The sequence below is a fragment of the Dioscorea cayenensis genome, chromosome 7, assembly GCF_009730915.1.
Source record: "Dioscorea cayenensis subsp. rotundata cultivar TDr96_F1 chromosome 7, TDr96_F1_v2_PseudoChromosome.rev07_lg8_w22 25.fasta, whole genome shotgun sequence".
Taxonomy (NCBI): domain Eukaryota; kingdom Viridiplantae; phylum Streptophyta; class Magnoliopsida; order Dioscoreales; family Dioscoreaceae; genus Dioscorea; species Dioscorea cayenensis.
In genome coordinates this window covers 29,983,207-30,055,092 of record NC_052477.1, presented here as the reverse complement: position 1 = coordinate 30,055,092, position 71,886 = coordinate 29,983,207, and the positions used below count along the sequence as shown (strand labels likewise).

General features: G+C 39.9%; 6 protein-coding genes and 1 pseudogene across 6 annotated transcripts; all 7 read right to left on the bottom strand.

Annotated features, from left to right (window-relative positions):
• Positions 1-2,334: 2,334 nt before the first annotated feature.
• Positions 2,335-5,499, bottom strand: LOC120265330 (receptor-like protein 6). Its single transcript, XM_039273200.1, has one exon. The coding sequence runs from the start codon at positions 5,497-5,499 to the stop codon at positions 2,335-2,337; it is 3,165 nt and encodes a 1,054-aa protein (XP_039129134.1).
• Positions 5,500-16,577: 11,078 nt separating this feature from the next.
• On the bottom strand, positions 16,578-20,214 carry LOC120265329 (receptor-like protein 7). Its single transcript, XM_039273199.1, has one exon. The coding sequence runs from the start codon at positions 20,212-20,214 to the stop codon at positions 16,852-16,854; it is 3,363 nt and encodes a 1,120-aa protein (XP_039129133.1). The 3' UTR covers positions 16,578-16,851.
• A 6,230-nt stretch (positions 20,215-26,444) lies between these two features.
• LOC120264612 (receptor-like protein 35) lies at positions 26,445-30,071 on the bottom strand. Its single transcript, XM_039272433.1, has 2 exons — positions 27,960-30,071; positions 26,445-27,848 (listed from the first exon to the last, which is right to left on the bottom strand). The coding sequence occupies exons 1-2, from the start codon at positions 30,031-30,033 to the stop codon at positions 26,680-26,682; spliced, it is 3,243 nt and encodes a 1,080-aa protein (XP_039128367.1). The 5' UTR covers positions 30,034-30,071; the 3' UTR covers positions 26,445-26,679.
• Positions 30,072-34,751: 4,680 nt separating this feature from the next.
• LOC120264636 (receptor-like protein 18) lies at positions 34,752-36,535 on the bottom strand. The gene is made up of 2 exons (XM_039272463.1): positions 35,840-36,535; positions 34,752-35,767 (listed from the first exon to the last, which is right to left on the bottom strand). Exons 1-2 carry the CDS (start codon positions 36,072-36,074, stop codon positions 35,076-35,078), a joined length of 927 nt encoding a protein of 308 aa, XP_039128397.1. The 5' UTR covers positions 36,075-36,535; the 3' UTR covers positions 34,752-35,075.
• LOC120265328 (receptor-like protein 6) lies at positions 36,536-38,396 on the bottom strand. Its single transcript, XM_039273198.1, has 2 exons — positions 37,487-38,396; positions 36,536-37,305 (listed from the first exon to the last, which is right to left on the bottom strand). The coding sequence occupies exons 1-2, from the start codon at positions 38,394-38,396 to the stop codon at positions 36,536-36,538; spliced, it is 1,680 nt and encodes a 559-aa protein (XP_039129132.1).
• A 4,709-nt stretch (positions 38,397-43,105) lies between these two features.
• On the bottom strand, positions 43,106-44,043 carry LOC120265703 (annotated as a pseudogene).
• Positions 44,044-44,224: 181 nt separating this feature from the next.
• Positions 44,225-47,769, bottom strand: LOC120265327 (receptor-like protein 6). The gene is made up of 2 exons (XM_039273197.1): positions 46,023-47,769; positions 44,225-45,833 (listed from the first exon to the last, which is right to left on the bottom strand). Exons 1-2 carry the CDS (start codon positions 46,586-46,588, stop codon positions 44,225-44,227), a joined length of 2,175 nt encoding a protein of 724 aa, XP_039129131.1. The 5' UTR covers positions 46,589-47,769.
• Positions 47,770-71,886: the final 24,117 nt, after the last annotated feature.

The window sequence follows — 71,886 nt, the reverse complement described above, 5'->3', positions numbered from 1 at the left end:
TAGATTCAAACTCGATCTGTGGACATTTGTTTGCATGAATTTCTGGTACTTGATACTTGATACTGCCATGGCTCTATTGCAGGCTGGTTTTAGCTTGGCAACAGTGGGCTACATGTGTATCATGTTCTCAGTGACCACACCTTTGTGGATAGTCCTAGGGATGATGATCTTCTATTTGACTGGATATGATGACAGCAGTCCGAATGCCCTAATATTGGAGGGGCTTCTGGGCTTTCTCTCAACTGGAGTCTTTGTATATATGGCCTTGGTAGATCTCATTGCCATGGATTTCGCCTTGGTGGATCTCATTGCCGTGGATTTCTTCCACAATAAAACAATGTCTTCAAGTCCCCGACTAAAGAAAGCTTCTTATATTGCGTTGGTGTTGGGTTCTGCTGCCATGTCTATACTTGCACGTTGGGCTTAGAAAAATCATGTCTATGTTGGAGTTTGATCAGGAAATTGGAGGGAAATTTAAGTGTAGGCGGCTGTTGAGAAGACTAAATAACAGTAGATGCAACTTTGATTAATTATATAGCCATTGTTTGTATGCTATTTGGAATGGTTCTCTTTGAATCATTACTGTATCTTGTTTGTTGTATTAGGATGTATTTTGTGAGATGCTTGTCTGGCAATCTCAATCTATGTATCTTTATATTCTCAGTTAAAAAATGGATGAAGTGTGTGAACTTTGCTTATGATTAATGACAAGCTTTCTCTTCATTTCATGAGTGTGATAGTAGCATAGAGTGATCAAGGAAATCTTGCTGTTTTCACTGAAGAACCAGTTAAAGATTATGTCTCTTGCTAAAGTTCCTGTCAGTCTATTCCTGCAGGCATCACCAATGCAGCTAGAGAAATGCAATACGATAATTCTAAGGTATAACAAAAAAGCTGCCTTTTGTTGTAGAGAAGTTCTTGAGATGATTGTACTCAATAAAACAGTTCTAGAGGTACTTCAATTTGAGTTATTTACTTCTCATTGTCAATAGTAGTGTTAATGAAGTATCATTATTTTCATTTAGCCAATGAATTGAGCAGCACATGACTTCAGTGAAGGACGATATAATAATTTGATAGGTTGCATTATTATATCATCTTGTGTATTATGTTACTGGTGACCGTACTGATCTGGATGATGTAATTCAATTATCTGTTTCTAGAATCAACTTCAAGTTATAATTCAAGTCTTATTATTGAAATTCGAGATCATCTTGTGTTCATCTCTTCCCTTTTCTTTTTTGCTCCACTGCCTTTAAAGATAAATGTGGTTCACTGTCACTAATTTGTTTCTTCTAAACTGTTTATTCCTTCTTGAATTCGCATTCCAATATTTGAAATTTTTTCTACACTCAGAGTTGATAATAGTCTGTAGTTGGTAACTGTTTATTCAACATGCCCAAAATTTCTAACTTATTATTTAGTTCAATCCCTATTGTTTTATTTTTCTCGGGAAGATTTTTCCAAAGACCAAAGTCAATGGTGGGGTTCAGGGGCACTTGAGATTCAATGTTGTTTCCTGAGAGGTTGAAAGATTATTGTTTTTCCTTATTGAACAGTAGTTATTAGACCTCTTTTCATTGCTGAACTCATATGTACAGCACCAAGCAGATACAGACTCAATCTCAAAATTTGGGCCAATGGGAATTGTATATTGAGTTTTGATTTCTATTTTGTTAAATGTTTGTATATAAAATCTATTTTGTTAAATATCAGTGAGTCTCAGAAGTCAGAACTCAAATTGAAAAGGGATACGTTCATCTCCTCTGTTACTTCGTATATGAATTTACGGTAGAAATACAAACTTAAATCAATGAAATAATGTATATATATTGCAAAATCCTAAAAATTGATATCTTTCAAATGCAGCAAGTCCTCCTTTGTAAACAAGAAAGCTTTCATATTGAACAAATATTAACAGTGATGTGCATTTGTTCATCATTCAACCCAATAAATGTGTTCAGATAAAAGGTGTTTCCTTATAAATAAAAGACAACTTTGACGTTAAATGAAAATAAATCAGCCAAACAAATGACCATCATCCATTTATTAGTAACTTAATTGAGTCTGCAATTAACATGGTTGTAGACAGAAAACAGGGAAAAACACAGTGATGATCTCTTGACAGAAAACTCTTATTTCAATTGGAGTTGCCGGAGGACCAGCAAGACAAGGAGGAAAGTGCAATATTGCATACATGCTATTTAACAAATATATGATTGTATACATACTAATTAAGAGTATGGTACCCGAAGATGAAGGCATAGCTTGGCCATTGAAATAGTTTTTGATTGCAGAAGAAGGAATGGCCTCTTGTTTTAGAAATGCAGGTCTTTATCTGGTCATGAACCTCCTCTTGTACCACATTTTCCACTTGGTAAAGAACAATTGATAGATAATGGCCGCTGCAAATCCAACTCCATAACCCAATCCTGTAAACATCCAAAACCAAATCTCGTCCATGTCAAACTCTGTCGGTGCATTCTTAGAATCTGAAGATGGCTCCATGCTAGTTGAATTAATACAATCGTTTGATAATGGGCTCCCACACAGACCTGGATTCCCTTCAAAAGATGAATTCGAGAATGTGGAGAACTGGTAGCTCTGTGGTATTCTTCCTACCAAGTTGTTGTTTGACAGATTCAAGAAAGCCAAGAAGGTCAGGGATGTCAGAGAACTCGGAATCACTCCTGATAATTGGTTTCGTGAGAGGTCCAATGCCTCTAGCGCACTCATATCTCCGAGCACCCGTGGAATTTCACCAGTGAAAGCATTTAGTGACATGTTCAAAGAATGAAGGGACTTAAGATCTCCAATCACGTGAGGAATACTTCCCACAAATCGGTTATTTGACAAATCAATATAAGTGAAGATAGTCAAAATCTTTACTAGTTCGATCTCAGACCCTTTCAAATTGACTGTAACCATGTCTTGATAATAATATGGTGTCCCTGACCATACAATTCCATTCGGGGTATGTCTAATTGTCTCGGTCTGTCCCTGTGGAACCGTCATTGCTTTCATGCTCTTAAAACACTCTGATGGCAAGCTACCAATGAAATGGTTTGATGAGATGTCAAAGATTTGGAGAGTCATGAAGGGGAGATAACCCTCACAAATACCAGCCAGATGTCCAAAGAATCTGTTTTCTTTGAGAACCAGGACTTTCAATGCAGGAAGATCCATCAGCCAATATGGGAAAGAGTCTGCCAACTTATTCCTACCAAGGTCTAGGACTTCTAGCTCATAACAGTTGGCCCATGAGCTAGGTACCAACCCTTCCAACTTGTTTCCGTGGAGATTAATTGTTTGTAGAGCACAACTTGAGCTGACCTTTTGAGGTATGTTTCCTTGAAAACTGTTCTCCTGAGCATTCAACACTCCCAGGTCTATGAGACTTTCCAATAGGCAAGCTGGTATCAAACCACTCAAATTGTTGTGAGAGATATAAAAAACATAGAGTTTTGTTGCACTACAAATTGATGAGGGGACTTCTCCTGTGAGACTATTATTTGACAATGAGAAGATTATAGTTTGTTTCAGGTAGTATGATATGTTAAATGGGATGAAAGAAGTGAAGAGGTTGTTTGAGTAGTCCACAAGGAAACTATTTGGTGGAGGAAGAGGAATTGGTCCTTGAAGAAAGTTAGAGTGGAGATCGATAAAAACACTGTTAGTGGAAGAATTGGAGAAAGACCCCTCAACAGTTGTGAACAAGTTGCATGATAAATTCAGGTAGTTAAGACTAGAGCTCCATATCCAACTTGGTATGGTACCACTAATTCTGTTGCTTGAAAGGTCTAGATGCCTAAGATAATTTGAATGCTTCAAGAAAGGCTTCTCAATATCAGTGAATAAGTTGAAAGATAAATCCATAGAATCGATGAAACCACTCCCAATGCTCCATATCCAGTTGGGTATTGTACCATTAATTTTGTTGTTTGAAAGGTCTAGCACTAACATATTTTTTTTACGCTTCAAGAAAGATGGGATAGCTGTTAGATTGCAAGATCCCAATTCCAACTGAATAAGAGATGGAAACAGAAGAGAAGAATCTAGACTTAGGTCAGAGATCGACAAGTTAACGCCTGAAAGATCCAAGTCTGTCAGATTGTGAAGGTAGCCAAACAACTCTAATCCCACCATCGAGCCATCAAAGTTGTTTGAACCTAATTCTAGAAACCTGAGGGCAGAGAGATCAAGAAGTGATTTTGGGAGCTTCCCATTGAGGTTATTGTGCCACAGATTAACATGCTGCAATGTAGGAGATGCATTTGTGAATTCTTGTAGCTGACCAGAGAATTTATTGATATCTAGAATCAACTCCTCCAATATGGGGAGTGTGAACAAAGACATCGGAATAGATCCAGTGAGTGAGTTGCCTGCTAAATCAAGTGACACAAGGTGACGTGCAGAGCTGAGAGTACTGGGGATCGATCCATTGAAATTATTATAAGAAAGATGAAGGATCGAGATCTTTGAACTAGCAGGCATTGGTGGCAAGTCCCCGGAGAGGTAATTATTAGAGAGGTCTAAAACAATCAATTCACTGAGATTCCAGATTGACAAGGGCATTGGCCCTGCGAGATTACAATAAGCAAAATTCAAAGATGTCAAAGACTTCGAGATTCGCAAAGAATTTAACAAACTCTTAAAAGAAACCTCTGTTAGCTCTAAATTATGTGAAAGATCAAGTATCTTCAAGTTCAAGAGTTCAAACAAACTCCTTGGAATCAAACCCTCCAGTCCACAGTTACTGAGACTAAGCACACTTAAAGAAGAAAAATTTGCAAAGAATTTAGGCACTTGGGACAAAAGATTGTTAGAATCAAGATGAAGTATTGATAAATTCCGGAGCTTGGAGAAAGAACTGTCAATTGGCCCTGAGAGAGAACAACCAATCAAACTGAGAGCTTCAAGTCCTGGAACGGAGTGAGAGATGGCTTGGGACCACTCCGTCTTGCTTGAAGAAATACTGACTCCATCCAAATAGAGCTCTTTTAAATTAGAAAGATGTCTGATGAGAGTACCAAGATCAGGCTTCTCCAGCTTCAAAGAATATATGTAATCTGAGGAGAGGTCCAAAGATATGAGTTTTGTGAGGCGAGAGATGCCGATGGGAATTTGGCCTACCAGCAGTCCGGAATTAGAAAGGTTGAGATGTGTGAGATTAGCCAGTTTTTCCAAATCAGAAAGCAGGACATCACTTAGCTGGTTGAACCAATTGGAGGAGAGATTGAGTGTTTGGAGGGAGGTGAGGTTGAAAAGGGAAGGCATAATGTTGCCTCCCATATACCTCTCGCTGAGGTCGAGAGAGACAACAAGACCTGATGCTTCGTCGCAGCTGACTCCTTCCCACCCGCAACAGTCTGTGCTGGGGAGCCAGTGCGGCAGATAAGTTGTTGCATGGTAGTAGTAGTTGTTGTCGCTTTCATTGAGCTTGATGAAACCTTTCTTGAGGTTGAGGAGGTCCAGGCATTGTTGTGAATGGGAGGTCATGAGTAGTGCATTAGCTGATGAGGAGGAGCTTGATAAGGATAATAGCACTAGTATTATGAAGAAGAAGAAACAGGATGGAATGGAAAAGACGAAGGAGGAGGAGGAGGAGGAGGAGGAGGAGGAGCCACCCCGGTGATCTGAACTCATCATGATGGTGGTTGTCGCCGTAATTACACAAAGACAGATGAGATAAATAAGTTGGGTTGCCGGTGAGACTTATATCATCAAGTACATACTACATATAGATATAGGCATACCCCCGTTTCCACGCTCCATTTTTTTTCTGTCTCTTGAGTCAAGAGTGAAAGACCAGTTTGCACGTCACCAGTCAAGAGTCAAGAGTCACTCTTAGCATGGCATTCCGAGAGTAATGGAATTTAATAATAGGTAGGAATACATAACGACTAAGTCTATATATTATTTATGAGAAAAACCAAGTCTGTTATTTCTACTTGGAAATCAATTGGGTGCATTAATTTCCCGGGGTTCCTTACTCCTTAGCCCAAGTCTTCCAAGAGACTCCAGCGTGTGGTGATGACTGATGAAAATATGAAGGAATTCTACAAGCCACGGAAAACAACTGCAAGATATTAATTAGAACAATGCAAAACTCGAGTCAATATCTTAATCTTTTCTTATCTGGTAAAGACTTACCCCATTGGATCATGAAATCTTTCTTTAATAATGGGTTTAAATTCTAAGTTCTTTAGTTTGTATTTTCGTTTCTGAATGTTGCCCATCTGTTTCAGTGTAAGCCTTTGTTTTCTTTTTGACTTTCTCAATAAATAGCCTCTCTGTTTGAGAGGTTCTTTACTCGAGTCTTGTCAACAAGTATAAAGCAAACCAGTGAAATGCGTTGACGAGTCCTTTTCTTATTGACAATTACATCAAGCTAATCAACTTATGTCGAGCCTTCTAACTTACCATTCACGTCAAGTTTTTTTAATCAACTTAAGTTTAGCCTCCTAATTCACCGTCCATGACACGGCCACTCGAGGGAGATCCACACGAGTTTGCTACTAAGCTTCACTCTCTTGATGAACTGATGTTGAGGAGCAATAGCATTTTGACAATGAAATTTTGCTGGTCTGTCGAGATTATACAAGTAATTTTATTAGTCATTGTATTCATATCATTTAAACAATGGAAAATTGTGCTCATCTATCAAAGAGATTATTCAAGTTATTAAAATCATGGAAGACTGAAATCTTATGGTCACATGGAGAAAATAGTTATTAAAACCATGGAAGATTGAAATTTTATATTTCCGACTTTGAATTGTGGCCAATAGGTATCTTTGTAATTCAACATCAAACATGTTGCTTAGATGCAAACTGAGTGGACAATCACATGTATTATTTGCAAGTATTTACAATTATTTTATCAATTGCATATATAGTTATTCTGCAGTGGCTTTATTGCAGGCTGGTTTTAGCTTGGCAACAGTGGGATACATATGCATCACGTTCTCAGTGACAGTAGTCTGGCTGTCTGGGCAAGGGCTTCTATGTCTTCTCTCTGCTGGTAAATCTCTTTGCCGTAGATTTCTCCAACAGTAATACAATATTTTCTAGTCTCTCACTGAAGAAAGCCTCTTACAAAAATCGTGTTTGTGCTCGACTCTGTTGCCATGTCTGCACTCGAACTAAAGCAAAGATTACCAATGCAGTTGGAATAATCATGTCTTTTGCTGCAAAGATAGTTATTGCAGTTAGAGCAAGGTCGAATGATAATTCCTACAATGTGTTGCAAGAGAAAAGCTGCACTTTATTTTTTTTTTTTTTGTTTTTTTTAAAAGGTGGATAAACCACTTCAATTAAACGAAACAGAAACAGGAAACATAACTACAGGTCTCCCACTATCGGCACACACCGCCATAGGGGAACAAAACAGGAAACAACAAAAAAGCCACAAGGAGTGGCACAACAACAAAAGACACCACAATACAGGCCACCACTAAGCGGCCAAAATAGAAACTAACACAATCAGCCCGTGATCTGAGCCTGAATCTCCTCAGAAGGACCAACGCCTCCTGACTCCTCCACCCTCGGGCCTAAAAAATCCAGACTCCGGCGGATGGCAACAATGGAATCCTCCATCTTCTCTCTTGGACCTTCAGCAACTGTAGAGAGCCAAGATAACAACATCTGGTCAATTTTAATGATAATAACATGCACAGACAAGCAGTTGACATTAAATATGCAATCATTCCTAGCCAACCAGATATTCCACACAATAGCTTTTACAACAAGATCACCCACATCCCTGCAAGCCGGTCTCACAGTAGTTCTCCAAGATCCCCAAACCAAGGACAGGAAAATAGGAGGATCCGGGAGACCAAGTACCCTCACGAAATAATACCACACCTGTTTATCAAAAGAACACTACAGAAACAGATGATCCACCGTTTCTATCTCCGCATGGCATAACACACAGGTAGCAGAAGGGAGCAGATTACATCTTCTATTGGCCAAGTTCTCAAGCGAGAGAATCTTATTATGCCAAGCAAGCCAATTGAAAATAGAAATTTTTTTAGGACACCCCTTACGCCAGAAAAATCTCGCAATCGGGCACCGTAGACCACCATCGTTTAGGAAATTATAAAAGGATTTAACGGAGAAATTACCATTTCCCGTCAGACTCCACCATTTCCTGTCCCCCAAGCTTTCCAATGGCCCCTGCAAACGCAACCCAATGGACCGAATATCAGCATTATCAGAGAAGGGCACCTGATCTAAAAGAGATCTTAGTTCTCTAATCGTGCCATTAGGGGCCGGAGAACATCTGAATTCCTCAGGCCAAAGGTACATAGGGGCACAACCATTCACCCAGCGATCTTTCCAAAATAATGTCTCAAAACCCGTACGAACCCCTTGTAAAATACATCCTCTGAGGGCCGGGAGACAACTGAGCACCCCCTTCCAGAAGAAGGAAACCCTCCCAGATAACCTAGGGAACATGTTCCATCTAGACATTCCATAATTAAATTGGACTACATTCGCACCACACCAATCAGTGTCAGACATGAATTTCCACCACCATTTCCCTAACAAGGCCCGGTTAAACCCCTGAAGGTCCAGGATACCCCAGCCTCCTTGGTCACGAGAACGACACAGATTTTTCTAGGCCACCAGTCTACACTTGGGATGATTGATGTCCGGACCCGACCAAAGAAAATCATGCCTAATTCGGTCAATCCTCTTGACAACACAACAAGGTAGCCTGAAAAGGGACATCCAATACGTGGGGATCGTCGAAAGGACGGAATTAACCAATGTAAGACGGCCCCCAAGCGAAAGATGTTGCACTTTCCATGAGGACAGCCGGCCACGTACTTTGAGGATGAGCCCCTCCCAATCCTGCCTTCTTGGCCTTCTACTCGAAATTGGGATGCCCAGATACGTCACCGGGAGCATCCCCCTCGAGCAGTTCAAGGTATCCGCCGCAGCCAAGTCTGGAAGCGAGTTACGGGATGTAGAGTATAGACAAGTTTTAGAAAAGTTTGTTGCTAGGCCTGTCATCCCTTCAAACACTAGCAACAGGAGCTTGATCACTCTTAAGTCTTCAAGGCCACCCATGGTCAAAACCAACAAATCATTAGCGTAGTGCAGATTACATCGATTTCCAAACTCCCCTAAAGACACCCCCAACCAACACTTTGGACCTAAGCGCATGTGCGAACATCGAACCAAGGGCATCAACCACTAACACGAACAGAAGGGGAGACAACGGATCACCTTGCCTTAAACCTCTTTGATAGCGAACATAACCATTAGGGGACCCATTGATGTGGATGTTAGCCTTAGAAGAGAAAAGAATACTTTTGATCCAACCCACCCAACGCTCCCCAAAGCCCCTAGCTTTCAACAGATCGAATAGAAAGTCCCAATCCACTAGATCAAAGGCCTTGGAAAAATCCACTTTTAAAATATGACCAACCTCCCTACGTTGATGGATGCTAAACAAAAGTTCCTCCACCGAAGCAATGTTATCAAGGATGCAACGCCCTTTCAGGAAAGCCGATTGTTCCGAGCCCACCAAAGAGTTAATCACCTTACTCAGTCGAGTGGCTAGCAATTTAGAAATGATTTTCAAGGACGAGTTAATTAAACTGATTGGGCGATAGTCACCAGGCGATTCTGGCGAATTCACCTTTGGCACTAGAGCAATGCTTGGCCAGTTGATTTTCTCAAGATTTGCTCTGTGGAAGTAGAAGTCATCACAAAGAAGAACCAGATCAGCTCTGATCGTTTCCCAACAGTGTTTGAAAAAATGCAATGGGAAACCATCTGGACCCGGGGCTTTATCTCCCTCAAGATCAAAGACAGCCTTTTTAATTTCCTCCGTCATGAATGGCTCCTCCAGCATAGTCAGGTCGCACGTCGCCTTATGAGTAAATAATTTCTGCAGATCAATCCGCAGTCTATCAGAGCGACGCTGCCCAAACTGAAGCTTAAACTGCTCTGTGAAAACTTTACCAATATCCCGGGGAGTCTCAAAAAGGTTACCATCCAACCGTAATCTAGGAATAAAATTCCGATTCTTGCGACCATTGGCCACAGCATGGAAAAACTTGGTGTTTTCATCCCCTTCTTTTAACCAATGCAATCTAGATCTTTGCTTCCAGTAGATCTCTTCTTGCTTGCGGATAACATTCAAGTTCTCACGAATATCGTTCTCTCTAAGAAATTCCACCTCCGAAAGTCTCCTAGACTCCTTCACCTTATCCAAACTATCGATCTTATGCAACAAGGTAAGTTTCTTAAGCTTTATAGATCCGAATTCATACTTAGCCCAATGTCTCATTTTCGCCCGAACACCAGCAACCTTTTTGGAGAAAACAAAAGCTCCACAGCCCACCGGGGAAATTTCAGACCACCAAAGTTGCACCAGATCCTGGAAACCTCACTGGTGGTCCAAGCCAACTCAAAACGGAAAGGTCTTGGTCTAAAAAAATGGGTACCCACTTCAAGACGAATCGGAACATGATCAGACCCCAGCCTAGGTAGACAAGTTTGAACCACTTTAGGGAAGCAAGACACCCATTCATTATTAACCAAGAAAAGATCTAACTTGACCCAAATTGGTTCCGACTGTCCGTTCATCCAAGTGAACTTTCGCCCCATCGAAGGAGGCTCCTGTAACCCCAAATCATGCATTAAATCATTAGAACAGCGAATATCTTCCAAGTTGGGGTTTCCCTCAGACTTATCCCCCACTGCGAAGATAGCATTAAAATCCCCATAAATCACCCATGGCCCCGAGGTGGAGCTACCGATAGACCGCAGTTCGTCCCAGAAAGCTTGTTTGCGGTGTCTATCATTTGGCCCATAAACTACTGTACATTGCCAATTAGGGAGACCCTTTTGGAAACAAAGTTCATCGTTAAGCTAAATTCTCCCAGCAAGACTAGCCTCCCACTCAACAGCACGCTATTCCAACCCATAGCAATGCCCCCCGCAGACCCTCGAGCCGGCACAAAAGAGAACTGATCAAGGTGCCCACCTCCAATTTCACGCCAGGTAGTCTATTAATCTCCTCTAATTTTGTTTCTTGTAAACAACAGACTTTGGCATGGTGAAGAATAAGAAAGTCCCCTAACATTTCAATTGATAAGGTTCATGGACAAACAACTAATTCCCTCGAGCCTCCAAGGAGGTCGACGTTATCCCCTTAGTGCATGCAGATCGGGACGATTCTAACATACGAATATGTTTAATGCAATCATTCACAGAATCAGTAAAAGAAATACCACATGCATCACAATACTTTGCAATTTGAATATCAGACCAATCAGCAATAAGTAAGGATTTGGACGCCATACCACTATCACTCGCGCCGCCTGTCCCTTTCTTCTTTGCTGATTTAGGTGGCTCAGCCAAATACCCTGCCTCCTCAGTGAACCTGGAGGAAGGCTTCTTCTGCCGTTCACTTTTCCTGATCCCAGTAGACTGACTATTTACCGAAGACTCCTGCCCTCTCTGAAGATCCGGTAAAAGTTTTCTGATGTTTCTTTCAAATTCTGACACCGAGTCATCAGAGTCTATGTCCATATCAGGAGACAAGTCTTCAGACGATTTAGTAGCCACACCGTTCAGCGCGAAAGATTTATCAGCACCGCCAGTATCCTGATCCACAGATGGAACAGGCCCAGGGGCCAAGACCCAGATTCCAGCCCAGAATTGCCAGCTGAAACCATCTGGGGGCGATATCCTGGGAACCACCGAACTGTCCCTGAAATCAGACTCCAACAAAGAAGGAGCCTGCGGAATCACCCCCATTTCTTCTTGACAGCTAAGAACCAACTTGGGCCCCCCAACCGCCAAATCTAGGTCCAAAGAAGGCCCAGAATCCATAGATGTCCCAAGAGCCTTGTCATCACCAGAAATAATAATTAATGGAGGCCGGCCCAACTGTCGGCCCACCTCATACAAAAAAACTGGACCACCAAGCTCCCTAATGGGCTCCTCCTGACTGGGACGGCCCAACCCCAGATTAGGCCCAGCAACTTGATCCAAGGGATCAACAATGATAACCTCACTCGCACGAGCATGCATAACCTGGTCCAGCAAACTCTCCTTGACAGAACCCACATCAACATCTCTCTGAGCCTTATCATGGTCCAGCGGCATCTTTCCCAAGTTACGAACCTTAACATGATTCCTCCTTTCCTTAACGTGGACCGCTCTAACATCGGACTCCACCCGAACGCCATCTGTCACCGTCTGATTACTGTCCAGCATTTTCACAGGACGAACACGCCAACACTCGACACATCGCCCCCTCACCCAATGTGACGCTCCTCCACCTGTAACATCGGCCAAGCGGCGCTCGGGAGACCGAGCCAACAAACGCTCATCGGATTTACCCTTCATCTTAGAGGGACCATCGGTCCGATGAGCCAATACTCAGTCACGGGGAGGTCCCTCGTCGTTGCGGGCAGGACACTCATCGGCGCCACCGTGGGAGCGAGGCTCAACCACCACCGACGGCTCCCCCAAATCATGATCAGACGAACCGGTCCCCGGAGCCCTCTTGGCTCACCTCACCCCCCGGTGGGAGCCAGGCTCCACCACCGTCGTATTGATAGTGCTCACCGAGACACCCGAGGACGACCGCCGCTCGGTCTCCTTCCCCTTCTGATCATCGAGAAAGGTCCTCACCGCCGGAACTGTGTCATTAGCCACCAACGTATAGCGTCCCAGCTCCCTGCGATACACCGGGAACGCCTCCCGTTCACCAGTGAACAACACACAGTAATGACGCATCCCCATACTGAAATCTAGCTCCAAGGGAAGAGAAACTCCAAGCCGACGCCGTACCAACACCGATAGAAATTGTTTGTGAGGGAGTGCAGCTTGCGACAGAGCGACTAACTCACCGATCGGCCGGAGTACCTCAGCAATGATACTCCAACTCCAGGCATGCAACGGCAAGTTCCAGATGAGAACCCACTGTCCCTCCCCGAGACCCGACCAGCGACACCTAATTCGGCCAGACCAAAGGCGCGGCGACAACTCACAAGGACCATCTTTCGTCCCTCACCTTGAACTTACCCATTTTTGCGAGCTCTTTTCACCTCTTCTCTGCTCGCCAAAGGAAGAAGAAACGTGCATTCATTTACCGAAGTAATAGGGCCGGCCAGAGACATATTTAGAACTGATGGAATGACATCCAACAAGTTGGATTCATTAGCATAACCCTCGACCAGAGACAGCACCGCAACTTTCGCCAGTTCCTCTCGCAGACCCGCAGACTCCGGAGGAAGCGGGATCGAGAGAGACGTTCTGGAGAGCTTCTGATCCCGCGAGCCCCCGAGAGGTAGACCTCCCTCGTCGGAATGGAGCTTCGCTAGCGATCCCACCTGCGACCCGACACGTTTAGTTCGAACATGCACCTTCTTCCGATGAGGACTTCTTCTATTCTCCACCGGACAACGAGCCGCCATGTGACCCACAAGCACAACGCAAGCATACTATTTGTGGGTGGTCCTGAAGCAACGGCCACAAGAGGCCTCTTTAGGCGATCTAGGCCTCTTTGCACCAGAGAGTTGAGGTTGCTTAGCAGGTAGACAGGATCCGCTCTCCTTGGACGTCCGCTTCGACTGAGAAGACTCACCTGACGATGAGGAACTTGCCACTTGAGCGTACGACATCTTCTCTTGCTTGCACACCGGACCTCCCGACGACGAGTCAACCTTCCCGCCACCTCCACCGCCACCATTGCCGGAGTCACCCCAGAGACTCCCCAGGAGACTCATAACCCTCGACCAGAGACTCTGTTCTTTATTTTCAGTCTTCTGTTATTGATTTTTTGCATCTTTTAATTTTCATTGTTTACCTACTTTTTTGAAGAAAAAAAATCTTACGGAACTTACCACGTTAAGCTAACGGTATATATATATATATATATATATATTCTCAAAATTAATTCTATTCATCTGTCAATATGATTTTGATATTGACTATCTTAATTACCATCATCCCTCCCTGTCATTCAAGAGAGCTCAGTGTGTTGTGAGGAGAAAAGCCATATATTTGACTGGCATTACAGAACTCTTCATTGTTGAAGGGAGGTGATTCCGGCCTGACAATGCAAGATAAATGATAATTAAGAAAACTATACTTAAGATTAACAGCTTAAAAGTTAAAACTATGATTTTGAACCTTAGTCATGATTTTGGTTACAGAAGGATAAGGTGATGCAGGATAATTAAACCAAACGTGAAAAATAATCAAGTTTGATGTTTCTACATTAGAAATCAACTGGGGACAATTCCAGAGGGCTAATTCCAAGCCCTCCAAGATAAAGACACTTCAGTGCGTGGTGATGAGCAACTCATTTGACCAAGAATATTCATGCTATGGAATTCCACAAGACAGTGGAAGCTACTGCAAGCTATTAATCAGAACAATGGAAAACTCACGTCTTGTAATTAGGAAGTATGCGCCAATCAGTGAATTGCATTGACAAGTCTTTTTCTGCATACTTGACTATTACATCAAGTTGAATCAACTTGTGGGGAACCTGACTTACTGCCTTAATGAGATGATGTTGAGGAGTGGTAACATGTTGTGAAGACCCAAGACAATGGGGAGGATTAAAATTAACTAATGAAAGAGATTGTGATAAAGACTATTAAAACAATGGAAAGGCACTTAAATTAATTTATTTTTGTGTCTTAATTAGTTTCACCTCCAATTCTTCTCTCCTGCATGCGTTTGTGGTGGAATTACTCACTTTATCCCAATAATTGGTAAACTTTGTATATGTTAATTAGCTTCAACTCTCCCTGTCATTATACCCATCTCACCAGAAAACTTCTCATTGTTGAAGATGGGTGATTCCAACAAGGCATTACCAAAGATATCTTTTATTGTGTATTAACTAATTAAAACCCGGATTTCAAAACATGCCTTTTGTGTAACTAAAGAACAAGGAATATGTTCAGTGAATGCTATTATTGATAAATGTTTTTGAGGTTCCCCCATTGTCTGTATTTTTCTCACTTTAAGGTGCAAGCAGTATGTATCTTTTGTAATTCACTATCAAACATCTTGCTCAGATTCAAACTATATGGACAAACACATTTATTGTTTGCAAGAATTTACAATTATTTCATGAATTTCACATGTAATTAATTCTTGTTGTTTTATATTGTGTTCTGATTTCTATTTTGTTAAATGTTTACATCTTTATATTTTGAATGTCTGTGAGTCAAAGATTCGATTGAAAAGGGATATGTTCATCCCCCTGTTACTTCCAACATAAATTTCCTGTAGAAGTACATCCTCAATTAACAGATGGTATTCATTATATATCGCAAAAACCTAACAATTGATGTCTTTTAAATACCTGTAACCAAGAAAAGCTTTCATATTGTGGATATATATTAATTATGATATGTATATATATATATCATTCATCTCTGTAAATGGGATTAGATAATAGGAATTTCAACACAAGTAAAAGACCAGTTTGGTGTTATTGGAGGAATAAAAAAAAGCAGACATATGGCAATCATCTATTCATTAGTAATTTATTGATTTGGCAATTGACATGGAAACACAAACTGATCTCTTAGCATGGAACTCTTGATTCAATTGCAGTTACTTCCTCCTTCCTTTTTTCAGTGAGTATCTAAATTAAAGTATGGTGATTATTATGTGGACTGCATAAACAAAAATAGCTGATCTAATCACTCCACCAGACTTCTTTAATTAGCCTTACTTTTTGGCTCAGGTATATTGAGCTATCAGAAGCAAACTGGTCTTGCAGTTGAACAAGAGCCTTAGCTGTGTGTGTAAGAAAATGTCTAGTGAGGTTGTAATCCCCTTGGAGATCAAATTATCATATATGGTCGCTCCTCTTCTTTATTAACAGATTCAAGTATCGTTTATTCACATTCGAATATCTGAAATTTTATCAACTCAGATTTCATAATAGGGTGTAGTTGGTAATTGTTTATTCAACATGCCCAAAATTTCTAACTTATTATTATTATTTTTTGATAAAATCCTAACTTATTATTTACTTCAATGCCTTTTGTTTTAAATTTCTTGGGAAGAATTTTTCAAAGACCAAAGTCAATGGTGGGGTTCAGGGGCACTTGAGATTCCATGTTGTTTCCTGACAGGTTAAAAGACTATTGTTTTTTCATGTTGAACAGGAGTAATTGGACCTCTTTTCCTTGATGAACACATATCTACAGATACAAACTCAATCTCAAAATTTGGGCCAATGAGAGTTGTATATTGTGTTCTGATTTCTATTTTGTTAAATGTTTGCATATATAAAATCTTTTAAATATCAGTGAGTCACAACTCAATGAATAGTGTCTATATATTGCAAAATCCTAAAAATTGATATCTTTCAAATACAGCAAGTCCTCCTCTGTAAACAGGAAAGCTTTCATATTGAACAAATACTAACAGTGATGTGCATGCGTTTACATCATTCATCCCTATTAATGTGTGCAGATAACAGGTATTTCCATATAAATAAAAGACGACTTTGATGTTATTGGAGAATAAAGAAGCCAAACACATGGCATCATGCATTCATTAGTAACTGAATCAAGTTGGCAATAAACATGATTGCAGACAGAAAACAGAGAAAAACACAAAGTGATGATCTCTTGGCAGAGACCTCTTATTTCAATTGGTGTTGCCAGAGGACTAGCAAGACAAGGAAGAAAGTATAATATTGCATACATGCTATTTAACAAATATATGATTGTATACATACTAATTAAGAGTATGGTAACCAAAGATGAAGGCATACCTTGGCCTTTGAAATAGTTTCTTTGACTGCAGAAGAAAGAATGCCTTCTTGCTTTAGAAATGCAGGTCTTTATCTGCTCATGAACCTCCTCTTGTACCACATTCTCCATTTGGGAAAGAACAATTGATAGATAATGGCCAATGCAAATCCAACTCCATAACCCAAACCTGTGAACATCCAGAACCAAATCTCGTCCATGTCAAATTCTGTGGGTGCATTCTCAGAATCTGAAGACGGCTCCACACTAGTTGAATTAATACAATCCCTTGATAATGGGCTCCCACACAGTCCTGGATTCCCTTCAAAGGATGAATTCGAGAATGTGGAGAACTGGAAGCTTTGTGGTATTTTGCCTACTAAATTGTTGTTCGACAGATTCAAGAAAGCCAAGAAATACAGAGATGTCAGAGAACTTGGAATCACTCCCGATAATTGATTTCCAGAGAGGTCCAATGACTCCAGCTCACTCAAATCTCCGAGCACCCGTGGAATTTCACCAGTGAAAGCATTGAGTGCCATGTTCAATGCATGGAGGGACTTGAGATCTCCAAGAACCTGAGGAATATTTCCTACAAATCGGTTATTTGACAAATCGATGGAAGTGAAGGTAGTCAAAATCTTTACTAGTTCGATCTCAAACCCTTTCAAATCAACCATAATTGTGTCTTGATAAGTCCTCAAACTACCATTCCGGTATCCAATTGTCTCGGTCTGTCCCTGAGGAACTATCATTGCCTTCATGCTCTTAAAACACTCTGATGGCAAGCTACCAGTGAAATGGTTTGATGAGATGTCAAAGATCTGGAGCATCATGAAGGAGTGATTACCCTCACAAATACCAGTCAGATGTCCAAAGAATTTGTTTTCTTTGAGAACCAGGACTTTCAATGCAGGAAGGTTCATCAGCCAATGTGGGAAAGAGTCTGCCAACTTATTCCTACCAAGGTCTAGGACTTCTAGCTCAGCACAGTTGGCCCATGAGCTAGGTATCACCCCTTCTAACTTGTTTCCATTGAGGTTAATTGTTTGTATAGCACATCTTGAGCTGACCTTTTGAGGCATGCTTCCTTGAAAACTGTTCTCCCGAGCATTCAACACTCTCAAGTCTATGAGACTTTCAAATAGGCAAGCTGGTATTGAACCACTCAAATTGTTGTGAGAGATATCAAAAATATAGAGTTTTGTTGCACTACAAATTGATGAGGGGACTTCTCCTGTGAGACTATTATTTGATAATGAAAAGAATATAGTTTTTTTAAGGTAGTATGATATGTTAAATGGGATGGAAGAAGTGAAGAGGTTGTTTGAGTAGTCCACAAAGGTACTATTTGGTGGAGGAAGAGGAATTGGTCCTTGAAGTAAGTTAGAGTGGAGATCGATAATAATACTGATCACAGTGGAAGGATTGGAGAAGGATCCCTCAACACTCGTGAACAAGTTGCATGACAAATTCAGGTAGAGAACTCCAGAGCTCCATAGCCAACTTGGTATGGTACCACCAATTCTGTTGCTTGAAAGGTCTAGAAACTCAACATTATTTGAATGCTTCAAGAAAGGCTTCTCAATATCAGTGAATGAGTTATAAGAAAAATTCATAGACTCGATGAAACTCCCAATGCTCCATATCCACCTTGGTATAATCCCATTAATTCTATTGTTTGAAAGGTCTAGAGAGCCGAAATTCTTTTTATGCTTCAAGAAAGATGGGATAACCGTCAGATTGCAAGATTGCAATGTCAAGGTATGGAGAGATGGAAATAGAACAGAAGAACCAGCAATTCCGTCAGAAATAGACATGTCAATGCCTGAAAGATCCAAGTATGTGAGATTTTGAAGGTGGCCAAACAACTCTAATCCCATCACCGAACCATCAAAGTTGTTTGAGCCTAATACAAGAAACCCGAGAGCAGAGAGATCAACAAGTGATTTTGGGAGCTTCCCTTGGAGATTATTGCCCCCTAGATCAACATATTGCAATGTTGAAGATGCATTTGTGAATTCTTGCAGTTGACCAGAGAGCTTGTTGTCAGCTAGATACAACTCTTTTAGTATTGGGAGAGTGAACAAAGACATGGGTATAGATCCAGTCAATAAGTTGTCAACTAGATAAAGTGATGTAAGATGATGTGCATGACCGAGAGTGCTTGGGATCTGCCCAATAAAGTAATTAGAAGAAAGATTAATGATTGAGATCTTTGAACCAGCAAGCATTGGTGGTAAGTGCCCGGACAGATGATTAGAGGAAAGGTCTAAATAAACCAATTCACTGAGATTCCAGATTGACAAGGGTATTGGCCCTAAGAAAGTCGTATAGGAAATAGTCAATGTCTCCAAAGAACTATTTAATGGGAATTCTGGGAGAAACCCTGTTAAATTTGAATTATATGAAAGATCAATTGTCTTCAAGTTCAAGAGTTCAAACACACTTTTTGGAAACAAACCTTTGAGCCCACACCAACTCAGACTAAGCACAGTTAAAGAAGAAAATTTTGCAAAGAAGTCAGGCACTTGGGACAAAAGATCATTACCATCGAGTCGAAGTATTGATAAATTCCGGAGCTTGGACAGAGAACTATCAATCGGTCCCAATAGTGAACAGTATTGTAAGCTGAGAGCTTGAAGCCCAGGAGTGGAGTCAGAGATGGCGTGACACCACTCCGTCCCGCTAGAAGAGATATTGACATGATCCAAATAAAGCTCTTCTAAATTAAAAAGGTCTCTGATGAGAGTACCGAGATCAGGCTTCTCCAGCATCAAAGAATATATGTCAGAGGAGAGGTCCAAAGATATGAGTTTTGTGAGGCGAGAGATTCCCATGGGGACTTGGCCATCTATGCCCGAATAAGAAAGATTGAGATGTGTCAGATTAGTCAGTTTTTCAAAATCCAAATGGAGGACGGCACTATGGTTGAAGCCATTGTAGGCAAGATTGAGTCTTTGGAGGGAGGTGAGGTTGAAAAGGCAAGGCATAATGTTGCCTCCCATATGCCTCTCGCTGAGGTCGAGAGAGACAACGAGACCGGATACTTGGTCGCAGAAGACTCCTTCCCACCAGCAGCAGTCTGTGCCAGGGAGCCAGTCAGAGAGAGAAGTTGATGCATAAAATAAGTCAAAACCTTTCTTGAGGTCGAGGAGATCCAGGCATTGTTGTGAATGGGAGGTCATGAGTAGTGCATTAGCTGATAAGGAGAAGCTTGACAAGGAGAATAGCACTAGTATGATAAAGAAGAAGCAGGATGGAATAGAAAAGAGGAAGGAGGTGGAGCCACTCCGGTGATCTGAACTCATTATGATGGTAGTAGTCGCCGTAACAGGAAGAGAGATGAGATGAATAAGTTGAGTTGTCATATTGACTGGCAGAATTATAACATAGGCACACAGCATACATACCATGCATACATCTCTCAAGTCAAGAGTCAAGAAGACCAACATTCGTGTTTAAGTTAAAACTATGATTTTGAACCATAGTCATGATTTGGTTACAGAAGGACAAGGTGTTGCAGGATAATTAAACCAAATGTGAAAAATAATCATGTTTGATGTTTCTACATTAGAAATCAACTGGGGACAATTCCAGAGGGCTAATTCCTAGTCCTTCAAGATAAAGACACTTCAGTGTGTGGTGATGAGCAATTTATTTGACCAGGAATATTCATACTATATGGAATTCCGCAAGACACTGGAAGCTACTGCAAGCTATTAATTAGAACAATGGAAAAGTCTTGTTATTAGGAAGTATAAGCCAATCAGTGAATTGCATTGACGAGTCTTTTTCTGCATAATTGACTATTACATCAAGTTGAATCAACTTGTGGGGAACCTGACTTAGTGCCTTAATGAGATGATGTTGAGGAGTGGTAACATTTTGTGAAGACCTAAGACAATGGGGAGGATTAAAATTAACTAATGACCCGCTGTTTTTCTTTGTGGGTCAGGAGGAGACCCGTTGTTTCTCTTTTTTGTTGTTTCCTTGTGTTTCACAGCTAGTGGACTTCTGATGTATTTTGTTCGTCTTGTTTTTCGTTGTATTGATGTGGTTTATCCACTTTTTCAAAAATAAAAAAATAAAAAAATTAACTAATGACGGAGACTGTCATAAAGACTATTAAAACAATGGGAAGGCACTTAAATTTATTTATTATTGTGTCTTAATTAGTTTCACCTCCCCTTGTGGTGGAATTACGCCCTATATTTCAATAATTGGTATCCTTTGTAAATGTTAATTAGCTTCAGCTCTACCTGTCATTAATTAGACTCATCTCACCAGAGAACTTCTCATTGTTGAAGATGGGTGATTCTAACAAGACATTACTAAAGATATCTATGATTGTGTATTAACTACTTAAAACTAGGATTTCAGAACATACCTTTTCTGTAGCAGAAGAACAAGGAATATGTTCAGAGAATGCTATTATTGATGTGTGTTTTTGAAGTTCCCCATTATCTGTATTTTTCCCACTTTAAGGTAAAAGCAATATGTTTCTTTTGTAATTCACTATCAAACATTTTTTTTCAGATTCAAGCTATGTGGACATTCACATTTCTTATTTGCAAGTATTTACAATTATTCCATGAACTTCATTTATTATTATTATTTTTTTTTTGAAAAAGTGGATAAACCACATTCATTCAAAAACCCAACGAACAAAATACATCAGTAGTCCATTAGCTGTGGAACCCAAGAAAACAACAAAAAAGGAGGAACAACGGGTCTCCTCCTGACCCATAAAAAACCAAAGAACTACCCCACAGACATATCCATAGCCTCCTCAGTCATATGAGCCGCCCCTGCCCCTCAGACTGAGGTCCCGTGAACTCTAAACTACGCCGAATTGAGGAAATGGAATCCTCAAGCGTCGATCTCAATTCCTCAGAAGCTGCAAAGAACATGATAAAATGAAATGATCAGTTTTAACTACAACAGCATGCGGACACACACATTTATCAGAAAAGATAACATCATTTCTTGTAAGCCAAATCTCCCACATGAAAGCTTTAATCGCCCCGTCCCCAACCACGCGGGAACCAGCCCGCAAGGTATTCCTTCAGGCCCCCCACAAAAACAACATCGAACTCAGAAGTGACGGCAACTGTAAAACCCTACTAATCTGCGCCCACACCTCAAGGGAGAAACGACACTGCAGAAAGAGATGATCCACCAATTCCACCGCTTCGTGGCACAGCACACATGTGGCAGTCGGAAGCTTGTTGCACCTGCGCTTAGCTAAATTTTCAAGGGTAAGAATTTTATCCTTCCAGACCAACCAATTGAAAATATTGACCTTCCTCGGGCAAGGGCCCTTCCAAAAATACTTAGCAATAGGGCACCGAAGTCCCCCGTCATTCAATCGATCGTAGAAGGATTTAACCGAGAAGGATCCGTTGACAGTCAAACTCCAAAGCTTCAAGTCTTTTCCAAGTCCAGAAGGAAAGTTCCGATTGGCAAGAAACAACACAGACTCATGGTCACTCGAAAAAGGTTGCCGATTAAGAAGATGCCTCAAATCAAACATCGTCGCATTCTGCATCGAAGATGCCGAAAATTCGTTCGGCCAAAGATGCATTGGTGCCCGGCCATTGAGCCATCTATCCTTCCAAAACAGTGATTCCGTTCCGGAACACACTTTAACCGTGACGCACCCATTAAAGGCCGAAAAGCCTTTCAGGACCCCCGACCAAAAGAAAGAAACCCTGCCCCGAGGTAGACAAAACAAATTCCAAGACGACAAGTTATAATTGAATTTAATCACCTTCGCACAACACCAATTTGAGTCAGTAAAAAATTTCCATCTCCATTTCCCCAGCAGGGCCCTGTTGAAAGCGTATAAATCCAAGATGCCCCAACCCCCTTGCTCCTTTGAACGACAAATATTCTGCCAAGCTACAAGGCGGCACTTAGGAATGTCAATGTCAGGGCCCGACCATAAGAAATCTCGGCGCACCCGGTCAATGTCCTTAATTACCCATCTGGGTAAACAAAAAATGGACATCCAATACGTCGGCAAGGAGGAAAGGACCGAATTTAATAAAGTAAGCCTTCCACCAATTGAGAGATAATTTGATTTCCAAGAAGACAGCCGTCCTTTGATTTTTTTGATCAAGTTCCTCCAGTCTTGTTTAAGAGGCCGTCTTCCAGAAATCGGAATGACAAGATAATGAACCGGCAGGCGACCCACGGCACAACTGAAGGTGCTCGCAGCCCACCTATCAGGAAGCTAGTTCATGTTGGTAGAAAAAAGACAAGTCTTGGCGAAATTGGTTTCCAGCCCCGACAGTCCTTCAAACATCAGCAAGATCAACTTAATAATTCTCAAGTCTTCCGGCCCACCAGTGGTCAAAATTAGGAGATCGTTCGTACAGTACAAATTACAAATGCTACCAAAATCCCCAACCGGAACTCCAACCAAAATATGGGAACTCAGCGCGTTCTCAAACAAAGTACTCAGCACATCCGTAACCAAAACAAACAACAAAGGCGACAACGGATCACCTTGCCTCAGTCCACGTTGATATCTAACATATCCTGTAGGGGATCCATTAATGAGGATAGAGGCCTTAGACGATATCAGAAGATTGTGGATCCAACCTAACCATCTTGAACCAAAACCTCTCGCTTTCAGCAAATCAAACAGGAAATCCCAGTCAACCGAGTCAAAAGCCTTAGCAAAGTCCACTTTTAACACATGGCCATTCAAATTTCTTTTTTGGATACTAAATAACAGTTCCTCAGCCGTAGCAATATTGTCTAGAATGCGTCTACCTTGAAGAAAGGCCGATTGGGCATGATCCACCAGAGAGTCCATCACCGTGCCCAGCCTCGTAGCAAGAATCTTGGAAATGATTTTCAGGGAGGAATTAATTAAACTGATTGGTCGGTAATCTCCCGCGGATGCCGGGCTAGATACCTTAGAAATGAGAACAATGCTAGCCCAGTTAATACGTTCCAAGTTCGCCTCCCCCAGAGTAAAAGTCCTCACACAACTTCAAAACCTCGACTTTGACAATCTCCCAAAAAGTTTTATAGAACATCATTGGAAAACCATCAGGACCCGGCGCCTTGTCACTACCTAAGTCAAAGACCGCCTTTTTAACCTCCTCCATAGAGAAAGGACGCTCCAAGTGAGATAAATCAACCCTAGCTTTATTCATCAAGAACTTCATATGCAGTTAATTCTTTTCGTTTTATATTGATTTCTGATTTCCATTTTGTTAAATCACATCTTAATATTTTGAATGTCAGTGAGTGAAAGACTCGATTGGATAGGGATATGTTCATATCCCCTGTTACGTCCAACATGAATTTCCTGTAGAAATACATCCTTAATTAATAAATGGTATTCATTATATCTCGCAAAATCCTAACAATTGATATCTTTTAAATACAGCAGATCCTCCTCTGTAAACAAGAAAAGCTTTCATATTGTGGATATATATTAATTATGACATGTATATATATATATATATATATCATTCATCTCTGTAAATGGGATTAGATAATAGGAATTTCACCACAAGTAAAAGACAAGTTTGGTGTTATTGGAGAAATAAAAAAAAGGCAGACATAGGGCCACCATCCATTAATTAGTAACTTACTGCTGATCTCTTAGCACAGAACTCTTGATTCAATTACAGTTGCTTTTTCTTTTTTTTTTACGAAGGCGACAAGATTATAATTACTTTTCCTACTTCTTTATTCAATGAGTTTCTAGATTAAAGTATGGTGATTTGGGTATCTATGTGGACTGCATAAACAACTATAACTGATCTAATCACTCCACATTTTTTTTATTGGCCTTGCTTTTGTGGCTCAGATATATTGAGCTATCGGAAGTAAACTGGTCTTGTAGTTGAACAAGAGTCTTAGTATTGTGTGTAAGAAAATGTCTTGTAAGGTTGTAATCCCCTTGGAGATCAGATTATTATATATGGTCTCTCCTCTTCTTTATTAACAGATTCAAGTATAGTTTATGCGCAAATTTCAGGTGTAAGCATGAGCAATCTTCTTTAATTCGCTGTCCAACATCTTGTTAGATTCAGACTCTGTGGGCATTTATTTGCATGAATTTCATATACTTGATAATTGATACTTGATACAGCCATGGGTCTATTGCATGAATTTCATATACTTGAATTTCATCTCTCCCACTCATCCAAGACAGTTCAGTGTGAGCCAAGGAAAAAAAACCATTTGGCTACTGATAATTTATCTTAAGTAGTTCTACAAGTCATCGTATTCATAATCAATAGACAATGGAAAATTGTGCTGGTCTGTCAAGAGATTAGGCAAGTTATGTTAAAACCATGGAAAACTGAAATCTTATGTTCACATTTAGGAAATCTTAGCCAATCAATTAAATGCATTACCCTGTTATTTTCTCTTTGACAATAACTTATGGCCTCCATCTTATTTTATATGTAATACATTTGTATTTTATTGTTTTTTGACTTGTTATACTTACCTCACCAGAGAACTTCCCGTTATTGAAGAAGGGTGATAACAACAGGACAATACAAATATAAAACGCTATTTAAGAAATCTATTATTGTGTATTAACTACTTAAAGCAGGATTTTCAAAACACACCTTTTCTGTTGACGGAGGACAAGGTCTATGTTTAAGGAATGCTATTATTGATATATATTTCAGAACACCCCCTTTTTTCTATATTTCTACTTTCAATTATGGGCAATAGGTATCTTTGTAATTCACCATCAAACATGTTATTCAAATGCAAACTAAGTAGATATTCACATGTATTGTTTGCAATTATTTACAATCATTCACAATTATTTTGTCAATTTCATATACGATTAATGCTTGATGCTGCCATGACTTCAATTATTGCAGGTTGGTTTTAGCTTGGCAACAGTGGGCTACATTTGCATCATGTTCTTATAGAGATTCATTTGTCAAGAAATTCTTGGACTTGTTTTAAGAATTTCGTTGCAAAGGAGAAATTCTTGCAACACATCAAAATATTTGGAAACTAAACTCATGTTCACATTAAGAAGAATTATGCTAATTAACAAAGTGCATCAGAAAAGAGTTAAATATTGGATTGAATTATCTCATAGTGAACGTAGACAATGAAATTGGGTCTATATCAGCTTGCAAAATCAATTCCACCTTATAATTCAAAAGTCTTAATTTTATTGACTACAGAATCAGGAGTCATACCTCCAGACATGCTCTCAAACGTTGTGATCATCTCTTATGTCCATGTCTTCTGAAAGTTCCATGCATTTGTCTGTCAGTAAGCTGATAATGTCTGTTTCCCCAGTTATCTCCTATCTGAATTTGTTTGTGGAAGTGCATGTGCAATCCAATAAATACAGAAAAAACCTAGCAATTAATAATCTTCAAATACTAAAAAAAAACTCCTCTGTAGTGAAGAATGCTATCATATTGTGGATAAATGTCAACATGATATGTGTATATACTTATCATAAACCTGCATGAATGGTTTCAGATAACAGATATTTCCATACAAAATTATAAATAGAAAACATGGTTGGTGCCATGGAGAAAAAGAACATATGGCCATCAGTACAAATAAAAGACAACTTTAATGTTGTTGGAGAATAAAGAAGCAAAACACATGGCCATCATCCATTCATTAGTTACTGAATTTAGTAGGCAATTAACATGGTTGTAGCCAGAAAACAGAGAAAAACACAAAGTGATGATCTCTTGCATAGAACACATATTTCAATTGTAGTTGTCAGAGAATCAGCAAGACAAGGAGCAAAGTACAATATTGCATTCATTTAATCGACTATCTGATTGTATACATATAAATTATAAGTATGGTACCCAAAGTCATAGCTTGGCCTTTGAAATAGTTTCTTTGATGATTACACAAGAAGGAATGCCCTCTTGTTTTAGAAATGCAGGACTTTATCTGTTCATGAACCTCCTCTTGTACCACATTTTCCACTTGGGAAAGAACGATTGATAGATAATGGCCGCTGCAAATCCTACTCCATAGCCCAATCCTGTGAACATCCAGAACCAAATCTTGTCCATGTCAAACTCTGTGGGTGCATTCGTAGAATTTGAAGATGGCTCCACACTTGTTGAATTAATACAATCCCTTGATAATGGGCTCCCACACAGTCCTGGATTCCCTTCAAATGATGAATTTGAGAATGTGAAGAACTGGTAGCTCTGTGGTATTCTGCCAATCAAATTGTTATTTGACAGATTCAAGAAAGCCAAGAAGGTCAGGGAGGTTAGAGAACTCGGAATCACTCCTGATAATTGGTTTTGCGAGAGGTCCAATGACTCCAGCTCACTCATATCTCCGAGCACACGTGGAATTTCACCAGTGAAAGCATTTAATGACATGTTCAAAGAATGAAGGGACTTAAGATCTCCGAACACTTGAGGAATATTTCCTACAAATAGGTTATTTGACAAATCAATGAAAGTGAAGGTAGTCAAGATCTTGACTAGTTCAATCTCAAACCCTTTCAAATCGACCTTAACTGCATCTTGATAATATGATATTGCCAATGTACCATTACTGGATTCAAATGTTCCATTCCTGTATCCAATTGTTTTAGTCCGTCCCTGATGAACCATCATTGCCTTCATGCTCTTAAAGCACTCTGATGGCAAGATACCAGTGAAATGGTTTGAAGAGATGTCAAAGATTTGGAGCATCAGCAAGTGATTGCCTTCACAAATTCCAGTCAAATGTCCAAAGAATTTGTTTTCTTTAAGAACCAGAACTTTCAATGCAGGAAGGCGCATCAACCAATGTGGGAAATAGCCTGCCAACTTATTCCTACCAAGGTTTAGGACTTCTAACTCAATACAATTGACCCATGAGCTAGGCACCACTCCTTCCAACTCGTTTCCATGGAGATTAATTGTTTGTATAGAACATCTTGAGCTGACCTTTTGAGGTATGCTTCCTTGAAAATGGTTCTCTCGAGCATTCAATACTCTCAAATCAATGAGGCTTTCCAATAGGCAAGCTGGTATAGAACCACTCAAATTGTTGTAAGAGAGATCGAAGATGTAGAGTTTTGTTGCACTGCAAATCGATGAGGGGACTTCTCCTGTAAGACTATTGTTTGACAATGAGAAGAATGTAGTTTTGTTTAGGTAGTATGATATGTTAAATGGGATGGAAGAAGTGAAAAGATTGTTTGAGTAGTCCACAAACATACTATTTGGTGGAGGAAGAGGTATTGGTCCCTCAAGCAAGTTAGAGTGCAGATCGATAATAACAATGTTGGTGGAAGAATTGGAGAAAGACCCCTCAACACTTGTGAACAAGTTGCATGATAAATTTAAGGTGAAAAGATCAGGATCCACCCTGCTCCATATCCAACTTGGTATGGTACCACCAATTCTGTTGCTTGAAAGGTCTAGAGCCTCAAGATTATTTGAATGCTTCCAGAAAGGCTTCTCGATGTCAGTGAATAAGTTGAAAGATAAATCCATAGACAAGCCAAAACTCCCAATGCTCCATATCCAGTTGGGTATTGTACCATTAATTTTGTTGTTGGAAAGGTCTAGCAGGAACATATTTTTTTTATGCTTCAAGAAAGATGGGATATCTGTCAGGTTGCAAGATTTCAATTTCAAAGCCATGAGAGATGGAAATAGATGAGAAGAATCTGCAATTCGGTTGGAGACCAACAAGTTAATGCCATAAAGATCCAAGTCTGTGAGATTTTTAAGGTGGCCAAACAACTCTAATTCCACGACTGACTCATCAAAGTTGTTTGAACCTAAATAAAGAATCCTGAGAGCAGAGAGATGGACAAGTGATTTTGGAAGCTTCCCTTGAAGATTATTGCTCCCTAGATCAACATAATGTAATGTAGAAGATGCGTTTGTGAATTCTTGCAGCTGACCAGAGAGCTTGTTGTGAGCTAGATACAAGTTCTCTAATATTGGGAGTGTGAACAAAGACATCGGGATAGATCCAGTGAGTGAATTGATTCCTAGATCAAGTGACACAAGGTGACGTGCAGAGCTAAGAGTACTGGGGATCGATCCAGAGAAATTATTATAAGAAAGATGAAGGATTGAGATCTTTGAACTAGCAGGGATTGGTGGCAAGTCCCCAGAGAGGCGATTTTCAGAGAGATCCAAATAAACCAATTCACTGAGATTCCCAATCGACCAAGGTATTGACCCTGAGAAATTACAATAAAGAAGATCCAAGGATATCAAGGATTCCAAGTTTCCCAAAGAATTTGGTAAACTCCCAGAGAAACTCGTACCAGAAATAGTCAATATCTCCAAAGAGCTATTTAATGGGAATTCTGGGAAAAACCCTTCTAGCATCTCATTATATGAAATATCAAGTGTCTTCAAATTCAAGAGTTCAAACACGCCGGTTGGAAACACACCCTGGAGCCCACAGCGACTGAGACTAAGCTCAGTTAAAGAGGAAAAATTTGCAAAGAAGTCAGGCACTTTGGACAAGGGATCATTACCATCGAGAAGAAGTATTGATAAATTTCGGAGCTTCGACAGTGAGCTGTCAAACGGTCCAGACAGTGAACAATACTGTAAGCTGAGAGCTTGAAGTCCAGGAGCAGAGTCAGAGATGGCTTGACACCACTCCGTTCTGCTAGAAGAGATGTTGACTCTATCCAAATAGAGCTCTTTTAAATTAGAAAGGTCTTTGATGAGGGTACCAAGATCAGGCTTCTCCAGCTTTAGAGCATACCTGTCATCCATATATGAAGAGAGGTCCAAAGATATGAGTTTTGTGAGGTGAGAGATGCCGATGGGGACTTGGCCTACCAGCAGTCCGGAATTAGAAAGGTTGAGATGTGTAAGATTAGCCAGTTTTTCTAAATCCGAAAACAGGACAGTGCTCTGGTTGAACCTATTGAAAGCAAGATTGAGTCTTTGGATGGAGGTGAGGTTGAAAAGAGACGGCATAATGTCGCCTCCACTATACCTCTCGCTGAGGTCAAGAGAAACAACAAGACCTGATGCTTCGTCACAGCTGACTCCTTCCCACCGGCAGCAGTCTGTGCCAGCATGCCAGTGCGGCAGTGAAGTTGTTGCAGGGTAGTAGTAGTAGTTGTCGCTTTCACTCAGCTTAATGAAACCTTTTTTGAGATCGAGAAGGTCCAGACATTGTTGTGAATGGGAGGTCATGAGTACTGCAGTGGCTGACGAAAAGCTTGATGAGGAGAATAGTACTAGCATGAAAAAGAAGCAGGATAGAATGGAAAGAAGGAAGAAGGAGCCACTCCACTGATTTGAACTGATCATGGTAACGGTGGTGGTGGTCGTGACCAAGAGATGAACTAGTGGGGATGTCAGTCAGATTGATCATCAACTATTATTATTATTATTATTATTATTATTATTATTATTATTATTATTATTATACACATAAAGGCTCAGCATTTGGGTTTACATCTCAAGTCAAAGTCAACACAAGTATTTGTGTTTACCAGCTATTCAATGTTACGTTTTCTTTCTTTCTTTCTTATTATTTTTTTAAACCAACTATTACTTTTTTTTTTCAATTAAGTTTGAAGATAATAACATGCATATAATATTATATATAAATACCAAAGGACTTTTGGCCTAACACCACCAGCACTCCCGCATAAAGTGTCATGCAAGAATCTCAATGTTTGGAATTGAAACTCACTGAACACAGTGATACTGTAGAATCTCTTGTGTATAATAGTGAGACGTAAGCTCTCATTGCACAGAGTGAGAAAGCATGGAATCTTAACATCAGTGCACCCTCTTAATAAGATAGCTCGATGCCTGTGTGATTTGTCACTTGTTTAAAAAAAAAATTATATATAGCGGTTTGTCCAAGTCCTCCAGGAGACTCCATAGCGTGGTGAGGAAAACATTATTTGACTGGAATTCATGTCCATGAATTCCACAAGCTATTAAGAGGGTATTTGATTGGATGTAATTTTAAATGCAGTAGATTTTCAGTTACAATGTAACTGGAAATGTTTTGTTTTTAAAATACAATGCAGTTAAATCTTGTATTTAGTTGAATGTAACTGGAATTACTGTATTATTAAATTTTACGTTTATTTGGAAGGATTTGTAAATCTAGAATTAAAAAACACATGTGTATATATGTATATATGTATATGAGTATATATATATATATATTTGTATAAGCATATGTATATGTGTATATGCATATGTATGTATGTATATACATACATGTATATGCTTACATGTATGTGTGTGTATATCCATATATACACATATAGATGTATATGAGTATATGTATATTTGTGTATTTATGCATATATGCATATGTATATGTATGTATACATATGTAAAAATACCTATGTATGTTTATATAAATATATAAATGTATATGTATATGTAAGTGTATAAGTATATTTATATGTATTATGCATGTGTATGTGTATATGTATATGTGTATATGTATGTATATATGTATGCCTGTGTGCATGTGTATATGTATATGTATATATGTGCATATACATTATATGTGTATGCACCACCTAAGGATATTCAATTCCCGGAATTTCGATTTACGCCCAATTTGAACGTAAGTCCAGATATATCCATTGGAGTAATTGGTTTTACCTTGGTATTTTAAAATCCTCCAAACCAAACAAAAGATTTTTGGATGTGGTATTTGAAATTACATTGTAACTTCAAATACTTCAAATACTTCAAAACAAACACTACCTAATTAGAAAATGAAAAATATGGCTTCATTTTAAGAAATTAAACAATGCAAAACAGTTGAAGGCTTGTTTGTCAAAGTATAAGCCAATCAGTGAAATGCATTGACTATTTCTTTTCTGATTGAACATTCACATTATGTTGAATCTACATTGGAAAATTCAGCTGGTCTTCTCAAGAAATTATGCAAAGCTATTCAAACCATGAGTTGCAACTGAAGTTTTATGTTCACATTTTGGAAATATATTTAAGCCCATCAATTAAATGCATCACCGTGTTATCTTCTCTTGAAAAATTGACATTGAATTGAATCAGCTAACATTAAATTTAGATTAGTGCTGATGTACCATACCGCTCACTAACTATTATATCCCCCAAAACTTTCTCCTAAGTCTGCAAATCAAAGTGATTTTGTAATTGGAGCAAGCACTGAAGAATATATGGACTGCTGAGTTTGCAAGGTGAGTGACACCCCTGTGCACAGTGATAGAGTTTATCATGCCATTCAAGGCATCTTTCCCGAGTCCGGATGCGGTGTTAGATGCCATACAACTTTGAATCAATTCGCCTACCATGGACATAACGGATCATAAATTGTGGAAACTGACCAAATGGAAAATTTTTAGTCAAGTTTCTATAGGTTTCATATTGATCGTGAGACACACTGTAGTGTAACTCCCCTCATTCTCAATAGTCCATGGCCACGAAAGACCAACTTGTTCCTTTGGCTAGCTTGGGATAACAAAATTTTGACGTTTGATATATAATAGGAATTTCATAGGAATTTCAACACAAGTAAAAGACTAGTTTGGTGTTATTGGGAAATAAAAAAAGAAAGACATATGGCCATCATCCATTCATTAGTAATTTACTGATTTGGCAATTAACATGGAAACACAAACTGATCTCTTAACACAGAACTCTTGATTCGATTACAGTTGCTTTTTTTTTTACAAAGACAAGATTGCAATTACTTACCCAGCTGCTTTTTCAATGAGTTTCTAGATAAGTATGGTGATTTGGGTATCTATGTGGACTGTATAAACAACTATAACTGATCTAATCACTCTACTAGACTTTTTTTTTTTTAATTAGCCTTGCTTTTTTGGCTCAGATATATTGAGCTATCGGAAGTAAACTGGTCTTGAAGTTGAACAAGAGTCTTAGTACTGTGTGTAAGAAAATGTCTTGTAAGGTTGTAATCCCCTTGGAGATCAGATTATTATATATGGTCTCTCCTCTTCTCTATTAACAGATTCAAGTATAGTTTATGAGCAAATTTCAGGTGTAAGCATGAGCAATCTTCTTTAATTCTCTGTCCAACATCTTGTTAGATTCAGACTCTGTGGGCATTTATTTGCATGAATTTCATATACTTGATACTTGATACTTGATACAGCCATGGGTCTATTGCATGAATTTCATATACTTGAATTTCATCTCTCCCACTCACCCAAGACAGTTCAGTGTGAGCCAAGGAAAAAAAAAACATGTGGCTACTGATAATTTAACTCAAGTAATTCTACAAGTCATCGTATTCATAATCAATAGACAATGGAAAATTGTGCTGGTCTGTCAAGAGATTAGGCAAGTTATGTTAAAACCATGGAAAACTGAAATCTTATGTTCACATTTAGGAAATGTTAGCCAATCAATTAAATGCATTGCCCTGTTATTTTCTCTTTGACAATAACTTATGGCCTCCATCAGAGGTTTGTAGAATGAACATGCAGATTATTGACATTCTTGATCTTCTAGCTAATATGGGCAGCCCTAGTTTGACTGAGATTCCGAAAGGCTGGAACCAGACTGCGTCCTCAATTGCAATTCATGGGCTGACTCATCATGAGACTACTTTGTTTCATCAAGGCAGGGATTTGCCCTGTTGCCTCATGAAAAGTCTTAGGCGTAATGGAGTTTCTTGCTAAGTTTTCTGCCTGTTTGTATCTTTTTGGTTTTAGTTTTCTGTGTTTAATTTTCCTCTGTGTAATTTGCTTTTTGTTTTTGTTTATTGGTTTGTAACTGTTAACTTTGTAAACCTTTTTTATTATTATTAATAAAATAGCTCCAAAGAGCTCTTTCCCTCAAAACTTATGGCCTCCATCTTATTTTATATGTAATGCATTCGTATTTTACTGTTTTTTTTACTCGTTATACTTATCTCACCAGAGAACTTCCAGTTATTGAAGAAGGATGATTACAACAGGACAATACAAAGATAAACGCTATTTAAGAAATCTATTATTGTGTATTAACTACTTAAAGCAGGATTTTCAAAACACACCTTTTCTGTTGAGGGGAGGGCAAGGTCTATGTTTAAGGAATCCTATTATTGATATATATTTCAGAACACCCCCTTTTTCTATATTTCTACTTTCAATTATGGGCAATAGGTATATTTGTAATTCACCATCAAACATGTTATTCAAATGCAAACTGAGTAGATATTCACATGTGTTGTTTGCAATTATTCACAATTATTTACAATTATTTTGTCAATTTCATATACGATTAATGCTTGATACTGCCATGACTTTAATTATTGCAGGCTGGTTTTAGCTTGGCAACAGTTGGCTACATTTGCATCATGTTCTTATAGAGATTCATTTGTCAAGAAATTCTTGGACTTGTTTTAAGAATTTTGTTGATTAGGAGAAATTCTTGCAACACATCAAAATATTTGGAAACTAAACTCATAAGAATTATGCTAATTAACAAAGTGCATCAGAAAAGAGTTAAATATTGGATTGAATTATCTCATAGTGAAGGTAGACAATGAAATTGGGTCTATATCAGCTTGCAAAATCAATTCCATCTTATAATTCGAGAGTCTTAATTTTATTGACTACAGAATCAGGAGTCATACCTCAAGACATGCTCTCAAACGTTGTGATCATCTCTTATGTCCATGTCTTCTGAAAGTTCCATGCATTTGTCTGTCAGTAAGCTGATAATGTCTGTTTCCCCAGTTATCTCCTACCTGAATTTGTTTGTGGAAGTGCATGTGCAATCCAATAAATACAGAAAAAACCTAGCAATTAATATTCTTCAAATAATAAAATTAAAAAAAAAACTCCTCTGCAGTGAAGAATGCTATCATTTTGTGGATAAATGTCAACATGATATGTGTATATACTTATCATAAACCTGTATGAATGGTTTCAGATAACAGATATTTTCATACAAAATTATAAATAGAAAACATGGTTGGTGCCATGGAGAAAAAGAACATATGGCTATCAGTACAAATAACAGGTACCGGTACAAATAAAAGACAACTTTAATATTGTTGGAGAATAAAGAAGGCAAACACATGGCCATCATCCATTCATTAGTAACTGAATTGAGTATGCAATTAACATGGTTGTAGCCAGAAAACAGAAAAAAACACAAAGTGATGATCTCTTGCACAGAACACATTTCAGTTGCAGTTGTCAGAGAATCAGCAAGACAAGGAGAAAAGTACAATATTGCATTCATGGTATTTATCAACTATCTGATTGTATACATATAAATTATAAGTATGGTACCCGAAGTCATAGCTTGGCCTTTGAAATAGTTTCTTTGATGATTACAGAAGAAGGAATGTCCTCTCGTTTTAGAAATGTATGTCTTTATCTGTTCATGAACCTCCTCTTGTACCACATTTTCCACTTGGGAAAGAACAATAGATAGATAATGGCCGCTGCAAATCCAACTCCATAACCCAATCCTGTGAACATCCAGAACCAAATCTTGTCCATGTCAAACTCTGTGGGTGTATTCGTAGAATTTGAAGATGGCTCCACACTAGTTGAATTAATACAATCCCTTGATAATGGGCTCCCACACAGTCCTGGATTCCCTTCAAATGATGAATTTGAGAATGTGAAGAACTGGTAGCTCTGTGGTATTCTGCCAATCAAATTGTTGTTTGACAGATTCAAGAAAGCCAAGAAGGTCAGGGAGGTTAGAGAACTCGGAATCACTCCTGATAATTGGTTTCCTGAGAGGTCCAATGCCTCTAGCTCACTCATATCTCCGACTACCCGTGGAATTTCACCAGTGAAAGCATTAAGTGACATGTTCAAAGAATGAAGGGACTTAAGATCACCAAGAACTTGAGGAATATTTCCCACAAATTGGTTATCTGACAAATCGATGGAAGTGAAGGTAGACAAAATCTTTACTAGTTGGATCTCAAACCCTTTCAAATTAACAGTAATCGTGTCTTGATAATATGGTGCGCTTGAACTATCATTCCTGTATCCAATTGTCTCCGTCTGTCCCTGATGAACCATCATCGCCTTCATGCTCTTAAAGCACTCTGATGGCAAGCTACCAGTGAAATGGTTTGAAGAGATGTCAAAGATTTGGAGATTCATGAAGAAGTGATTACCTTTGCAAATTCCAGTCAGATGTCCAAAGAATTTGTTTTTTTTGAGAACCAAGACTTTCAGTGCAGAAAGGTTCATCAGCCAATGTGGGAAAGAGTCTGCCAACTTATTCCTACCAAGGTCTACGACTTCTAGCTCAGCACAGTTGGCCCATGAGCTGGGTACCACCCCTTCTAACTTGTTTCCATTGAGGTTAATGGTTTGTATAGCACATCTTGAGCTGACCTTTTGAGGCATGCTTCCTTGAAAACTATTCTCCCGAGCATTCAACACTCTCAAGTGGATGAGACTTTCCAATAGGCAAGCTGGTATCGAGCCACTCAAATTGTTGTGAGAGATATCAAAAATATAGAGTTCTGTTGCAGTACAAATTGATGAGGGGACTTCTCCCGTGAGACTATTATTTGACAATGAGAAGAATATAGTTTTTTTCAGGTAGTATGATATGTTAAATGGGATGGAAGAAGTGAAGAGGTTGTTTGAGTAGTCCACAAAAACACTATTTGGTGGAGGAAGAGGAGTTGGTCCTTGAAGCAAGTTAGAGTGGAGATCGATACGAACACTGTCAGTGGAAGAATTGGAGAAAGACCCCTCAACACTTGTGAACAAGTTGCATGACAAATTCAGGTAGGAAAGACTGGAGCTCCATATCCAACTTGGTATGGTACCACCAATTCTGTTGCTTGAAAGATCTAGACTCAAAAATTATTTGAATGTTTCAAGAAAGTCTTCTCAATATCTGTGAATGAGTTGAAAGCTAAATACATAAACTTAAAGAAACTCCCAATACTCCATATCCAGGTGGGTATAGTACCATTAATTCTGTTGTATGAAAGGTTTAGCAGGAATATATTCTTTTTATGTTTCAAGAAAGATGGGATAGCCGTGAGATTGCAAGATTCCAATTCCAACTGAGTAAGAGATGGAAATAGATGAGAAGAATCTGCAATTCTGTTAGAGGTCAAGAAGTTAATGCCTGAAAGATCCAAGACTCTGAGATTTTGAAGGTAGCCAAACAACTCTAATTCCACCACTGAGCCATCAAAGTTGTTTGAACCTAAATCAAGTAACACGAGAGCAGAGAGATTGGCTAGTGATTTTGGGAGCTTCCCTCGGAGATTATTGCCACTTAGATCAACATATTGTAACGTAGAAGATGCGTTTTTGAATTCTTGCAGCTGACCCGAGAGCTTGTTGTCAGCTAGATACAACTTTTCCAATTGCGGTAGGGTGAACAAAGACATTGGGATAGATCCAGTGAGTGAGTTGCCTGCTAAATCAAGTGACACAAGTTGACGTGCAGAGCTGAGAGTACTGGAGATCAGTCCAGTGACATTATTATAAGAAAGATCAAGGATCGAGATCTTTGAACTAGCAGGCATTGGTGGCAAGTCCCCAAAGAGGTGATTATCAGCGAGGTTTAAATTAACCAATTCACTGAGATTCCAGATTGACCGGGGTATTGGCTCTGAGAAATTACAACCAGCAAGTTTCAAAGATGTCAAAGACTTTTAACTTTAGCAAAGAATTTAATAAACTCCCCAAAGAAACCCTTGCTAGCATCGGATTATATGAAAGATCAAGTGTCTTCAAGTTCAAAAGTTCTTCAAACACTCTGGTTGGAAAAAATTCCTCAAGTCCACACCCACTGAGACTCAGCACACTTAAAGAAGGAAATTTTGCAAAGAATTCAGGCACTTGGGACAGAGAATTGGAATCAAGATGAAGTATTGATAAATTTTGGAGCTTGGAGAAGGAACTGTCAATTGGCCCTGACAGCGAACAATCAATCAAACTGAGAGCTTCAAGTCCAGGAACGGAGTGAGAGATGGCTTGGGACCACTCCGTCGTGCTTGAAGAAATATCCACTTCATCCAAATACAGCTCTTTTAAATGAGAAAGGTCTCCGATGAGAGTACCAAGGTCAGGCTTTTCCAGCTTCAAAGGATATATGTCATATGTGGAAAGGTCCAAAGAAATGAGTTTTGTGAGGCGAGAGATGCTGATGGGGACTTGGCCTACCAGCAGTCCGGAATATGAAAGGTTGAGATGTGTGAGATTAGCCAATTTTTCCAAATCCAAAAGCAGGACAGCACTCAGCTGGTTGAAGCTATTGTAGGCAAGATTGAGTGTTTGGAGGGAGGTGAGGTTGAAAAGGGAGGGCATAATGTTGCCTCCCATATACCTCTCGCTGAGGTCCAGAGAAACAACAAGATCGGATGCTTCGTCGCAGCTGACTCCTTCCCACCCGCAGCAGTCTGTGCCAGGAAGCCAGTGCGGGAGTGAAGTTGTTGCAGGGAAGTAGTAGTCGATGTCGGTGCTTGCATTGAGCATGATGAAACTTTTTTTGAGGTCGAGAAGGTCCAGGCATTGTTGTGAATTTGCTGACGTGGAACTTGATAAGGAGAATGGTACCAGTATGAACAAAAATAAGAAGGAGCATGGAATGAAAAGGAGGAAGATGGAGACACTCCGGTCATCTGAACTTATCATGCTGCTGCTACTGCCTACTGGTGGTGGTGATGATGATGGTGATGGTGGTGGTAACACAAGAGGCATGATGAATCAGTGGGGTAGTACTAGCTAAAAGAAACATGTGTTTCTTGAAACCAAGAGTAGAGTCAAAGAATCAATACATTAATAATTGAGTTGTTATTTTTTTTTATATAATAAAAGTGACTTGTCCTCACATGTCCATATTTTTTTAAAAAAAAAATCACTGTTTGTTTTAATACAAATTAACATTTTATATTATTTTGAAGAAATGCATTTAAAATAGACTTACAATACCATGCATGCATATTCCCCAATATTATCAAGTATATAATACAGTGACTTATAATACCATGCATGCATCTCTCAAGTCAAGAGTAAAAAAAAACCAGCATTTGTGTTTCACACGCTTTTTTTTTCTCAAAAGGGCAAGACTAATTAATGTTAGTGGTCTTTTTTAAATATATATATATATATATATATATGAAATACTGGTTTGCACGTCACCAGCCAAAAGTCAAACAGTCAATAGTCGAGCTTAGCATGGCATTCCAAGAGTAATGGATTTAATAATAGGAAGGAATACATGACTTTGTCAAACAATCAATAGTCTTATCTCTTTGTGAGGAAAATGCTGGATTGAATTAACCGATACTGAAGGCGAAGACATTGAAATTGGGCCTATATCAGCTTTGAAATGTCAATTGCAAGTTAAAATTCAAACCTCGTGTCCTGATTTTTTCAATCAAACACTTTTCTTTCTACTTGAATTCACATCAGTCTCTCAATGATGTTGGTGTCATGAAGACACAAAGCTAAGCTTAGCATAGATATCTCTAAGTGATTTCCACCATGGTATGGCAGACATAAATCAAGAAGTACCATAAGAGCGACATGCTATTTAAGAAATGTATGCTTGTTCACTCGCTGCTGGAAGTACATACATATATGCAAACATAGATGCTAATGCCCTGTTTGAGAATTGAGTGGAAATTTCACATGTTCATGAATTTGAAGACTGAGCTATCAAAATCAAAGAAAGTGATAACCGAGGCAATCTACATAAATGTGAAGTTTCAAGTTCGAGAATTATATCACTCTATACTTGTTTGGAGTCCAATGGATTTGAACAATTTTCACTGTCTGAAACCTGTGCAGCCAAGTGGAATGTTATGAGCATTTTGTATATTATGGTCATGCCAGAGATCTGGAGCATTGATGGAACTTAATTGGATTCCCAATTTCTCAGAGATGTGCAAAATGTTTGTTTGAGATTGGCAAAGCCTTTCCAGTCCTACTCTTAAAAGTTGGCTATTATCCGTCCATGTTGAACAGGAGTCATCGGAACTCTCTTGTTGAACTCATACATACAGCAGCAAACAGATCCAAACTCAACCTAAAATTTTGGGCCAATGTAAATTGTGTAAATTGAGTTCTGATTTCTATTTTGCTAAATGTTTGCATATAAAAACTTTTAAATATCAGTGAGTCAGAACTCAATTGTAAAAGGTTGTGTTCGTCTCTTCTGTTACTTCGTGCATTAATTTCCTATGGAAATACATTCTTAAATCAATGAATAGTATACATATATATATATATATATATTGAACAATCCTAACAATTGATATCTTTCAAGTACAGCAGACCCTCCTCTGTAAACAAGAAAGCTTTCATATTGAATAAATATTAACTGTGATATGTGTATGTTTGTCATTCATCCTTATAAATGTGTCCAGATAACGGGTACCTGTACAAATAAAAGATAACTTTAATGTTGTTGGAGAATAAAGAAGCCAAACACATGGCCATCATCCATTCATTAGTAACTGAATCGATTAGGCAATTAACATGGTTGTAGCCAGATAACAGAGAAAAACACAAAGTGATGATCTCTTGCAGAGAACACATAAATCAAATGCAGTTATTAGAGAACCAGCAAGACATGGAGTAAAGTACAATATTGTAGTCATGCTATGAAACAAATATCTGATTGTATACATGGAAATTATAAGTACGATACCCAAAGTTGAAGTCATATCTTGGCCCTCGAAATAGTTTCTTTGATGATTACAGAAGAAGGAAGGCCCTCTTGTTTTAGAAATGCAGGTCTTTATCTGTTCATGAACCTCCTCTTGTATCACATTTTCCACTTCAGAAAGAACAATTGATAGATAATGGCCGATGCAAATCCAACTCCGTAACCCAATCCTGTGAACATCCAGAACCAAATCTCGTCCATGTCAAACTCTGTGAGTGCATTCTTAGAATCTGAAGACTGCTCCACACTAGTTGAATTAATACAATTCCTTGATAATGGAGATTATGATTATGATCAATTAACCACTTAAAACTCGAATTTCAAAACTGGCCTTTTTCTGTTGAAAACGACAATACCTATGTTCAAAGGATGCTGCTTGTTATGAATGTTTTTGAACTTCACCTATAGCAATATTTCGGATATTAAGGTCTATAAAGTGCACTTAATATAACATCTATTATAGGCGTGCTTAAACTTGGCCTATTAATGTAACAGTTCCCATTCATATTAATTGGAAGGATGGCGGGAAAGATAGTTGGCTGGAGGGAAAGAGAGCAGCTGCAAAGCACGTGACGTCTGTTACACCCACTGAGGCAGCTGCGAGTCACGTGCTGGTCGTTACATCCAGGCGATTTTGGTTAAGCCCGAATGGACTGGGGGTTTAAAAGGCAAGGACGAAGGAGAGAAAAAGGGTGAAGAATCCTGTGAACAGAGGCCGGCTCTAGAGAGCTCGATCGGAGGATGTCAAGGAAGTGTTCTATTCTTGTCTGACTTGTGTTCTCAATTCATTACTGTTGTTTTCCTTAGAATGAGATCATGAACTTGGAGATATCTGTTTTCTGTTTTCATTCTTAGATATCTGTCAAGGAAGTGTTCTATTCTTGTCTTACTCAGGCTCACTGTTAATTGATCTCTCAATACAATAACAAAAGAAAGGAAGAAATGAGAAGAAGAGAAGATAGCAGAATTGCTCTAAACTTCCTTGCATTCACTTCATTAGATCATTCAAGCATTTAAACAAACAACTAATATGCGTGCCAGTAAAACAGCATAATTCATACAACCAGAACAACTGAAATAGAAAATACAAACATACAGTAACAGCATATTCTAAAACAATACATAACAAGAAGATAACTTTGGGATGATGTGAATCCCAATTCAGAGTAGAGTAATTCATGGGCCTTCATAGACTGAGCTGGTAGCATACACAGGAACCTGGGGAGCAGTCTGCAGTGGCTCCAGCGATATGTCTGATCAAACAGCCTCAACACTGTCCCTCCTTTCCCTTTATTTTTCTTGTGTCTGGTTTTGTTTTAAATTTCTCTTTTTCATAATTAGTGGAACATTTTGTCATGTATCTCTGTGTTTATCCATATCTTCCAAAAAAAAATTACATACTACTTTTCATCATCTATGTAACTGTAAATGAAGTTTCAGTAGTATTCCCATTTAGAAAATGAATGGGAAAGTTGATTAATTATCACTTCTGCGGCATTTTAATGTCTTCAGATATGAACAAAACATGCCTTGTGACTGTCAATTATACTGTGCAAGGATGATATAATAATTCAACAAGTGGTTGTATAGCTGTTTTGAAAAAATCAACTTCAAGTTATAATTCAAGCACTGTTAATTTAGTTCTTTGATGGGATGAACAGAACAAATCTCATTAGCATAGATATCTGAAAAAGTGGATAAACCACATGCATTTATAGGAAAAACAGAACAAAATACAGGACTAGATTAGACCAACCACAAGAAGTGGAGAAAGCAACCACTACAACCAGGACACAAAAGCAGGAGAGCAAAACCATCAGACCCCACCCCCAAGAGACCACTCTAGCAGGGGAACAGAGCTCGAGAAACTACACCACTGCGGGAGGAAGGAGGCTCGGGGACAGACTGCATGTCCCTAGAGGATATGAACTCAAGACTCAGCAATCTTCTTCTGGCACTCCAATTTAGCTCTCCTGGAATCCTGCCCCTGCATTACACCACCAGGAGCACCTGGGGATGAACAATTTTAATAATAATAGTAACAGGAGAGGCAGCCAGGAGGAAAAATGCGTGCGTTTCGCCTAAGCCAAATGTTCGGGGTGATGCTCTAATCAAGAAGTCCGAAGAGGACAAGGATTTTCTAATGGAATGACGCCAAGTCCCCATAATTCTTTTTAAAGAGGTCGGTGCCACGGATCTCGAAAAGTCGACCAAAGAAGCTCAAATGTGCGAAAGTGCTACCGGGCAATGGGTAAGCAGATGATTTGACGACTCCACATCCGCATGACACATCACACAAGTGGGAGTAGGAAAGGGGTTCACAGCACTGTAAGCTAAGTTTTCCAAAGTCAATATCTTATCGTCCCAAGCTAACCAGTTGAAGAGATTGACCTTCTTAGGACTAAGACTCTTGAGGAATGATAGGGGTCCAGCAGCAACGTAGACCTCTATCATTCAAGAGTGTAAAGGATTTGACCGAAAAAGGCCCCATTCGAAGATGCAGCGCCAATACCTCCGATCGGCGCTAAGGGTAGGGAGGCGATCTAATGTTATCAAATACCCTTCTAATTGGAGCGTAATCCCCCAATGGAGGCCTCCCAGGTGCCTCGGCCAGATCCCTCACGGTACACTCTTTGTTGCTAGTACGTGAAATAAGGGTGCGGCCGAGATATCGCGGGAGCGCACCCTCCACCCAGTTGTCGTGCCGAATAGGGTGGTAGCCCGTCTTCCATAGAAGTCACAAATATCTTATGATGCATCTTATTACATAATAAAGTAGGAAGTAATTTTTACAGTGGTGCAATATATACAAAAAATCAAAAGTACAATACTACATAAACAGGGCAATTTAAGAAGCACCACGATTATTTGCTAGCTGCAAAAATCACAAGTGAGATTGAATTTTTACCTGTTCATGAACCTCCTCTTATACCATATTTTGAGTTTGGCAAACAACACTTGATGGCAAAAGGCCAATGCAAATCCCACTCCGAACCCTAACCCTCTGAACATCCAAATCCAGATCTCTTCCATGTCGAGTTCAGGGGATGCATTGTTGAGATATGTAGAAGGCTCCATGCTTGTTGAATTGACACATTGTCTTGATAATGGGCTGCCACAAAGTCCGGGATTCCCTTCAAATGAAGAATTGGAAAATGTGTTGAACTGGTTTCCCTGTGGTATCCTTCCTACTAAGTTGTTGTTTGATAGATTTAGGAAGGACAAGAACGTCAGGGAAGTTAGAGAGTTTGGAATCTCACCGGAGAGTTGGTTTCCTGAGAGATCCAATGACTCTAGATCTCTCAAATTTTCAAGAACTTGTGGAATATGACCATTGAAAGCATTTAGTGACATGTTCAAGAAATGAAGTGACTTAAGGTCCCCAATCACTTCGGGCAAAAACACCTTCAAATCTATTGTTGGAGACATCAATGTACGCAGTTGTAGTGGGAATCTTTACTAGTTCCCTCTTAGACCCCTTTGCAGTGACTGTAACTACATCCTCAAAATATGCTGATGGTGGAGCATTATGGTAGTATGGATCACCCCATTGCACAAGCCCAAAATGTGAGAAACCAATTGTTTCTGTCCCTTCTGGACGAATCATCATAGCCTTCATTCTTGTGAAACAATCTGATGGTAGACTACCAGTGAAGTTGTTAGATGAAATGTCTAAGATTTTGCAACATTTCAAAGGTGTGATTGCTCTACATACACTCCCGGAGGGTCATTCAAAACGTCCATAAAATCCATTTTTCGCTGAGAACAAGGACTTTCAGTGAGGGAAGGTTCCTAACCAATATGGAAAAAGAGCCTGCTAATTTATTGCTTCGAGATCTAAAAAAACTCAAGCTTTTCACATTTTGATAATGATTTTGGTATTTCTCCTTCGAGACTTGTTTCCGTAAAAATCGATTGTTACCAGTGAGCAACTTGAGTTGATGTTTTGAGGGAGGATTCCTTGAAATTGATTCTCTCTAAGGTTAAGTGCTTGCAAATTAGAAAGGCTCTCTAATAGACATCCTTGGATTGAACCACTCAAGTTATTCTTTGAAAGATCAAGGATTTGAAGATATGTATCACAAATTGATGCGGGGATTTCTCCGGTGAGATTGTTGTTGGCCAAAAAAAAAGCAGAAGTGCCAAGTAGGTATGCAGATATATTAAGTGGGATGGAACCAGTGAAATAGTTATTTGAATAATCCAAAAATTGTGCGTGGAGAAGGGGAATTTGTCCTTGAAGCATATTAGAATGTAGATCAAGGCTGTTGATGCTCATCATAGTTTTAGGATCAGGAAGAGGCCTCTCAATATCATTAAATAAGTTGTAAGATAAATTCAAAGAGCGCCCAATACCCCAAATCCACTTGGGTATAACCCCATTAATTCTATTGTTTGAAAGGTCTAGGAGCCCCATATTCTTCTTATGCTTCAAGAAAGATGGGATAGCCATCAGATTGCAAGATTGCAATTTCAAAGTATGGAGAGATGGAAATAGAAGAGAAGAACCAACAATTCGGTGAGAGATTGACAAATCAATGCCTGAAAGATCCAAGTATGTGAGATTTTGAAGGTGGCCAAACAACTCTAAACCCATCACCGAACCATCAAAGTTGTTTGAACTTAAATCAAGTGAGATGAGAGCAAAGAGATTAACAAGTGATTTTGGGAGCTTCCCATGGAGATTATTGCCCCACAGACCAACATATTGCAATGTTGAAGATGCATTTGTGAATTCTTGCAGTTGACCAGAGAGCTTGTTGTCAACTAGAGACAACTTCTCTAATTTTTTGAGTGTGAACAAAGACATGGGGATAGATCCAGTCAATAAGTTGTCTTCAAGATGAAGTGATATAAGGTGATGTGCATGACCGAGAGTGCTTGGGATCTGCCCAATAAAGTAATTAGAAGAAAGATCAATGGTTGAAATTTTTGAACCAGCAAGCATCGGTGGTAAGTGCCCGGAGAGATGATTATAGGAGAGGTCTAAATAAACCAATTCACTGAGATTCCCAATTGACCAAGGTATTGACCCTGAGAAATTACAATGACGAAGATCCAAGGATATCAAGGATTCCAAGTTTCCCAAAGAATTTGGCAGACTCCCAGAGAAATTCGTACTAGAAATAATCAATATCTCCAAAGAGCTATTTAATGGGAATTCTGGGAAAACCCCTTCTAGCATCTCATTATATGAAAGATAAAGTGTCTTCAAGTTCAAGAGTTCAAACATGCTAGTTGGAAACAAACCTTTGAGCCCACAGCCACTGAGACTAAGCACAGTCAAAGAAGAAAAGTTTGCAAAGAAGTCCGGCACATGGGACGAAAGATTGTTAAAATCAAGACGAAGTATTGATAAGTTCTGAAGCTTGGACAGTGAGCTGTCAATCGGTCCCGAGAGTGAAGATTCTTGTAAGCTGAGAAGTTGAAGTCCGGGGAACAGAGTCAGAGATAGCTTGGCACCACTCCGTCCCACTAGAAGAGATATTGACTCCATCCAAATTGAGCTCTTTTAAATTAGAAAGGTCTCTGATGATAGTACCCAAATCAGGCTTCTCCAGCTTCAAAGCATATGGGGCCATAGGGAAATATGAGGAGAGGTCCAAAGATATGAGCTTTGTAAGGCGAGAGATGCTGATGGGGACTTAGCCTACCAGCAGTCCGGAATAGAAACGTTGAGATGTGTGAGATTAGCCAGTTTTTTTCCAAATCCGAATGCAGGACAGCGCTCTGGTTGAAAAATATTGAATGCGAGATTGAGTCTTTGGAGGGAGGTGAGGTTGAAAAGAGATGGAATAATGTCACCTCCAATTAACCTGTCGCTGAGGTCGAGAGAGACAACAAGACCGGATGCTTCGTCACAGCTGACTCCCTCCCATCGGCAACAGTCTGTACCAGCGCGCCAGTGCGGGATTGAACTTGTTATAGAAAAGTAGTTGGCGTAGCTTTCGTTGAGCATGATGAAACCTTTCTTGAGGTTGAGAAGGTCCAGGCATTGTTGTGAATGGGAGCTGAGTGCATTAGCTGATGAGGAGGGGCTTGATAAGGATAATAGCACTAGTATAATGAAGAAGAAGAAGAAGAAGCATGATGGGATGGAAAAGAGGAAGGAGGAAGTGGAGGAGTCACTCCGGTGATCTGAACTTATCATGGTGGTGGTTGCTGTAACACAGAGAGATGAGATGAATAAGTTGAGTTGTGAGACTGTTAGACTGATCATTAACTATATGTATGTATATATAGGCTTACCAGCAAACAATGCAGCAACTCACGTCAAGAGAATGGTAGTCTTTGTCCATGTGTATATATTTAATTTTTTTTTAAAAAAAATTTGGTCACAACAATCACTACCTAGTGGAGTACCGTGCATGGAGGATATGGTTTCTCTCCACTCCATAATTGAACCATAATAGCACAGGGAATTTATAAATTTGATTAAGTTATTGAAAATTCTCTTGCCGTGTGTGTATATATATATATATATATATGATAATATGATTTTGATCACCTATTTAACTTTAAGCAGAGTTAATAAATCTCTAGACATAGATAAACTACTGTAATGTATGCACCATCGTATTCGTTTGTCTTTTCATAACTTTTTATTTTTTTTGGAAAAAACATGAAGCTCAAAAAAGATAAAAACAAAGACAGAAAGAAAAAACTATAGGACAATTTTCATAACTATTTTATGGACAACACTTATTGTCTTTGTAGATGCCAGGTTGAAAGCAATGAATTTAAAATAAGTAAAATGATGAAGTTATTATTATTATTATATAAAAATAAATAAACTACTAATTTATAGAAATAAAACGGCAAGGAGTAGCTTTTCTGTACTATGTGGGTCAGGAGGAGACCCGTTATTCCTCCTTTGTTAGCTTTGTTTTGTTTTGTTTTCACTGCTAGTGGAAGGTTCGTTGTATCTTGTGGTTCTTTTTTTATTAATATATGTGGTTTATCCACATTTTTAAAAAAAAAATCAAAAAAAAATAAAAATAAAAAAATAAAACGGCAAGTACTTTCCAACAAAAAAATGAAAGAGAGTAGAACCGATTCCTGCAATTGCGGTCAGTCTCGCTACCTCTGAGCCGCCCCCTACTTCTCCGGGTCTCAAAGACTGAATAAAAGGTAGCACCGAAGAAAGGAAAGAGCGAGATGGTGGTTTTTGTTGTTCCCGCGAAGCGAAGATCATTCGCCAAGCGAATGAAGTGGATCAACCTCTTTTTGGCTTGATAGAGTCCTGCTCGTGAATCGGGGTTCTCAATAGAGGAGAGCCAGACGATAGATGGAAAGAGCTGCCATTGGATAACTAGAACTGGAATCGGAGGCCAATCAACCGGTTTAGTTCAACTGTATGCATTTGTGGTGAAATTTCCCCTTATAATTCCATTATTGATATATATATATATATATATATATCTTAATTGGCTTCATCCCTCGATCCCTGTCATTCAAGAGAGCTCAGTGTATGGTCATCCAAGAGAACTCATTGTGTGGTGCGGAGAAAAAGTCATATATTTGACTGAAATATATCTCAGGTAATTTCTACAAGTCATTGTACTTGTACCAGTAAACAATAGAAGATTGTGTTGGTATATCAGGAGATTATGCCAGTCATAAAACTATGAAAAATTGAAGACTTATGCCAGTCATAAACAAATGAAACGCATCGGGCTATTATTTTCTCCCAGTCTACATTAAATACAGTGGTAGCTAATCATTAATGTACCAACGACCTTTGGGAGTCATTAGATACGTGGGTCATGGGTAGATCTCATCAGTGGTGAGAGTTCGGTCAGTGAGGCGTTCGGGAGTTGTGAATAGTGGTTGTGTATGGGTGGTTTCAGTCTTGCAGTGGTACTATCGTCCGTTTATTCCAGCGGGAACATGCACGTCCGCCCAGGTGCTGAGTGGGTTCAGCCTCCCTCTTTCCCCCAACAATCATTAATTAAGCATTAGATTCTGATATGGTTATTGCAGCTAAAATATTAGACCATTGGTGAAATCAAAATCATTAATATATCAAATACCCATCTCACTACAGAACTCTTGATTGTGTGGTGAAGAGCAAAAATCATTAATATATCCAAGTCCTCCAAGATAAGATACCTCAGTGTGTGGTGATGAGCAAAAATCATTTTGACCTGGAATAATCATGCTATGCAATTCCACAAGACGACACTGGAAGCAATTTCAAGCTATTAATAAGAACAATGGAACACTGAATTCTTCTTCAGGAAATATAAAGCAATCAGTGAATTGCATTGATAAGTCTTTTTCTGCATAATTGACCATAACATCAAGTTAAATCAACTTATGTGGAGCCTTCTGAATGACTATTAACATCAAGTTGAATCAACGCAATTGGAGCCTTCTGAATGACCATTAACATCAACTTGAATCAACTTATGTGGAGCCTAATTCACCGTGAATGAGACGGCCTCTCGGGGCTGAGAGATCCATACAAGCTTGCTACTAAGCTTCGCAATCTGTATGAGATGATATCAAGGAATGATAGCATTTTGCAGAAACCCGAGAAAATGGGGAGGATTAAAATCAATGACAGGGATTGGCATAAAGAAATTTTGCAAACAATTAAAACAATGGAAAGCTACTTGCATTTATTTATTTTTGTTTCTTGCGTCTTTTGTGATGGAATTTCTCCCTTTAGTTCAATAATTGATATCTTTGTATATCTTATTTAGCTACATCTCTCCTACTAATCCAAGAGAGTTCAATGTGTGCTGATGAGGAGAAAAACCATTTGAGAACAGGAATCTATTTAAAGCAATTGTACAAGTCATTGTATTCGACGATTCATATCATTTAAATAATGAAATATTGTGTTGGTCTGCCAAGAGTTTGTGCAAGTTATGAAAACCTTGGAAGACTGAATGCTTGTGTTCACATTCAAGAAATATAAGCCATTCAAGAAAAATGGATCACCATGTTATTTTCTCTAGCTTTGACAATAACGTATGGCATCCATTTTCTCTTATAGTATCATCAAGAACATAAACATAGGCGCACAGCATACATACCAATATAAATATACCATGCATACATGCATCTCGCAAGTCAAGAGTAAAAAAGATAAGCATTCGTGTTTACCCTCATTTCAACGCTGCATTTTTTTTATCTGTTTCTTAAGTCAAGAGTGAAAGACCAGTTTGCACATCATAAGCCAAGAGTCAAGAGTCAAGAGTTGCGCTTAGCATGGCATTCCGAGAGTAATGGATTTATATAGGAGGGAATACATGATTTACTAAGTCTATATTATTTAAGAAAAACCAAGTTTGATAATCCTACTGAAATCAACGGTGACATTTCCCAAAGTGGTTAATCCAAGCCTTCAGCCACTGAAAATATCAAGGAATTTCACAAGCCACTGAAAAACAACTGCAGGATATTAATTAGAACAATCCAAAAACTCAAGTCTTGTTAGGAAAATATAAAAGCCAACCAGTAAAATGCGTTGACGAGTACTTTTCTTATTTACTATGACATCAAGCTAATCAACTTATGTGGACCAATTCTAACTTACCATTTATGTCAAGTTGAATCTCCTTATGTGGAGCCTCATAATTCACCGTCCTTGACACGGCCTCTCAAGGGAGATCCACACGAGTTTGCCACTAAGCTTCACTCTCTTGATGAGATGATGTCAAGGAGTCATAATAGCATTCTGCAAAGACCCAAGACAAGGATTGGCATAAGAAAATTTTGCTGGTCGTCAAGAGATTATACAAGTAATTCTACAAATCATTGTATTCATATCATTTAAAAATGGAAAATTGTGCTCATCTGTCAGCGGAGTATTCGAGTTATTAAAACCATGGAAGATTGAAGTCTTATGGTCACATGCAGAAAATATAAGGGTTTTATATATTTTGATTTTCTCTCTATTATGGCATCCATCTTATTTTATATGTAATATATACATTCATATTTTATTGTTTTGTGACTCATTGTACTTACTTCACCAGAGCACTCCTCATTATTGAAGGAAGAGTTATTCCAACAGGGCAATACAAGATAAATGTTATTTAAAAAATCTGTTACTGTGTATTAACTACTTAAAACCAGGATTGCAAAGCTTACCTTTTCTGTTGCAAAACATACCTTTTATTATATTTCCCACTCGCAGCTGTAAGCAATAGGCATCTTTTGTAATTCACCATCAAACATCTTGTTCTGATTCAAACTGTGTGAAAATTCACATTTATTATTTGCAAGTATTCACAATTTTTTTTATCAATTGCATATGCAGTTGATACTGCCGTGGCTTTATTACAGGTTGGTTTAGCTTGACAACAGTGGACTAAATGTGCATCACATTCTCAATGACAGCACTCTGAATGTGTAAGGGTTCTCTGGCTCTCTGTTGCCATGTCTGTACTCATTCTTTCAGCTTAGAATAATCCTGTCTTTTGCTGCAGAGATAACCAATGCAGTTACAGCAATATCGTATGATAATTCCTAGATGGTGTTACACTGGAAAAACTGCATTTTATTGTAGAGAAGTTCTTGAGATAATTGTACTTAATAAAACATTGTGCTTAGACTAGAGTTGTTCTTTTTCTCTTTCCAGTCCTTAGCACTCCTTGTGATTGAGGTCCTCTGTTCCTTATTTTCAGTCTTTTGTTTTTGATTTTTTGTATCTTTTAATTTTCATTGTTTACCAACTTTTTTGGAAGAAAAAAATCTTTAGGAACTTACTACTCTAAGTTAACAGTATTTTTTTCCCCCAAAAATTAAGTCTACTCATCTTCAAATATGATTTTGATATTTTCTATCTTGTTCCACTTTGACTACATTAATCTACATGAAATTGCCTAATGAGGAAAAATAATCATGCACATATCACTATTAGCCAACAAATATTTGTGTGGTAGAATAATTTTATGTTCTCAAGTTTCTGAGCATGTCCTTTGACCTATGTCTTCTTTTAAATGTAATTAATTGGTTGTTCATACTTTATTGTTTGTGACTAACTAATCCAATACCCATCTCAACAGAGAACTCATTACTGAACAGAGGTGATTCTAACAGGGCGCTCCAAAGATTATACTATTCAATAAATCTATGATTGCGCATTAACAACTTAAAACTACGATATTGAAACTCACCTTTTTTCCTTGTTGCAGTAGGACAAGGTCTACGTTCAAGGAATACTATTATTTATACATGTTTTCGGAAAAACCCCTTTTTCGCCACATTTTTCCATTTGCCAAACAAAATTTTGCAGGACAATGACACAATGAATTCTTGAATTAACACATTGTGCTTTGACAATGGGATTCTGATTACTGGACTCTGTTTTAAACATGAATGCTACATATGCTTAATATCTGCAACAACCAAATAATGCCATATTTGTAACTACTCAAATTCTATTCATGAATTTCATATAACGGATGCACTTCAAATGGGGAGCCTCCTGGGGGATCTCTGGGGTGGCGCAGGCGGGGGTGACGGCGGACGTGACGGTGGTGAGGGCGACGGTGATTCGCTGGACGCGAAACAATTGAAGGAGACCGCTGGGGAGCGCAAGCTGAGAAGAAAAGAGATGACGTATGTGCAGGAGGTGAACTCGGCTTCTTCTAATGATAGCTCTCCTAAGGTAAGGACGGGGGCAACTGTGACGGTGGGGGCCAAGCGTCCTCGCTCGCCCAGAGATGGAGCCTGCGGCCGTTGCTTCCGTACCTCCCATCCTACGGCTGAATGTCGGCACCAGGTGGTGTGCTTGCGATGCTCGGGTGTAGGACATGTGGCTGCGAGATGCAAGGCTGAGATCAGACGAAGCCCGCGCCGGAGGAGATTGCACGTGCGGTCGAAGAGAGGTGATACTCATGCTGATGGGAATCAACCGGTGACTGCTGCGAAGACGGAGGATCCTAGGGATGTTGTTGTGGTCTCTCGGGAGTGTGTGCAGGGAGTGGTGGAGAAGGTTGCTGGGCCAGGGCGACCAGGGACCTCTCGTGCATCCTTATCGCTATCCCTGTCACCGGAATGCTCCGAACTACGGGAGGAACTAGCGAAGGTTGCCGTTCTCTCGGTGGTGAATGGTTACGTCAATGAGTCCAGTGTTATGGAGATCGTCCCGTCGGTCGTTAACACGAAGTTAGCTGGGCCCATTACACCGATTACGACAACTCCTTCCTGCTACCATTCGCCAACCGGGAAGAAGTGCGAGAGGTGGCTAAACTAGGGACATGTAAGGTGTCGACTAAGGATGGTCCATGTACGTTGAAGCTTGCTTGCTGGTCGGCGGAGCTGGAGTGCTGTTGGAAAAAGCGACTGGTGAGGGCCAATGGGTTCTCATATGGAACCTTCCGCTTCATGGGTGGTGCTGGTCCATTATTGAGCGGGTCTTGCGACCAGTGGGGGAGCTAATCTCTTCGCGCATGTCGACCCTCATAAGAGGTTTATTACGGCGCTGGTGGGAGGCGACGGAGAGGGTGACGCTACCAATGGAGCTTGACTTTTCCTTCGGCATGAGAAACTATCAGGTGGTCTTCACAGCTGAGCGGGGGGTCTTTCCGACGTTTCGACGTGATCTGGGCCGCTATGTGCTGGAGGAACGAGGTGGGGAAGAAGGGATTGGGAGGTCGGTGGAGTGTCGATTCTCTCATGAGGTCTCCATCGAGGAGAAAGGAAAACAGCCAATGAGAGGATCGGGCTGTGATCCTCCTACCATTGGTAGTGATGATGGGCCGTCGAGGAGGAGGAGGACGGTCGGAGACCTTACCAATGCGACGATAACGATTCTGAAAAGAGATAGAGATGACGAGATTTCGCGACGACCAGCTGCACCACTAAGCCAGATGGTTGAGCCTAGCTCCCAGGGTGGTGGTGCAATGGTGTTTTGTGAGAACCAGCCGTTGGTGGAGCCCAGCTCCCACGGCGACGGTGAGGAGGTATCTCCATTGGTCGAGCCGCGCTCCCATGGTGGCCGGAATTCTGGGGTTCAGGCGATAGCTGCGTCTTTACCCGCCGGTCTGTCCGAAGGTATTGTTCGGGCTCGGTCCTCCGAACATGGACGGGATAGGAGACGCGATATCTCGACGTTGCATGCCCCGAGACCAAGACGTGTCGATCAATGGAGGGTGAGGAACTCGGCGGGGATCAGATCTGACTATTAGGCCAGGTGGCGCAACCGGAGCGGGCTGAGGTTCCTCGTTTGGACGAGGTGAATATTTTGCAGGGAATCAGGGAATTGGAAACATAGAGGGTTGGGGCCACGTGGGGGCAAACACGTGATGGGTTTGATGTGGTGTTAGTGGATGACCCAATTGTGGATCATGCTGGGTTGGGCTTGGACCGGGCCCAGAGTACCTATGGGGTTTCGGCAGATCCTTTATTACTGTGTGAAGTGGACTGTGCTGTGGGTCGCGCTAATGCATCTTTAATGGGCCAAGACTCACAGCAGGGAGATGTGGGCTTGCGGATGACTGCTGAGATTGTCTCTGAACCCGTGGGCCTTGCTTGTATTGATGTGAGGGTGTTAATCTTGTGAATGATAAACTAGAGCCAAAACATTGCTACACCTGTGGGATTCTCTTGGCGCTTTGCTTCCGGGTGTGGGCCTCTTTCCGGAGGTGTTTGCATTAGGTGGTAACATTGGCTGCCCGGTCAATAATTCAAAGGAAGTGGAGGATGGGACAAACATTGACATTAAGTCCGACGATCTTGACTCTCAGTCAGCTATTCAGGAGCTCACCCTAGATGTGGACTCTAACGACTCGATGACCGAGTTTGAGAATAATCTCCGTGAACTATTGCCGGGCCTTAAGGAAAGTAATCCTGACCAGGGTGCGGACCAACCTAAGGGGGCTCGACGAAGCGAAAGACCAAAGAAACCATCAACAAGGTTCAATGAAAATGCGGGGTATCTACCTGAACCGCCGAGATCAACTAAGAAAAAAGCACCGCTTGAGGAAAGCATTGAAGGTACACCCTCTAAACCGCTCCTCATCTCTGATTGGTCTAATGCTCAAATCGCTTGTTATTGTGATGCTTGTGGCATTTCTTTTACTGATTCGGCTAATGATTGCTTTAACCATCTACGTAACCCAGAATTAGCAGCCTCTGCGAGAGGGAAGGCGGAGACCTCTACGGAGGTCCGCGTGCTCTAAAGTGTTATTATGAACATTATCACTTGGAATGTTAGAGGTCTAGGTAGGCCTTCTAAGCGTTTTTTGGTTAAGGACTTTCTCAATTTGCACTTCGCGGAGGTGTGCTGCCTGCAAGAATCGAAACTTGCAGAGGTCTCCAATGCTACCTGGCGGGAAATAGGGGGTAGCAAACTGGATCAATTTGTTTTTGTTCCCGCGAATGGGACTGCAGGTGGAATTATTGTTGGGTGGAATGGGGCCCTTTTGGTGGGAAGCTACAGCATTACAGTTAAATTTTTTTCCATCAAGGGTAACTTTATCTGGCGTTGCACTTCGGTTTATGGACCAAATGCAAGGTCTCAGAAGCAATCGTTCTGGGAGGAGCTTAATAGCTGTGGTGGTGATCCACTGATCCCCTGGGTGATTTGTGGGGATTTTAACGCGATCTTCTCGGCTGAGGACAAACCTTCAGGAGTGCTAAACCAGGAGGATTTGCGGAGGGCAAATTGCTTCGTGCACAACTTGGGATTGTTTGAACCTCCCTCGATGGGGAGAAGATTTTCCTGGACTAGCGGACGAGAGGAGCCGATTTTGAAGTTAAGTTGGATCGCTTTCTTGGTGAACGGTGCGTAGGGCGATCGCTTTCTAGAGCCGACTCAAAAATAGCCTCCCTAGGCTTGGCTCGGACCATGTTCCAATCAGACTGGAAGGAGGTCTTCATTGTTCTACCCCTAGACCTTTTAGATTTGAGTTGGTCTGGTTTTCGGCTGAGGGATTCCATGGGCGGGTTCGCCAATGGTGGTTGGCTCCAGCCCTTAACGGTTGTGGTGCTTTTATCATGTCAAAAAAACTTTCTATGCTAAGGGAGTGCTTGCGTAAATGGGCCAAGTTTGAGTTCGGTTCCATCAAGCTCAAAAAGTTGGCTTTGCTCCACGATTTTGATGTTAGGAAAGAATCAAGGTGCCTTGCTTCATGCGAACTTCGCTGAGCATGATGCCTCTCTCTTCGTTGGCTACGTCATTCATAAGCTGGAAGAAATCTATTGGCCCAAACAAAGAGCTAGACTGCAATGGCTTAAAGAGGGGGACGGGAACACGAAGTTTTTCCATGCAGTGGCAAATGGGAAGAGGAATAGGAATTTCATTCCACGGATTGTTCATGATGGACAGACAGCTGAGGACCCTCACGCTATTGGCATGGCCTTCATTTCACGCTTCAAACAACAGTTTGGTCATAAGCGTGTAACAAGATTGAGGGTGGATTTTAGGAAGCTGTTGGCGCACAAATCGGATCGTTGACTTTATCTGTCACGGAAAGGCCTTTTGCTCGATGAGGTTAGGGGCAGCCGTATTTGAGCTCGGGAAGACAAGGCCCCAGGACCGAGATGGATTTCCGTTGAGGTTCTTCAAACAATTTTGGGATACTATCAAGTCTGACCTCTTTCAGCTCTGTGAGGACTTCTACTGGACGCGCTTAATCGGAAAGGATTAACTGGGCTAATATTGTGCTTTTACCAAAAGTGGATTCCCCTGAATCGACAGGAGATTACCGGCCGATTAGCTTGATCAACTCCACCTTGAAAATCATTTCCAAGTTGCTGGCGAACAGACTTAAAGGTGTCATGGAAGCACTAGTGGATTCAACCCAGTCCGCATTTTTGAAGGGCAGATGCATTCTTGATAACATTGCCGTGGCGGAGGAGTTGATTTTTAGTATTCATAAGCGTAGGCTCCCAGGGTATATTCTGAAAGTCGACTTTGCCAAGGCCTTTGATTTGGTCGATTGGGATTTTATGTTTGACCTACTGAAAGCTAGGGGTTTTGGAGATAGATGGTTGGGTTGGATCCGGAACATTTTGGTCACCTCTAAGGCGAACATTCTGGTTAATGGTGCTCCAAATGGTTATATTAGATATCAGAGAGGGTTAAGACAAGGGGACCCTCTATCACCTCTACTTTTGTTACTGGTCTCGATGTGCTCATCTCCATGTTCACTCATGCATCGACTTCCAAGATCCTGGTGTCGTCCAGCTGGGACTTCAGTCGCAGTAACTCTCCACTATCTCGATGATCCGCTCTGGGTCCTTACCACCGGGGGTTGGAGGACCTCGAGTGTGAAGCTAATCCTCTTGATTTTTGTCTGGTACTGAGCGGGCCTTGAAGCAAATTTCTCTAAAACCTGCTTTACTCGACGGGATGGAGTATCTGCCGATGGCTTCCGCGGCTCACGCTTAGTGCTCTACGGGCCTCCTCCCTATAACTTATCCGGTTTACTGGATTGAGACGCCGACCTCGCCGGCCCGGGGATCGGGAGGGACTTATTTTAATTTTATGAAAAAGAGACTCTCCTCGTGGAAAGTGAGACACCTCTCGCCGTCTTACTGCGTGAATTCAGGTTTACGGCCCTGCCAACTTACTGGATGTCCCTTTTTAGATTACCTAAGTGGGTGTCTAAAGCTTTAGATCGTATCAGGAGAGATTTTTTGTGGTCCGGCCCAGATATTGATCATCCAGGTTGTAAGGGCTGGTGAGGTGGAAAAACATTTGTCGCTCCCAGGATCAAGGTGGTTGGGGGCATCCCTAGACCGGATATTTTCAACCGATGCACTTTTTAGGTAAATGGTGGTGGAAGTTCGCAGTGAATACTAATTGGATTGGTTCGAGGTGATTCTCTTCAATTATGGGGACCAAGTTGGGAACATGTTTCCTAGACAGTCGGCAGAGATTTCCTTCTTTTGGAAGGGGGTCTCCGAGGTCTCCCATGCGCTTAGAGGATGTACCGGGTTTGATATCAACTCCGCGGGGAGACCTTCCGGAAGGACAAGTCGGCTAAATGGTCGGGCGCCTAGATCGTGTGGCGTAAATTTACTCACACGAACCAGAAATGGTTTGGTGTGGGATCCGAGGAGGTCATTTGGTCGACGACCTTTCTCTAGGAGCCCTGAGTGTGTGTTATCCGAGATAGGCTACAAAGATCCGAAGCGGGATGTTAGGGACACCTAAGCGGTGGAAGTGCGAGCGGCAAATGGAGCTTACTCTGATAACTCCTTTTACAAATTTCTAAATGATGCGGGTCATATCGTGCTCCTATATCAAAATTTTTGTTGGAAAAACAATTGTCCAGAAAGATCGACATTTTCAATTGGCTGGCTTGGCATAACAAGATTCTCACTCTTGATAATCTTGCACAAAGAGGCTGCAACAAGCTCCCTACTGCAACTTGCGTTTTGTGCCATTCGATATCTAGTCGGTTGACCACTTGTTCTTGAGCTCGTGCTTTTTGCTCGGTGCTCACGTAGGGGAATACTTTTAGTAGACTTTTGAATATCTGGCACCTCCTACGACCTGCGGCACATTTGGTGTTCGTGGAGGGTCGAGTTGCGACCTTCAGTAGGGTCCTAAAATAATCGACTTTCAGTTGTGAAAGCTTTGCTGTGGAATATCTGGATTGCTCGGAATGATTGCATTTTTAATTCTAACTGCCTGCCTGTGCATGCTTTGTACTTGAAGATTAATACGTATGCTCCTTTTCAGTGGTTTTGATGTTCTTCTATGCATGACTAAAAGCAAATCGGAGGAACCGCTGAGCAGTCGTACGAGTACGGAGTTTTTCGGAGCTGGTGGGAAATGATTGGGATGGCCGAGGAGGCACACGATACGCCCACGGGCTAGACTCTCTTTGATATTGCTAGGCTCCGAGGAGTGCCCGCTGTTCCTCTCGCTTAGATTTTTGGTCACGGTTTTTGTAGTATCACCTTTTGTAGTACACCTTTTCAGATCTTGTCAGCGTTATCTTAATATATCGCGGTTTATCACTACTTTTTCATAAAATAAATAAAATAAAATTCATATAACAGATACTACAGTGATTTTATCATGAGGTAAACCATATTCTTGTATAAAGAATAAAAACAAATTCAAACAAAAATAAAGAAAAACACAAATACATGCACAAGTGTATGTTATACTTGCAAAAGGCAATTATATATTCATGAGCCGGTTGAACAGTTTGTAATCATATATTCCACTTGGGAAAAAGCAATTGAAATCCAATAACAGATGCAAATCCCACTATGAACCCCAACCCTGTGAACATCCAAATCCATATCACATCAATGTCGAGCCCAGGGTATGCATTGTTGAAATTTGAAGAAGGCTCCACACTAGAATTAACACATTGCCTTGATAATTGGCTCCCGCACAGTCCTGGATTCCCTTCAAATGAATTACTCGAAAATGTGGAGAACTGGTTGCCATATGGTATTTTTCCAACTAAGTTATTATTCGAGAGATTCAAAAAAGACAGAAACGTGAGGGAGGTCAGAGAGTTAGGAATCTGTCCAGAGAGTTGGTTTCCTGAAAGGTCGAATGACTGCATCTCCATCAAATTCTCAAACATGGATGGAATTCGGCCATTGAAATCATTACCTGACATGTTCAGCGAAATGAGTGCCTTAAGGTTCCCTGATAGCTTCAGGCAGAGGCCCCTTCAAATTGGTTGTTCGACAGGTCAATAGCTGTGAAGATTGTCATAGTGTTTACTAGGTCCCTCTTAACACCTTTCAAAGCCACTGTAACCAAGTCCCAATAATCACTTGAATCAAACAAGCTATGATAACCACTTATGGATGAGAAAAACAACAAATGAAAAATTGGCGGTCAATCCTCCTCTAAATGCATTTTGTTATCCCCTGATGACTCATCATTGCCTTCATATTCTTGAAGCAGTCAGATGAGAGGGTGCCACTGAAGTTATTAGAAGAGATGTCTAAGATGTGCACCATTGCGAATGTATGATTGCCTTCACAATTGCCCCTAGTATTTCCGTAAGGTCCGTAGAATCCATTTTTCCTTTAGTACAAGAACTTTCAGTTCAGGAAGGGTTGCCCAACCAATATGGGAAAGAATCTACAAGATTATTGCTGCAAGGTCCAGAAACTCTAGCTTGTCACAATTGGCCAATGATCGAGGAACTTCCCTTCCAACTTGTTCCCGTGAGATTGATCTTTTGCAGAGCACACCTTGAACTGATTTGTTGAGGAATGGGCCCTTGAAATTGGTTACCTCGAGCTCTAAGAACTAGAAGTTCAGTAAGACTTCCATGAGGGCAAGCTGGTATTGAACCATTCAAATTGTTGTAGGAAAGATCAAGGATTCTGAGATTTGTTGCTGACAAATTGATGAGGGGACTTCTCCTGTGAGCCTATTGTTTGACAATGAGAAGAATATGGTGTTTTTTATGTAGTATGATATGTTGGAAGGGATGAAAGACGCAAAAGTGATTGTTTGAGTAGTCCACAATGAAGCTATTTGGCGGGGAAGGGAATTGGTCCGCTAAGCAAGTTAGAGTGGAGATCCAAAATGAAACCCGCACTCATTGTGACATAAGGTGGAGGTCCCTCAACAAAATGTAAATAAGTTGCATGGATAAATTCAAGTAGCAGATGTCCCCAATGCTCCAAATCCATTCAGGTATGGTGCCGCCAATTCTGTTATTTGAAAGGTTTAGGCATTCCATGTTGTTTTTATGCTTCAGAAAAGCTGGAATAGTGACTAGATTGCAAGATTGCAAATTCAACTCGTGCAAGGGAAGGAAAGAGAAGAGAAGAATCGCCAGTTCCGTCTGACACTGACAAGTTGTTGCTTTGATAGATCTAAGGATTTGAGATTCTGGAGGTTGCGAAACAAGTCCAGTTCAATTGTGCCAGTGAAGTTGTTTGAGGACAACTCAAGAAACTGGAGACCCAAGAGATCAAACATTGATTTTGGGATCTCCCTAGGAGATTATTGTTGCCCAAATCAACAACTTGTAACACAGAAGAGGCATTTGAGAACTCTTCCAGCTGCCCAGAGAAACTCGTTCTCACTTAGCTGCAACTCTTGCAATGCCGGGAAGAGTGAACAAAGATGCCGGATCGATCCAGAGAGAAAGTTCTCCTGTAAACTCAAGAGTAACAAGTTGGTTGAGCTGGCTGAAAGATTCAGGGATTGGACCCCTAGTCAGATTATTATTTGAGAGCAAAAATTTCAGAAATCCATATTCCACTGAGAACCACTGGTATCTCCTGTGAGATTATTATAAGAGAGATCCAACAGACCAACTGGCTTTAGATTCCGGAATGACCAAGGTATTGATCCTGAGAAATGACAACCACTAAGATCCAAATCTATCAATGACTCCAATTTCCTAAAGAATCCGGTAAACTACCAGAGAAATTCGTGGATGAAATTATCAAGCTCTCCAGAGTGCTATCTTTCAGGAAGTCCGGCAAATAACCTGAAAGCTCATCATTGTGTGATATATCAATATACTTCAAGTTCTTGAGTTGAAACACACACTTTTCGGGAAAAATCCCTGGAGTTTGCAGTTGAAGAGAGTAAGCACATTCAAAGAGTAGAAATCTTCAAAGAATTCAGGTACCTCAGAAGACAAATCATTGTCATCAAGACGAAGTAGAGAGAGATTCCGGAGCTTGACAAGGAACTGTCAATTGGTCCTGTGGAGTGAACAGCCCACAAGCTGAGAGCTTCAAGCTTTTGGAACAGATTCAGAGATGACACTACACCACTCTGTCCCATTTGCAGAGACATTGACACCATCCAAGTAGAGTTCAATCAAGTTTGAGAAACCTCCAATGAGCTCCCTGAGCTCCAATGGAGGTGATTCTGTGTTCCATCCTGACCAAGAGAAGTCCAAAAGATACCAGCTTTGAGGAGAGAGATGTCCATGGGTACTCGGTGGTCTATGACCCCGGAATTAGAGAGAGGTTAAGATGAGTGAGATTGCCAAGGTTTCTGATTTCAAGTAGAGGACTTTCGTCGAAATCGAATTGTGGGCAAGGTTGAGTCTTTTTGAAGCGAGGTGATGTTAAAGAGGAATGGCGTGATCTTGCCAGAGATATTTCGCTCGCTGAGGTCGAGAAAAACGACCAGACCGGAAGATTCTTCTGCAGGTGAGGCCTTCCCAGGTGCAGCAGTCTGTGCCGGTGAGCCAGGACAGGAGTGAAGTGGTTGCACACGAGAATAAAAAGCCTTTCTTGAGCTCGAGAAGATCGATACATTGGGAATGGGAAGTTATTTTACTGGAAAAGGACCTGAACCTCAAGAGGAAAGCAATGAAAAAGGAGGAAGAAGGTGATGGGGTTACGGTGGCCGGTACTCATTGAGGGTACTTATTAGGGCTCCGAAGCAATGATTTTGTGGTGAATGATACTATTTATAATAAGAAAAAAAGGTACAAAGAGTTCAGAGTCTTCAAAACATTGACTTCTCTTGTTGCTTGCCGTCCATGTGTTTAAGGCATTGCAAGTCAACAAGAAAATAAACTGATATTTTTGAGTTCTCACAAAAAAACGCTTTTCACGTGTTACAAATTCAATTGCAAATGAAAACACGTTTCTAGCCCAGGAGTGTGAGTGATGGTAGAAATTTTGTAAGTGATCCCATCACCAAAAATGAGTGGGCCCCATCACTTACCTCACTGAAAAATTATGCACGCGGCTCTGTGTTCCAAGGATTGTGCAAGTTCTTACATTCTTAACTACCCATGTAGGGGCTGCAATCCCAGCTGAGCCAAGCTTTGAAGTGTTCGAGCTTTGACTCGACTAGAATTAATCGCAAGCTCGAGCTCGATTTGAACCTAAATTTTTTTAACCCTCGAGCTCAGGCTCGAAAAACAATTCATTTATAATGTACAAGAGCCTAACTCGAGCTTGACTCGTTAATGCGCTCGGCTCAAGCTCAAGTTCTAGCTCAAAAAGGTCAATGAATCATAAGCTCGGCTCGAGTTCAAGCTCATTAAACCTAGAAAGTTTGAGATCGAGCTCTCAAATACATAACATTAATAAATTTATCCAATACAAACCAAAATGAATTTTAAAAATATATTTTGCTATAATATTTCAGTACAAGCAAAAATAACTTAGAACAAGTTACCAAGAAAAAAATTGTGAACAAATTCTGAGCAAACTCATTTAGCATATTTGTGAATAAGCTCGTGAGCAAACTCATTTGGTAGATTTGTGAGTAAGCTCGTTAGCAGGTTCCTGAACAAGCTTGTTTAGCAACCTCATTAGGAGGCTCGCGAGTCGTAACGAGCCAAGCAGTGTGTGGCTCGAGCACGACTTGATTAACTATTCAAGTTTAAAAGTTAATTATTGAATGAGCTTTTGTCGAGTTGAGCTTCAAGTAGCTTGCGAGCGGCTTGGTTCAATTGTAGCCCTAGACCCGTGCTCATAGTAATATATATATATATATATATATATATATATATATGCTCTATCTTTTCAAATTTATCATTTTAGCTCCTTACTTCAAATTGTAACTTTTATTCATGCTACTATTTTTAAATGAGAGCCATGTTAGTTTTTATAAACCCTAAATCCTAATCTTAAAAGAAGACTAATACAGACCCACTTAAAAATAATAAATAGACTAATCGTACGTTTGGATCAGTGAAATAGGAATGGGAATGAAAAATGGTAATGGTAATGGATGGTAATTTAGAATGAAAATCATGTTTTGATTAGTAGAAATTTTCATCAGAATAGGAAAAAAATGTTGTAAAATTACCATTTTGCCCTTAGTGCAAATGAATAATATTTTGAATATTATATATTTTTATTATTATCTTATATTAATTAAATAATTTATTTTTATTATGATTTAAATTACTTACTACAAATAACTATTATAAATATTTAGATATTATTTTCCATTTTAATAATTATAATTAAATATGTACGTTAAATAGTTCGTATTATTATTATTATTATTTATTTATTTTAAAAATTAGAATTAAATATATATGTTAAATATGTTGTAATTAAATATTATGGGAGAAGGGCATTAATGTCTTTTCCCTTTAATTCCCATCCATTACTCCCAAATTTGGGGTAATGGAGATTAGCCATCTATTGCTTTGACCAGGGCATCCATTTACATTCTTTACCTTCCCCAAACATGTGCTTCTCGAGATAGGTGTCTCATTTCCTATTCCTCGATAATCAAAACCCCCATCCAAAAGCGCATTTTAAAAAGTTAAATTTTAAAGTAAAAAGACTAAAAAGATAAATTTGTAAAACTAAAAATTATCTAGAGAATTAAAAGGTCAACAAGGGTCCATGTCAAGGATTACCAAGCCTCATAAAGATTCATTTGCCAAGAAATTTTTGAAACTTGTTTTTAAGAGTCTGGATTCAAAGAAGACCTTGCAACAGACCAAAAATCTTTGTAAAACTAAACTAATGTTCACATTAAGAAGAATTATGCACATTAATAAAATGCACCAAGAGAAGTCTTTTCTTTTAAGGAGGTTAAATATTGGATGAACTGATAAAGTGAATAAAGCACTGATTTGTTAAAATCGAAAAGAGTAGTACGTAGCGGTACGGATAAAACTGACAAGGCTACGACAGCTGATGCGTGACGAACGTGCGAACAAAGTTCGAGCAACGAAAGCTCCACCCAGAAGTGTGCGAACTGCGAGAAGTATGAACAACCGAGGAAAGAGCACACCAGCAGCACCCAAGAACATTAGCTCGCGATCTCTTCATCCGGTGACTCAAGAAACTCCAGAGACTCCTCATGGCAGGCGTATGAAGACTCTTTGCGCGCGCTGTGGCTCGCGAGGCAGCGACGATTTAAAAAGCATGTGAGGAAAGCTTTAATGATCGCGATGTATAAACAATTAATAAAACAATCATAAAAATTCTCCCATTACGCTCGAGCCAAATATTCCATTAAAGGCCCTGGATAAGCGTGTCGCGCTATCTTGTTGTCCCCCATCGAGCTGCTCCTGCAACATCGACCCAACAAGTCAATTAGGGATGGCTTCGAGGTCGATTAGAGCAAAAATCTGCTAAAGTGTTCCCAAAATTTGAGCGCAAAAAGGGCGGTGAATAGATGCTCACGTAGTTTCAATGTCCGTAAGCGTAGCAATGCAAAGACGAAGTAGGGAGTTTTATTACATTTTCGCTAAACTGCGGATTATCACAGTAAGAATTTTGTTATCCCAAGCTCAGCCAAGTACGCACCGCACTGACCTTTCTCGGGCAAAACCCCTTCCAAACGATTTTAGGACATATTATTACTTCTTCGCCTCCATCAATCAAAAATAGAAGGACTTATCTCAAACTGAAGCTAAACAATGAAATGAGACATGTTTGTTTGAAAAAATCAATTGCAATTTATAATGCAAACCTTGCGTCTTGATTTTTTTTATCTCACCCTACTTGAATTCACATCCATCTCTCACTAATGTTTGTGTTGTGACGATAAAAAGCTAAGTTTAATTAGCATAGATATCTAAGTGACTTCCACCATGGAATGGTAGACGTAAATCAAGAAGTAGAATACTAGCTACATGTTCTTAAGAAATGAATGCTAGCTTGTTTGCTCACTATCAAAAAATAAAAAATAAAAAATAAAAAACAATTCCTCACCTCCTGTTTAAGAATTGAGTGAGAACTTCACATGAACTTGAAAGAGTGAGCTATAACTGAAGCAATGTACAGAACTGTGATTTCAAGAATTGTATCACTCTATTTTTGTTTAGAGTCTAATGGCTTTGACCAATTTTTACTGTCTGAAACCTGCATAAACCGTTCCAGCAGGCAGCAGCCAAGTGGAAGGATATGAGCATGTTGTATAAATTATGGTCATACAAAAGATCTAGAGCGTTGTTAGAACTTGATTGCATTCCCAATTATTCAGAGATGTGCTAAATGTTTGTTTGAGATTGGCAAAGACTTTCCAGTCCTACTCTTAAAAGTTGGGATCATCTTGATATATATCAAATAGAAATACCTTTCTTGTGTTGCTTGCATTTCTTTCTATTTCAATGTTCAACCAACATGAGTCAATTGCTACCAGTTTCTGGGAAAGTATCACTCCTGTTACTTATGGCTTTACATAAAGAGAAAAACAGAAGTTTCTAACGACTTCAGAATCAGAAGTTATACCTCTAGTCATGCTCTTAAAAAGCCAGGGATCATCTCTGATGTTCAATTTTCCTGAAAGTTCCATGCATTTGTTGCCAGTCAGTAAGCTGATAATATCTGCTTTTCCCAGTTACTAACTACACATATATATGGTGGAAGTGCATCTGCAATCCAATAAATACAGAAAAATCCTAGCAATTTATATTCTCAAATACTACTCCTCCGTAATCAAGAATACTATCATATTGTGGATAAATGTCAGCATTGATATGTGTATATACTAATCACCAACCTCTATGAATGGTTTCAGGTAACAGATATATCAATACAAAAATTATAAATAGAAAAACATGGTTGGTGTCATGGAGAAAAAGAACATGCTAACTTGAGTTGCCAGTTAACATGTTTGCAGACAAATACAGAAAAAGACAGAAACTAATGATCTCTTGGCATAGAACTCTTTGTTCAATTATCAGAGGTATAATAGACATAAATGAAAAAACGGCAGGTGTAGTAGTAGCAAAATTTATGCCTCTATACTTGCCAATGCAAGGTATACTGTCAAGCAAATGCGAGGCGAATGTTGACCCTCACTTACTGTCATCCCTTGCAGAAGCAAAACACACATGTGTATCATGTTCTCGGTGACCAAACATAAGGGGATAGTCCTAGGGGATGATGATCTTCCAGTTTGACTGGCTACGATGACAGCAGTCCAAATGCCCCTATTATTGGGAAGGGCTTCTGGGTTCTCTCTCTCTCTGTTGGGTCCTTGTAGATATGGCCTTGGTGGTTCTCATTGCTGTAAATTTCTTCCATAATAAAACAATGTCGTTTCAAAGTCCTCGACCGAAAGCTTCTTACATCGCTCTGGTGTTTGGTTCTGCTGCCATGTCTGTACTTGCACTTTGGGCCTGAGATAACCATGTCTGTGCCTGCAGACCTCACCATTGCAGTTAAGAAATGTAATATGATAATTCTTAGAAGATGGTGCAACAAAAATGGTGCTCTTTTGTTGTAGAAGTTCCTTGAGATGATTGTACTCGATAAATTAATTCTAGAGGTGCTTAAAGTACTTGAGTTATTACTTCTCATTGTCCATAGAAGCGTTAATGAAGTTTCATTATATTCATTTAGCCAATGAAATGAACAGAACAGTGACTCAGGAAGGATTATATAATAATTCGACAGGTTGTTGTATTATTATATCATCTTTTGTACCATGTTCCTGGTGACCACACTGATGAGGGATAATATAATGTAATATCTGTTTATAGAATCAATTTCAAGTTATAATTCAATACTTATTATTGAAAATTGAGATAATCTTGTGTTCATCTCTTCCCTATTCTTTTTCTCCAATGTATTGAAAGATAAATGTGGTTGTCAACCACTAATTTGTTTCTTCTCAGCTGTTTCTTCCTTCTTGAAATCACATTCCAATGTTCAAAATTTTATCTACATTCAGATTCCAGAGTATAGTAGGCTGTAGTTGTTATTGGTGGGGTTCATGGGGGACTTGAACTTCCATGTTGTTTTCCTGAGGGTTTAATGACTATTATTTTTCCATGTTGAACTGGACTCATTGGACCTCTTCCTTGTTCAACTCATTCATAGAGCAACAAACAGATACAAACTCAACCTCAAAATTTTGGCTAATGGAAGCTTATGTTGAGTTCTGATTTCTAATTTGTTGAATGTTTAAATATCAGTGAGTCAACTCAATTGGCAAAGGATTTGTTCGTCTCACTTTGTTACTTCGGACGCGAATGTGTGGTAATACATTTGTAAATCAATGAATGGTATTATATATATATGTGTGTGTGTGTTTTGCAAAATCGTAACAATCAATATTTTTGAAATATAGCAAATCCTCGTCTGTAAACAAGAAAGATTTCATATAGAATAAATATTAACTGTGATATGTAGATGTTTATCATTCATCTCAATAAATGTGTTCAGATAACAGAGACCTGTACAAATAAAAGACTACTTTGATGTTGTTGGAGAATAAAGAAGCCAAACACATGGCCATCATGCATTCATTAGTAACTGAATCAAGTTGGCAATGAACATGGTTGTAGACAGGAAACAGAGAAAAACACAAAGTGATGATCTCTTGGCAGAAAACTCATATTTACAATTGGGTTGCCGGAGGACCAGCAAGACAAGGAGGAAATGACAATATTGCACACACGCTATTCAACAAATATCTGATTGAATACATACTAATTAAGAGTATGGTAACCGGAGATGAAGGCATACCTTGGCCTTTGAAATAGTTTCTTTGATTTGCAGCAGAAGGAATGCCCTCTTGTTTAGAAATGCAGGTCTTTATCTGTTCATGAGACCTCCTCTTGTACCACATTTTCCACTTGGGAAAGAACAATTGATAGATAATGACCGATGCAAATCCAACTCCATAACCCAATCCTGTGAACATCCAGAGACCAAATCTTGTCCACATCAAACTCTGTGGGTGCATTCGTAGAATTTGATGATGGCTCCACGCTAGTTGAATTAATGCAATCCCTTGATAATGGGTTCCCACACAGACCTGGATTCCCTTCAAATGATGAATTCAAGAATGTGGAGAACTAGTTTGCTTTGTGGTATTCTGCCCACCAAATTGTTGTTTGACAGATTCAAGAAAGCCAAGAAGATACAGGGAGGTCAGAGAACTCGGAATCACTCCTGATAATTGGTTTCCCGGAGGTCTAATGCCTCCAGCTCAATCATATCTCCAAGCGCCTGCGAATTTCACCAGTGAAAGCATTGAGTGACATGTTCAAAGCATGGAGGGACTTAAGATCACCAAGAACTTGAGGAATATTTCCCACAAATCGGTTATTTGACAAATCAATGGAAAGTGAAGGTAGTCAAGATCGTACTAGATTCGATCTCAAGCCCTTTCAAATTGACCGTAACGATGTCTCGATAACTTGATGTCACCAAACTATCATTCGTGTATCCAATTGTCTCCGCCGGTCCCTGATGCACCATCATTGCCTTCATGCTCTTAAAAGCAGTCCGATGAGGAAGCTACCAGTGTAACGGTTTGAAGAGATGTCAAAGATTTGGAGCATCGTGAGTGATTGCCTTCACAAATTCCAGTCAGATGTCCAAAGAATCTGTTTTTCTTTGAGAACCAGGACTTTCAATGCAGGAAGATTCATCGACCAATATGGGAAAGAGTCTCCCAACTTATTCCTACCAAGGTCTAGGACTTCTAGCTCAGCACAGCTTGGCCCATGAGCTAGGGTACCAACCTCTTCCAACTTGTTTCCGTGGAGATTGATTGTTTGTAGAGCACATCTTGAGCTGACCTTTTTGAGGTATGTTTCCTTGAAAACTGTTCTCCCGAGCATTCAACACTCTCAAATCAACAAGGCTTTCCAATAGGCAAAGCTGGTATCAAACCACTCAAATTGTTGTGAGAGATATCAAAAAGATAGAGTTTTGTTGCACTACAAATTGATGAGGGGACTTCTCCTGTGAGACTATTATTTGACAATGAGGAAGAATCTAGATTTTGTTCAGGTAGTATGATATGTTAAAATGGGGATGGAAGAAGTGAAGAGGTTGTTTGAGTAGTCCACAATGACACTGGTTGGTGGAGGGAGTGGAATTGGTCCTTGAAGCAAGATTAGAGTGGAGATCAATATAAACAACATTAGTGGGAGGAATGGAAAAGGACCTCTCAACGCCTGTCAAGGAATTACATGATAAATTCAGGTAATAAAGACTAGAGCTCCAGATCCAACTTGGTACGGTGCCACCAATTCTGTTGCTTGAAAGGTCTAGAGAATAAACATTACTTGAATGCATCAAGAAAGGCATCTCAATATCTGTGAATGAGTTGAAAGATAAATCCATAGTCCAGCTGAAACTCCCAATGCCCCATATCCACTTGGGTATACTACCATTAATTCTGTTGTTTGAAAGGTATAGGTAGTTCATATATGCTTCAAGAAAAGACAGGGATGGCTGTCAGGTTTGCAAGATTTCAAGTTCAACCCATTGAGAGATGGAAATAGACGAGAAGAGTCTGCAATTTGGTTAGAGATCAACAAGTTAATGCCTGAAAGATCCAAAGATTCGAGGACTTGGAAGGTGACCAAACAACTCTAATTCTAGTACAGAGTCATCAAAGTTGTTTGAACCTAAAATAAAGTGACACGAGAGCAGAGAGATGGACAAGTGATTTTGGGAGCTTCCCTTGGAGATTATTGCCCCTAGATCAACAAATTGTAATGTAGAAGAGGCGTTTGTGAACTCTCTGCAGTTGACCAGAGAGGTTTGTTATTAGATAGAATCAACTCCTCCAATATTGGAAGTGTGAACAAGGACACCGGGATAGATCCAGTGAGTGAGTTGCCATCTAGATGAAGGGACACAAGCTGCTGTGCAGAGTCAAAAAGTATTGGAGATCAATCCAGTGAAATTATTGATAAGAAAGAAGAAGGGTTGAAATCTTTTGAACTAGCAGGCATTGGTGGTAATTCCCCAGAGAAGTGATTATGGGAGGGTCTAAATCAGTCAATTGACTGAGATTCCAAATTGACAAAGGTATTGGCCCTGAGAAATTACAACCATCAAGATACAAAGATGTCAAAGACTTCAAGTTTCTTAAAGAAATTTGGCAAACTCCCAGAGAAGTTCGTATTAGAAATAGTCAATGTCTCCAAAGAGCTATTGAATGGGAATTCTGGGAGAAACCCTACTAGCATCGGATTAAATGAAAGATCAAGTGTCTTCAAGTTCAAGAGTTCAAACACACTCCTTGGAAACAAACCTTTGAGCCTACATGAACTGAGACTCAGCTCAGTTAAAGAAGAAAAATTTGCAAAAGAAAGTCAGGCACTTGGGACAAAAAGATTGTTACTATTGAGACGAAGTATTGATAAATTCCGGAGCTTGGAGAAAGAACTGTCAATTGGCCCTGAGAGTGAACAATGAATCAAACTGAGAGCTTCAAGTCCAGGAGCGGAGTGAGAGATGGTTTGGCACCACTCCGTCCTGCTAGAAGAAACATTGACATAATCCAAATAGAGCTCTTTTAGATTAGAAAGGTTTCTCAGATGAGAGTACCAAGATCAGAGCTTCTCCAGTTTAAAGGATATATGTCAGAGGAGAGGGTCCAAAGATATGAGTTTTGTGAGGCGAGAGATGCCCATGGGGGACTTGGCCAAATATTCCGGAATAAGAAAGGTCGAGATGTGTGAGAGTTAGCCAGTTTTCAAACCCAGAAAGCAGGACAGCACTCAGCTGGTTGAAACTCATTGCATGCAAGATTGAGTGTTTGGAGGGAGGTGAGGTTGAAAAGGGAGGGGCATGATGTTGCCTCCCAAATACCTCTCACTGAGGTCGAGAGAGACAACAAGACCGGATGCTTCGTCGCAGCTGACTCCTTCCCACCCGCAGCAGTCTGTGTCAGGAAACCAGTCAGAGAGTGAAGTTAGTGCATCAGACAAGTCGAAACCTTTCTTGAGGTTGAGGAGGTCCAGGCATTGTTGTGAATGGTGAGGGTCTTGAGTGAGTGCATTAGCTGATGAGGGAGGAGCTTGACAAGGGAGAATAGCACTAGTATAATGAAGAAGAAGAAGAAGCAGCAGGATGGAATGGAAAAAGAGGAAGGGAGGTGGAGGAGGAGCCACCCTGGTGTTCTGAACTCTTCATGGTGGCAGTGGTCGCCGTGAGCAGCGAGGACTTATAATATCATCAAGTATATATATGTAGACATGGGCGCAAAGCAAACATACCATGTGTACAGTATACATCACTCAACTTAAGAGGTCGAACAGACCAGCATTCAGTGTTTAGCACGCATTCTCCTTCACGAGTCATAGAGTGAAAGATCCATTAGGGAAGGAATACATAACGACTTACTGTTTGTTTTCACTTGGAAATCAATTGGGAGCATTCCCCAGGGTCCTTAATTAGCCCAAGTCTTCCAAAGAGTTCAGAGTGTGATGATGACTTATGACATGCACTAGAAAGCCAACCAATGAAATGCGTTGACGAATCCATTTTCTAATTGACTATTGTATCAAGCTAATCAACTTATGGGGATCCTTCTAACACCATTCACTTCAAGTTGAATCAACTCAAGTGAGAGCATCCTAATTCACCGTCCATGACACGGCCTCTAGAGGGAAATTCACATGAGTTTACTCACTAAGCTTCACTCTCATTGATGAGCTGATGATGTCAAAGAGTCATATAATAGCATTCTGCAAAGACACAGAGTCAATGGGAAGAGCATTAAAAACTAATGACATGCGAGGGTTGCCATAAAGAAATTTTGCAAACCATTAAAACAATGGAAAGCTACTTGCATTTATTTATTTTTGTTGCTTACGTCTTTTTTGATGGAATTTCTCCCTTTAGTTTAATAATTGATATACTTATATATCTTATTTAGCTTCATCTCTCCTACTAATCCAAGAGAGTTCAATG

Bases quoted from the DNA above. Each gene is read 5' to 3' on its own strand.
- LOC120265328 (XM_039273198.1), bottom strand. From the start codon at position 38,396: ATGCCTCTTGTGTTACCACCACCATCACCATCATCATCACCACCACCA. The intron at 37,306-37,486 runs GTGGGTGTGGAC...GTAATTTCTCAG, and splicing joins TTTAAGTGTGCTGAGTCTCA to AGCCAATACCCCGGTCAATC.
- LOC120265330 (XM_039273200.1), bottom strand. From the start codon at position 5,499: ATGACCTCCCATTCACAACAATGCCTGGACCTCCTCAACCTCAAGAAA.
- LOC120265329 (XM_039273199.1), bottom strand. From the start codon at position 20,214: ATGTTGGTCTTCTTGACTCTTGACTTGAGAGATGTATGCATGGTATGT.
- LOC120265327 (XM_039273197.1), bottom strand. From the start codon at position 46,588: ATGATCAGTCTAACAGTCTCACAACTCAACTTATTCATCTCATCTCTC. The intron at 45,834-46,022 runs GTAGGCTAAGTC...AGTGGGACGGAG, and splicing joins GTTTCTATTCCGGACTGCTG to TGGTGCCAAGCTATCTCTGA.
- LOC120264612 (XM_039272433.1), bottom strand. From the start codon at position 30,033: ATGATCAGTTCAAATCAGTGGAGTGGCTCCTTCTTCCTTCTTTCCATT. The intron at 27,849-27,959 runs GTATGTTTGTGG...ATAGTCTTACAG, and splicing joins ACCTCTTCCTCCACCAAATA to GAGAAGTCCCCTCATCGATT.
- LOC120264636 (XM_039272463.1), bottom strand. From the start codon at position 36,074: ATGCCTCAAAAGGTCAGCTCAAGATGTGCTATACAAACCATTAACCTC. The intron at 35,768-35,839 runs GTAATCACTTCT...GCTTGCCATCAG, and splicing joins TCTGACTGGAATTTGCAAAG to AGTGCTTTAAGAGCATGAAG.